At 39.4% G+C, this 72089-nt stretch overlaps 1 protein-coding gene across 1 annotated transcript; it reads right to left on the bottom strand.

The window, feature by feature from the left end:
- Positions 1-24442: 24442 nt before the first annotated feature.
- PDE4B (phosphodiesterase 4B) lies at positions 24443-67380 on the bottom strand. The gene is made up of 10 exons (XM_023549497.2): positions 66655-67380; positions 42547-42640; positions 36551-36729; positions 35196-35294; positions 34890-35054; positions 32965-33064; positions 30804-30958; positions 30564-30686; positions 29667-29849; positions 24443-26756 (listed from the first exon to the last, which is right to left on the bottom strand). Exons 1-10 carry the CDS (start codon positions 66883-66885, stop codon positions 26391-26393), a joined length of 1695 nt encoding a protein of 564 aa, XP_023405265.1. The 5' UTR covers positions 66886-67380; the 3' UTR covers positions 24443-26390.
- Positions 67381-72089: the final 4709 nt, after the last annotated feature.

The raw sequence follows: 72089 nt of genomic DNA, 5'->3' as shown, positions 1-72089 counted from the left end.
AGGTCCCTCTTCTCTCTACTCAATTCTCTCTTTTATATCTCAGAAGAGGCTGATTCAAGATGCAACCTAATCCTGTAAATTGAGTCCTGCTTCATTAGCATAACTGCCTGTAATCCTGCCTCATTAACATCATGTTGTTGTTGTTGCTGTTGTTAGGTGCCCTTGAGTCGGTTCCAACTCATAGCAACCTTATATACAACAGAAAGAAACACTGCTGGGTCCTGTGCCATCCTCACAATCATTGCTCTGCTTGAGCCCATTGCTGCAGCCACTGTGTCAATCCATTTTGTTGAGGGCCTTCCTTTTTTTTTCTGACCCTCTACTTTACCAAGCATCATGAACTTCTCCAGGACATCGTATAGGTTGGGATTTGCAACACATGGGATAATCACAGCAGATTACAAAATGTTGGACAACCACTCAACACTGGGAGTCATTGCCTAGTCAAGTTGACATGCATTTTGGGGGAACACAATTCAACCCATAACAGTCTGCCATTTGAAACCCTATTGAGCACTGTTCTGCTCTGACACACATTGGGCCTCCATGAGTTGAAATTCACTGCACAGCAACTGGTGCTGGTGGAGTCATGCCCTATGCAAGATATGCTTTTACCTACTCATGAACCCCAGAGGGAGCAGATCTACTGCCCATTACTGCGAGGCAGTGATGGAGCTGGAGCACGAGTGCAGACTGTCTATCTTCTAAGCCTATCTGCTGTTCAAGCATGGCTGTTATCCAGGAACTGAGCTGGCAGCTGGCAGCTGTGGATCAGGTCCCCCTCAGCATAACTAATAGACTTTCTCACATTTGAAAACGCCTCTCAGGAAAACTCTGCCACTTCCTCCCTTGGTTTTGGCTCAGCTTCACTCTTTTCTTTTAAAACCATGGATTTCCAGGTAGCTGTCCACTTCTTCAGAAGAGTTGCACTTTGGCCACTTCTGCCAAGGAATATGAGCATACAGGAGCTGTGAAACTCAGACTTGCTGGAATCTCACTATTGAGCTTGATCTTTTAAAATAATTTTGTCCATTGCAGCTCTATTCACAATAACCAAAGATGGAAACAACCTAAATGTCCATCAACAGATGAATGGATAAACAAAATGTGGTACGTATGTACAACGAAATATTACTCCACTATAAAGAAATTTTTTTTATAAAGAAATAAAATTGTGATACATGCTATGATGTGGATGAATCTTGAAAAAATTATTTTGAATAAAATAAGTCAATCACAAAACCAAACCCAAACTCATAGCTGTTGATCCAATGGTGACTCATAAAGACAAATATTGTATGATCCCACTTATAGGAAACATCTCGGATAGTTAAGTATATCTAGACCAAAGTTTATCAGTGGTTATGACGGAGGGCAGGTGGGGGAGGAAGGGGGCTAGGCGTGGGAAGGAGCAGGCAAGGGGAACTCACTGCTTGGGGATGCCGAGCTTCTGTTATAGGTTATGGGAAATTTTGGAAATGGGTAATGTTTAACGGTTGAAAAACATGACAAACATAACTACTGTCACTGAATTGTACACGTGAAGAATGTTGAAATGGAAAATGATTTGTTACATATATGTATATTTACCACAATAAAAAGATACAAATATAGAAAAACTTTTTGTCAATTTGCAAAATGAAGTCCTATTGATGTTTTACCTTGCATTTCTCCTGTTACTAGAAAGGTCAATATTTTTCACATGATAATTGGCCGTTTGGATTTCTTTTTAAATGAACTTGCCATTCATGAGTTTCATCCGTTTTTTGAACATTCATTGTTTCGTTTTCTTATTGATTTTTGAGAATCCTTTATATATAAGGCTGATAATTCTTTGCCTTTCATATATGTGGCATATCTTTTCTACAGTTTAATGTTTCCTTTTATTTTGTTTATGTGAGTTTTGAAATACAGACTTCTAAATTTTATGAAGCAAATTGTTCAATCTTTTTATTTATAGCATCTTTACTTGTTTTCGTGCTTAGGAAATCTATCTCCACTTTGAGATTATATGTTGTTTTTATCGTTATGCGCTGTCGAGTCAGTTACGACTCATGGAAACCCTATATAATCTCTAGTTTAGTGAGATCATATAGTAGTTATAATTTCTTATAATTCATTTCTACCCTTAACTCTTTACTCAATTTTAATTTAATTGATAAGTAATATAAAATGGGAATCTATTTTTCTCTAATAATTAATAAATAGTTCCAGTTTAACAATATTGAACAAGGCTAACTTTCAAAAATAATTTGGTATGAAGCCTCTATCACATATTAAAGCCTTATAGGTGGGAAGCTTAGTTTCTAGGTTTTCTGTCCTGTTTTGTTTGTCCATTTTCTTACCCTGTAACACTGTCCACTGTCTTAATTATTATGGTTCCATAATATTTTATTTACCTAAAAGTTCATAGTGTCCATAATTTTTTTCTTTCAAAAATTGTTCAGTTATTCTCACTACTTTGATCTTCCAGATGAATTCTAAGATCATTTTGTTAAGTTCTTCCAAAATTACTGTTGATCTAGTCTTTATATTAAATTCACATATGAATTTGAGGTGAATTTGTATTATTATGATACTGAGTCTTTCTACCCAGAAGTACAGTGTATATTGCCACTTAGTAAAGCCTTCTTTTATGCCCTTAGTCTAAAGTTTTCTTCTTCCTATGTTGTCATTCTTAGCTGCTTTTGAGTTGGCCCCTGTCTCAGTCATCTAGTGCTGCTATAACAGAAATACCACAAGTGGATGGCTTTAACAAAGAGAAATTTATTCTCTCACAGTTTAGTAGTTTACAAGTCCAAATTCAGGGTGTCAGCTCCAGGGGACGGCTTTCTCTCCATGTCGGCTCTGGAGGAAGATTCCTTGTCATCAATCTTCCCCTGGTCAAGGAGCTACTCAGGCACAGGGACCCCAGTTTCAAAGGACAAAGGACATGTTCTGCTCCTGGGGTGCTTTCTTGGTGGTATGAGGTTCCCAACTCTCTGCTTACTTCCTTTTCCTTTTATCTCTTGAGAAATAAAGGGCGGTACAGGCCACATCACAGGGAAACTCCTTTTACGTTGGATCGGGGATGTGACCTGGGTAAGGGTGGTGTTACAATCCCACCCTAATCCTCTTAACATAAAATTGCAATCACAAAATGGAGGACAACCACAGAATACTGGGAATCATGGCCTAAGTTGATACACAGATTTTTGGGGGCACATAATTCAATCCATGACAGCCCCCAACTCATGGGGACTTTGTGAACGACAGCATGAAATACGGCCTGGTCCTGTGCTATAACCATTATCAGGTGTGGGCTGTTATTATCCCTAAGGTTTTCACTGGGTGATTTTCAGAACTAGATCACCAGGGCTTTCTCCCTAGTCTGCCTTAGTCTTGAAGCTCTGCTGAAACCTGTTCAGCATCATAGAAACATGAAAGTCTTCCTGATGGATGGGTAGCATGAGGTGCACTGGCCAGGAATTAAACCTGGGTCTCTATATGGAAGTGAAGAATTCTACCACTGAACCACCATTCCATACCTTTTCTTCTTATAGATCCTGCCTATTTCCTCTTAAATTTGTCCTAGGTATTTTAAAATACATATGCTATTGTAAATGTGATCTTTTTATTATTATATTTTATCAAGGATTGTTTTTATGTAACAGATTTTGTATATTCTTTTTACTGCTGGGGCCAAGTGATTTGTCATATTAATTTAACCTTCTTAGCATACAAATCAACTTTAAATAACAGTTTTAGGAAGCAAAGGGTAGGAAGAAGGGAATTCAGTTTTATTCTTGTCCCTAAAGTCCATCCACTCACACCCATCAAATATTCACTCATGCACATAGTGAGTGCTCCTCATTTGCCCAGATGCTGGTGTATCAACAGTGGGGCTCAGTAACTTCCATTTTATGCCACCTTAATGAGCTTCTCCTTGGAAGTCTTCTGCCCCGTAGTCATAGGGATGAGTTGTGCGTGTGTGTGTGTGTGTGTGTGTGTGTATTAATAAAACTTCTTGGCAGCCTCATGATGCTCACTTGGAGGCTTCTGGGATTTGGCAGCACGGGTCTCCATTTTAATTAACTTCTCAGGAGGTGTTTGCACAATTCATGAGATAAATAAGCCTTCCTTGGAAGCCAGAAACCCAGCTCACAGTGGCCAGGTCTCCTGAGTAAAGCTCCCCATGGCAATGTTTCTGGGAAGGGTTTTGGAACTTGTGATGAAGGAAATAGTGAATTTGGCTCCACCTCACCTCACTGTAGATCTGAAAAAAAAACGGCTTGAGCTATTGCTGAAAATCAGTGCCATGGTAAGCCATGGCAAAGGCCAAAAAAGAAAAAAAAAAAAAAATTAGTGATACTGACCCTGTCTTTAATATTTTTATATTTTGTTCACTTTTTTGCAATAGGTTTATTTTTTAAAATGCTGATCACTGATTTTTTTTGGCTCTTCCTTAAATTTTGGGCCTGAGGCAAGTGTCTCACTAGCCTTGTCCTGTCTGGACACTGTTGGAAATGCCCCACAGGCTCAATTGTTGGGAAGTTGTCTGTCAGCCACATCTGGGAAAGCTGCAGACTTAAGTCCAAGCCAGAGCAGCTGCAGGTGTTCCAAAGAACACAAAAAGAAAAACAAGCGCAAAATAAAAGTTAAAGACAGTTTCTGGTGGATTCAATGTGAATGTGTGTGTGCGTGCGTGCGTGTACGTGCTCATGCGCACACGTACATTTTTGTTGATTCAACAGGTATTTATTGAGTCTATTTGCTAACCCGCATGTCAGGCAGTGTGTGGCGGGCACACGTGCGTGCAAGTGCTTGCCCAAGCACCAGTGTACAGGATTTAAATCAAATCTTAAAAGATGGAGTTAATAATGTGAAGCAAGGATAGAATTCTCATCACCTTTTCCCAGAATACTAGCCACATCCCTTCCAGCTCCTTGAGGAGACCTAGCAAACCTTTTTTTTGTGATTTCATAATGTCTAATGTTTATCTCTGATGGTGTAGTGGTTAAGTGCTAGCGCTGCTAACCAAAAGGTCAGCAGTTCCAATCCACCACGTCCTCCTTGGAAACCCTATGGCGCAGTTTTACTCTGCCTTATAGGGTCGCTGTGAGTCAGAATCCACTGGCGGCAACGGGTTTGGTTTTTGCTTTTTTTTTTTTTTTAAATGTTTATCACTAGCAAAGCGATTTCCCCATTTCTCTGTAATGAAAAATTCCCTTACCTACCCATCCCCCTTCCCCCGATTTAACTGTGAACTCAGTGAAGTCAAAGATTATCTTTTTAAATCTGTTTCTCCAGTACTAACTATATATTTGTTGAAAGGATAAATAAAACTTTTTTGTAAGCACAGAACCCAAATACTGTTTTGAGGAAAGTAATCAAGGTCCCCAATATTAGACATGTGGAGCAATATCACAGTACTTTGAATCTGGAAGAATTTTAAAAGCAGTAACTGCTAGAAAACAAACAAACAAAAGTCTTGGTGAGCATCCAGTTAGAGGATAATATGGTGTAGTGACTAAGCTAGGGACTCTGGGCCCACCTTCCTGGGTTTCTGTTCAGTCTCTACACTTTATTAGCTCGTCCCACAGTTGTCTCACGTGAAAGTCAGTTATGACAAGGGTCAAATAGGTTATTATTTGTAAAGCCTGACACATAGAAAACACTCTCATTATAACTGAATGTATAACTTTGAGCAAGCCAACATTCTTATGTGTCCTCCAAAATACACTGGAAGTAAAATGTTATTTCTGAAAAAATGAAGATATTGAAATGATATAAAATGTTGTTAGCTTTAAGTTAGATAAATGCTAAAGGCTTTCTGCCCAAAACAATGACATTGGTTTGGAGTTAATTGACATGAAAATATTCTTTTGGGGTGGGGGCAGCAATGAGCTAACTAGCTAGTTGTTTACTAAGGCCACTCCTATTCTGTGACAATAAAGTCGTAAAAATTTCCTAACTGAGGACACGTAGCATCCACCAGGTATGAGCCTTGGTCACTCTGCTGGCATCAACACGTGGAAGGAAGCAAGCATGGAACAGTCTGGAGTTTAGGTTGCTAGCCCCAGTCTCATTTTATTGACTAAAACATCTGTGAGAAGTCACTGCACTAAACCAATCTCAGAACCCTATAAAATGATTTATTCCTAAGAATTGCATATTTTTATGCTATCATAACTTTTTTTTAAAGTTCAATTTTTGATTTTGGTTTCCAGCAGAGTTTTGCTGTTATTATAGTTCAACTGCTAGTAATGAATCTGCTAATATGATTTTTTAGATATAGGTCTTGTATCCTGCAACCTTGCTAGGCTCACTTATTAGCTTGGTAACTTTATTTCTGTAGATTCCATTGAATTTTCTGCATAAATAATCACATCATCTGAGAATAAGACAGTTTTCACTTCTTTTTTTCCCATTCCATATGCCTTTTATTTATTTATTTTCTTGCCCAAGTGCGCTGGTTAGAACTTCTAGAGCAGTGTTGAACAAAAGTGGGGAAAGCAGACATTCTTGTTTTATTCTTGATCTTAGGCTGAAAGCATTCTATTGTTCATCATTAAGCATGTTGTTAGCATTAGATTGTTCGTAGACGCCCTTTATTATGTTTCGAAAATCCCTTTCTATTCCTAATTCGCTAAGAATTCTTAACGGGTTCCGATGTTGAATTTTGTCAAATGATTTTTCTACATTTAGATGATCTTATCTTTTTTGGCTAATATGTTAAAATACATTGTTTAACTTTTTACAACGTGAAACAACCTTGCCTTTCTGGGATAAGCCCCACTTGATCAGAATAGGTTGTTTTTTTTATATATCCTTGGATTTGATTTCATAGCCATTTTTTACATTTTTGTTCGTAAGAGATACAGAGCTTTTCAGGAGTTCCATTTATTTCTTGAGTGAGCTTTTGTGTCTTTCCAAGAATTTGCCCATTTCAACTAAATTGCCAAACATATTAACATAAAAGTATTCATAACATTCCTTTATCTTTTAAATATCCGTAGATTCTGTAGTGACACCACTCCTATCGTTCCTGATTTGGGTATTTTGTGTCTTCTATCTTTTTTTGTCCTGATCAGTCTGGCTTAAGGTTTATCAATTGTATTGATCTCAAAGAACCAGCTTTTGATTTCACTGATTTTCTCTATTCTTTTCTGTTTTCTATTTCATTGATTTCTTCTCTGTTCTTTATTATTTCCTTTTCTTTTAAATATTTTAGGATTCATTTGCCCTTCTTTTTCAGGGCAGTTCTACTCTGTCCTATAGGGTCACTATGAGTTGGAATCGACTCGACGGCAGTGGGTTTGTTTGTTTGTTTTTGTTAAGGTAAAAGATGAGGTCATTAATTAGAGACTTTCACTCTTTCTAATATAAAAGGCACTTAAAAAAAAAAATTGCCGTCAAGTTGATTCCAACTCATAGAGACCCTGTAGGACAGGGTAGGGTTTCCAAGGAGTGCCTGGTGTATTCAAACCACCGACCTTTTGGTTAGCAGCCATAGCTCTTAACCACTATGCCACCAGGGTTTCCAAAAGGCACTTAGTGCTCTCAGTTTCTCCCTATGTACTGCTCTAGCTAAGACCGAAAACAAGCCCATTTCTGTCAAGTTGAGTCCAATTCCTGATGACTCCACGTGTTACAGAGTAGAACTGAACTCTATAGGGTTTTCTTGGTTGTAATCTTTAAGTAAGCAGATCACCAGGGCTTTCTTCCATGGCACAACTAGGTGGGTTTGAACCACCAGCCTTTTGATCAGTGCTTGAGTATAAACCATTTGCACCATCCAGGGACTACTGTTTTAGCAGCATTCCACAAATTTCAATACACTGTTTTTTCGTTTTCATTCAGTTCAAAACACTTTCTAATTTTCCTTGATTTTTGAGTCCCTCTTTGACCCACTGGTTATTTCAAAATGTGTTATTTAGTTTCCAAATATTTGAGGATTTCTTAGCAATCTTTCTGTTACTTATTTCTAATTTAATTACATGTGGTGAGACAATATACTTTGTACGTCTTGAAACCTTTTCTACTTGAGACTTATTTTATAGCCTGGAATATGGTGCATCTTGGTAAATGTTTTGTGTACACAGGAAAAGAAGGGGTATATTGCTGTTATTGGGTGGAGTGTTCTATAAATGTGAATTACGTCAAATTGGTTTATAATGTTGTTCAAATCTTCTATATCAGGTGTCAACACACTACAGCTTGCAGGCCAACAACCTCCTGTTTTGTAAATAAAGTTTTATTGGAAAGCAGCCATGTGCATTTGTTTACTTATTGTCTATGGCTGCTATTGCGCTATAATAGCAGAGTTGAGTAATTGTAATCAACAGTGTAAAGCCTGGTTACTTACTATATGACACTTACATGAAAAGGTTGCCTATCCCTCTTCTGGGAGGCAATGGTGGTTCAGGGGTAGAATTCTCAGCTTCCATGTGGAAGACCTCCATTAGATTCACTGCCAATGCACCTCATGTGCAGCCACCACCCATCTGTTAGTAGAGGCTTATATGTTGCTAAATAGGTTTCAGCAGAGCTTCTACACTAAGATGGACTAGGAAGGCAGGCCTGGCAATCTACTTCTGAAAATCAGTTAGTGAAAACCGTATGGCTCATAATAGTCTAACCCACAACCAATCATGGGATGAACAGGCAGCATTTTGGTCCATTGTGCATGAGGTCACCATGAGTCAGGGGCCGGCTCAATGGCTGGTAACAACGACAAGAACCTTTTCTATACCCTTATTGATTTTCTGTCTCCTTGTCCTAATGTGAATTTCTTTATTTCTCTTTGTATTTCTTTCTGTACTTGGTTCCTATATGCTGAAGTGATGATATTAGTTGTGTACACATTTAGGTACTGGTGAAGATAAAAAACTACAGCCTTCAGAGTGGATTATGCCTTAACATAAGCAAAACAAAAATCCTCACAACTGGGCCAATAAGCAACATCATGATAAACGGACAAAAGATTGAAGTTGTCAAGGATTTCATTTTACCTAGATCCACAATCAACACCCATAGAAGCTACAGTCAAGAAATCAAACGACACATTGCATTGGGCAACTCTGATGCAAAAGACTTCTTTAAAGTGTTCAAAAGCAAAGATGTCACTTTGAGGACTAAGGTGCACCTGACCCAACCCATAGTATTTTCAATTGTCTCACATGCATGCAAAAGCCGGACAATGAATAAGGAAGACTGAAGAAGAATTGATACCTTTGAATTACCATGTTGACAAAGAATATTGAATATATCTTGGACTTCCAGAAGAAAGAACAAATCTGTCTTGGAAGAAATACAGCCAGAATGCTCTTTAGAAGCCAGGATGGCTAGACTTCGTCTTGCATACTTTGGACGTGTTATCAGGAAGGACCAGTCCCTGGAAAAGGTCATCATGTTTGGTAAAGTACAGGGTCAGTGAAAAAGAGGAAGATCCTCAATGAGATGGATTGACACAGTGGCTGCAATAATAGGATCAAACATAGCAATGATTGTCAGGATGGCACAGGGCTGGACGGTGTTTCATCTGTTTAACACTGTGAGTCCGAACCGACTCAATGGCACCTAACAACAAGAGCACATTTAGGATTGCTATGTCTTCATGATGAAATGATTCCTTTATCATTATGAAATATTCTTCTTTCTGTAGTAATAGTCTTTGCTTTGAAAATCTACTTTGGTGTTAATACAGCTACTGCAGATTTCTTTCACTAGTCTTAGCATGGTGTATCTCTTTCCTTTTATTTTTAATCTAGTTGTGTCTTTATACTTAAAGTACCTTTCCTGTAGGCAGTTTATAATTAATCTTGCTTATTTATCCATTTTGACAATCTCTGCCATTTACCTTTACTTTTTATCTTATTTTTGTTATGATTAGATTTAAATCTATCATCTTGCTATCTATTTTATACTTGTGGTTAATGTAATATGTCAACTTGGGTAGGCTATGATCTTCAGTAATTTAGCAGACATTATGTAATCACTTCCCATTTTGTGATCTGATGTGAGCAACCAGTCAGTCGAAAGAGGAATTTCCTGAGGGGTATGGTCTGCCTCCAGTATATAAATACATGTTCCAGCAAGGCTGGCTGTGTCTCTGGACCCCACACTCTTGTCACCTGACCTCTGACTCCTGCAACATAAGCCTGCAGAAGCCTTTGACCTGCCACCTAACCCATGGATTTGAGACTTGCCTGCCCCCGCAATTGCATGAGCCGTTTCCTTGAAGCAAATCTCTCTATATGTATTTATATATATGCTTCACTGGTTTTGCGCCTCTAGAGAACCCAGACTAAGACCCTTGTGCAGTCTGTTCTTGGTTCCATTTTTTTTTTCCTCTTTTCCCCGCTTCTTTTGTATTAATTGGGTAATTTTCATGATTCCATTTTATCTCCTTTGTTGACTTATTAGCTATTTTCCCTTGGTTTGTTAGTAGTTGCTTTAGGGTTTATGATATACATGTTTAATATATGATTCACCTTCAAGTGACATTATTCCATTTAAACACATATAAATCAAACCCAAACCCACTGCCGCCGTTGAGTCGATTCCGACTCATAGCGACCCTATAGCGACCGTATAGGACAAAGTAGAACTGCCCCATAGAGTTTCCAAGGAGCGCCTGGCAGATTCAAACTGCCAACCTTTTGGATAGCAGCCGTAGCACTTAACCACTATACCACCAGGGTTTCCTTAAATACATGCAGTAAAAAAAAAAAAAACGTAATGGTAGAATGTTTCCATTTCTTTGCTTGACCTTTGTACCAGTTGTCATTCATTTTACATGTTATAAACTCCATACTACATTGTTTTTATTTTTGTTTAAACAGTCAATTATCCTTTAAAGAGATTTTTAAAAATAAGAAAAAGTTACTATATAATTAATCATGTGGTTACCATTGCTGGTGCTCTTCATTCCTGGGTGTAGATGAAAGTTTCTATCTGGCTTACCTTTCTTTTTGCCTGATGCCTTCCTTTAACATTGCTTGTAGTGTGATCTGCTGGTCATGCATTCTTTCAGCTTTTGTATGTCTGAGAAAGTCTTTATTTTTTAAAAATTTTCATTGTGCATTACGTGAAAGTTTACATAGCAAGTTTCCCATTCGATAGTTTGTACATAAAGCGTTCCCTGACGTTAGTTTCTTTCTCACAATGTGTCAGCACTCTCCCCATTTTCTTCCTAGGTTCCCATTTCCCATAGTCCTGATTTTCTATGCCTTCCTGCCTTCTCATCTTTGCTTTTGGGCAAATATTGCCCTTTTGATCTCATAATTTATTGTTCTAAGGATCACGTTCCTATTAAGTGTTATTGTTTATTTTATGGGCCTGTCTACTGTCTACAGCAGTTTGAATCCCCCATGTGCTCCTTGGAAACTCTATGTCCTATAGGGTCGCTATGAGTCAGAATTGACTCGACAGCAATGGCTTGGTCTACGGCTTGGCTGAAATGTGGTCTCCAGGAATGGCTTTGGTTGCAGTTCAAAAGAGGATCTTAGGGCCAAAGTCTTGGGGGTTCTTCAAGTCTCTGTCAGACCAGCAAGGCTGCTCTTTTTTGCTAATTTGATTTTTTGTTCTACAATTTTTCTCTCTCTCTGTCCAGTACCGTCTGTTATGATCCCAGTCAGAGCAGTCATAGTGATAGCTGGGCACCATCTAGTTCTTCTGGTCTTGGGGTCACGTAGACTGTGGTTTATATGGTCCATTAGTTCTTTGGACTAATTGCTCCCTTGAGTCTTTGCTTTTCTTCACTCTCCTTTGCTCCAGATGGTAAGAGATCAATAGTTGTATCTTAGATAGCCGGTCACAAGCTTTTAAGATCCCAGGTACTACTCACCAAATTAGGACACAGAACTTTATCTTTATGAACTATGTTGTGCCAATTGATGTAGATGATCCCCAAGTCTATGGCCCTTTGACTTTGAGCCTAGGAATTTTGTCCCACAAGGTGTTTAGTTATGTCTAAGATGTTGCCTTAACTATGGCCTTGGTGTGCTCTATTGTTTATATTAATATATAAGCAGTACCTACCGTTATGTGTGTAGAAATATCCACCACCAAACCTATATCTGCAGGTGGATGTGCTTCCTTACATCCTCCCACAACTCTTGACATACTGTCTACCTATGTATCCATTTGTAAATTAGTATTTGTTAATACTATTGTTGCAGGATAGTCTATGCTATAGTAATTACTGTTACCCTTTGTTGTTGTGTTCCTCTCAGTGTCCTCCCAAGCCTTGGTCATGTTTAGTGACTTCCCCCTATTGTGTGTTGCCTTTCTCTCTACCAGTATTAACATGTGTCTTCTACCTGTTTGGTAATTTTCCCTCCCTACCCCCATCCCTGGTAACCATCACTTTTTTTTCCCTTTGTGTAAACATTTCTTGTTCCTTTATAATAGTAGACTCATACAACATTTGTCCTTTTGTGATTGACTTATTTCACTCAGCATAATGTCCTCCAACTTCATCCATGTTGTGAGATGCTTCACAGATTTATCATTATTCTCTATTGTGTAGTACACCACTGTGAGTATCCATCACAGTTTGTTAATCTATTCATCTCTTGATGGGCACTTAAGTTGTTTCCATCTTTTTTGCTATTGTGAGTAGCGCTGCAATGAACATGGGTGTGCATGTGTCTATTAGTGTCACAGCTCTTACTTCTTTAGGATATGTACCTAGGAGTGGGATTGCTGGGCCATATGGTTTTTCTATTTCTAGCTTTTTATGGAAGTGCCATACCGTTTTCCATAATGGTTGTACCCTTTTAAGTTCCCACCATCAGTGTATAAGAGTTCCAACCTCCCCACAGCCTCTCCCACATTTGTTATTTTTCTCTGTGATTAGTCCAGTAATGTCGAGGTGAGATGGCATCTCATTGTGGTTTTGATTTGCATCTCTAATGGCTGTTGATTGCGAGCATTTTTTCATGTGCTTGTTAGTCGTCCGAATGTCTTGTGTGGTGAAGTGTCTGTTCATATCATTTGCCCATTTTTTAATTGGATTATTTGTCTTTTTGCTATTGAGATATAGAAGTTTGCTATAAATTTTAGATATTAGATCCTTGCAGGATATGTCATGGTCAAAGATTTTTTTTTCCAAGTCTGTAGTTTCTCTTTTTACTCTTTTGGAGAAGTCTTTTGATAAAAATAAGTGTTTAATTTTTAGGGATCCCATTCTTCTAGTTCATCTTTTGCTTTTTGTGCATTTTTAGTTATGTTTGGTATTCTATTTATGCCATGTTAGGGCCCCTAGTGTTGTCCCTATTCTTTCTTCCATAATCTTTATAGTTTTAGGTTTTATATTCAGGTCTTTGATCCAAGACCTGTATTTAGGTCTTTGAGTTAGTTTTTGTGTGTGGTATGGATCCAGCTTCATTTTTTTACAAATAGACACACAGTTTTGCCGATACCATTTGTTAAAGATGCTGCCTTTTCCCCATTTAAAGGACTTTGGCCATTTGCCAAAGATCAGTTGTCCATAGGTGGATAGATTTACTTCTGGGTTCTCAATTCTGTCCATCTGTCTATGTGTCTGTTGTTGTAGCAGTACCAGGCTGTTTTGATTACTATGGCTGTATAGTAGGTTCTGAGATCAGGTAGTGTGAGGCCTTCTACTTTGTTTTTCTTTAAAAATGCTTTATTTAAAGTTGGTGATTAATTTTTCCATCTCCGTAAAGAATGCTGTTGGTATTTGGATTGAATTTCATTGTTTTTTTGTAGATCGCTTTGGGTAGTATTGACATTTTCATAATGTTGAGTTGTCCTATCCATGAGTGTGGTGTGTTTTTTTCCATTTATGCATGTCTCTTTTGGTTTCTCGCAGCAGTGTTTTGTAGTTTTCTTTGTATAGGTCTTTATGCTCCTGGTTAAATTTATTCGTAAGTATTTTATCTTTTGGGGGGCTATTATAAATGATATTGTTTTCTTGATTTCCTTTTCAAAGTTCTCTTTGTTGGTTTAAAGGAATCCAGCTGATTTTTGTATGTCGACCTTGTATCCTGCTACACTGCTAAATTCTTCTGTTAGTTCCAGTAGTTTTCTTGTGGAATCTTTGGGGTTTTCTATGTATGGGATCATATCTTCTGTGAATAGGGAAGGTTTTACTTTATCCTTACCAATTTGGATGCCCTTTATTTCTTTTTCTTAGCTTATTACTCTAGCTAGGACTTTCAGCACAAAATTGAATAAGAGTGGTGATAATGGGCGTTCTTGTCTGGTTCCCATTCTCAAGGGGAATGCTTTCAGTCTCTCTCCATAGAGAATAATGTTGGCTATTAGGTTTGTATAAATGTCCTTTATTATGTTGAGGAATTTCCCTTCTATTCGTATTTTGCTGAGAGTTTTTATCAGGAATGAGTGTTTTACTTTATTAAATGCCTTTTCAGCATTGATTGAGTTGATCATGTGATTCATTTCTTTTGTTTAATTTATGTGGTGGCTTATGTTGATTGATTTTTTAAAGTTGAACCATCTCTGCATACTTGGTATGAATCCTACTTGGTCATGATGCATTATTATTATTTTTTATATGTGCTATTGAATTCTATTGACTAGAGTTTGTTGAGAATTTTTGTGTCTGTATTCATGAGGGATATTGGTCTGTAATTTTCTTTTCTTTACTTTTTTTTGTGGTGCCTTTGCCTGGCTTTGGTATCAGTGTTATGTTGGTTTTATAAAATGAATTTGAGATTATTCCTTTTCTGTACTCTGAAATAGTTTGTATAGTATTGATGTTAGTTCTTCTTTGAATGTTTGGTAGAATTCTCCAGAGAAGCCATCTGGGCCAGGGATTTTTTTGGTGCTGTTGGGAGTTTTTTTTTTTTTTTTATTACCTCTTCAGTCTTTTCTTTTGTTATGGGTCTATTCAGTTTTTCTACCTCAGTTTGTGTTCATTAGATAGTTAATGTGTTTCTAGAAAATCGTCCATTTCTTCTAGATTTTCAAACTTGTTGGAGTATAATTTTTCATAGTATTCTATTATGATCCTTTTTATTTCAGTTGGTTCTGTTGTGATGTTACCCATCTCATTTCGTATTCAGGTTATTTGCTTACTCTTCTGCTTTTCTTTTGTCAGTTTGGCCAGTGGTTTGTCGATTTTGTCGATCCTTTCAAAGAACCAATTTCTGACCTTATTGATTCTTTCTGTTGTTTTTCTGTTCTCTATTTCATTTATTTCTTCTGCAATCTTTATTATTTCCTTTCTTCTGGTTACTGTGGGCTTCTTTTGCTGCTCTCTATTTGTTCAAATTGTAGGGTTAATGTTTTGATTTTGGCCCATTCTTCATTTTTCATGTGTGTGTTTATTGCTACAGGTTGATCTCTGAGCACTGTTTTTGCTGTGTACCAAAAGTTTTGGCAAGACATGTTTTCATTCTCATTTACTTCCAGGAATTTTTTTATTCCATCTTTGATTTCTCCTGTTGGCCAGTGGTTTTTAAGTAAGGTGTTATTCAGTTTCCACATATTTGGTATTTTTTCCCTTACTATTTCTAGTATTGATTGTATGGCATTATGATCAGAGAAAATGCTTTGTATTATTAGATATTTTTTAAGGCTTGCTTTGTGGCCTGAAATGTGATCTATCTCTGAGAATGTTCCATGCTCGTTGGAAAAGAATGTATACTTTGCTGCCGTTGGGTGAAGTGTTCTGTATACGTCTGTGAGGTCAAGTTGGTGGATTGTGGCATTTAGATCTTCTGTATCTTTGTTGACTTTCTTTTCAGATGTTCTGTCCATCACCAAAAATTGTGTGTTGAATTCTCTTACTATTGTTTTGGAACTATTTATTTCTCTTTTCAAAGCTGCTAGAGTCTTTTTTTTTTTTTTTTTTTAATGTGCTTTAGAGCTCTGTCATTGGGGGTGTGTATACATTCATTATGGTTATGTCCTCGTGGATTGACCTTTTAATCATTATGTAATGACCTTCCTTATCTTTTGTGGTGGTTTTCGCCTTAAAGTTTATCTGAGATCAATATTGCCACTCTTGATCTTTTTTGGTTATTGTTTGCTTGATATACTTTTTTTTCCATCCTTTGAGTTTTAGTTTGTTTATGTCTTTGTGTCTAAGGTGTGTCTCTTGTAGACAGTGTATTGATTTTTTCCCCCCATTCTGCCACTCTCTGTCTCTTTTCTATTTTTGTATGGTCTCTAATTGCCTATTTAATTTTCATTTTGTTCTTATAGTGTTTATCTGAATTCTTCTATTGCTTTGTCTCTGTTTTCCTTGATTTTGTCTCTGTTTTTTTCTGTGTTTTCCTTGATCTCTTTCTTGATCCCTTAGACCAAGCCAAAAAAAAAAAAAACTTGTTGCCGTTGAGTCAATTCCGACTCATAGCAACCCTGAGGACAGAGTGGAGCTGTCACATAGGATTTCCAAGGATCAAGTGGTGAATTTGAACTGCCAACTGTTTGGTTAGCAGCTGAGCTCTTAACCACTGTACCACTAGGGCTCCACGATCCCTTGGAGAGCTCTGTATATCTAATCTTTTGAACTCCTTCTTATTTCTTCTTCCAGAATGTTTTCTGGCTTTTTATTGTGGTTACTTGCTGGAGCCATCTTGTCCTGCTTCTTTATATGATTTGATATTGTTTGTTGTTTCTGAGGAATCAAGAAGTTATATTTATTTGCTTATTGTATGTTTGCTGAGTCTCGAATTTTTGTTTTGTCTTATTTTGATATATCACACTAGGCCAGGTGTGTGTGTGCTACCCCGGTTGCTAATCTGGCGGCAGTGAAGCTCTCCTCTACTGCTCCACCGAATGGGTGTGTGAGTGTGGGTCTATGATCACTGTTCTTGTGGAAGTGCTGAGTATATAGTTGGTGTTTCTGGTGAGGTGGTGTATCTGTCCAGCCAGTCACCTGGCCATGGGTGCAGAGGGCATTGTCCCTGGTCAACGGGTTTGGTATTGTGTGTTCACTCTGCTGATTGTTGGGTGGTCAAGGTGAGGGTACCTGGGTCGTTGGTCACCAGGTGGGTGCTGTGAAAACTCTCACTGATGGTCCCAGGTGGGCAGGGCTTTACAGGGCTGTTCAGAGCTGACACAAGCCTCCGGTTGTGGGTGAGGGCATTGTAGAGGGCTAGGCAGGAGGGATGTCACTTGTCCATGGGTGCTTGGTTGGAAGGTGTGCCCTTGTCCACTAGAGGGCTTGACAGGGGTAGTTGGGCAGCCAGTCCTCGGGATCTTAGCCTTAGGCCCCAGCACAGGTGACTGGAAGGAGTGGGAGGAACCGCCAGCCCTCAGGCCCCTGATGGGAGCAGTTGCAGGGAGTGGTAAGGATCTCCAGCCCTCAGGCCCCCCAGTGCCGGTGGATGGAGGGAATGGGAAGCTCCATTGATTCTGTAGGAGGTACTGCAGAACCCTGGGCCCGCAGCTTAAGTGCCTAAGCAAAGGGAAGGGCACCTCCAGTCTGTGAGCTCTTGGCTTTGGGTGTGGGGCGGTGGTGATTGCTGCTAAATTGTGATGGTATATGGGAGGGAGATGGGTGAGGAGGGTGGGAGGGCTCACAGGCCTCTGGCAGTCGGGACTGGGATGGGATAGGTGGGTGGGGTGTATGCACTTAACTTTTGTGGGGTGGGAAGCACTCATGTCTGGCTAAGGACGAGAGTACAGAGTGGCTCCTGCTTGGCTGCACTAGGCAATGGGGGTTTGGGCTGGGAATACTGCTTGCTTTGTCTCAATATGGCTGTGTTGTGCAGGATCCACTAGCGGGATGCCAGCACTTCATAATTCCTTGTGTCTGCTGTTTTTGTACTGTCTCTCCTTCCAGCTGGTGCTCCGTCCAATCCTTCAGCCTTGTCTTGACACTCAGCGTTCCAAAGCTGTCATCTATATCCGATTCACTAGTTTTCTTGGGTCTTCATTGTAAGAGGGACGTTATGAGGCATCTATCTACTCCACTGTCTTCGTCCACCTCCTATGCTGTCCTTATTTCAATGTACCTTGATTGACATCCGTATTGCTGTTCAGGAAAAACCGAGATCCACCACTGAGTGAGTGCAGTACCACAGGCTTCAGTTAAAAAGTCTTTATTTTTGAAAAGTACTTTTGCTAGGTATAGAATTCTTTGATGACAGTTTTTTTCCCTTTCAATACTTTAATGATGTTGCTCCATTGTCTTCTTGCTTGCATTGTTTCTGACAAGAAATCTCTTGACATATTTATCTTTGTTCCTCTGTACATGATTCTCTCCCCGTCCCCTGGGCTTCTTTTAAGTTTTTTTTTCTTTATCACTGGATTTGAGCAAGTAATTATGATGTGTTTTGACTTCAAGTTCCTGTGCTTTGGGCTTCATTGAGCTTCTTGAATTTGTGGGCTTAAAGTGTTCATCAATTTAGAAAATCTCCAGCATTAGCTTTTTCAAAAAATATTTTTATGAACTTCTCGTCCCATTCTGATGCTGAATTTGTTTCCTTCCTTCTTTCTTTTTTGTCCTTTTCTTTCTTTCCTTCCTTTCTTCTTTCCCTCCCTCCCTCCTTCCTTCCTTCTTTCTTCTGTGTTGAACAGTTTCTGTTGCTATGTCTTTAAGTTCACTATGTTTTTCTTTCCAATATTTAATCTTCTATTAGTCCTATTCAGTGTATTTTTTTATACCTTCTGTGGCTCTACTTAACTTTTTAAACATGCGGAATACAGCTTTAACTGTATTCCTCTCTCCTAATTCTAACATTTCTCTCAGTTCAAAGTCAGTGTCATTTGATTGATTTTTCTCCTCATTATGCATTGTATTCTGCTTCTTTGCATACCTGATAATTTTTTATTGGATGTCAGACATTGTGAGTTTACCTTCGTTAGTCCTGAATAATTTGCAATCCTATAAATATTCTTGAGCTTTATTCTGTGACACAGTTACTTTGAAACAGTTTGATATTTTTAATCTTGCCTCTGAGATTTTTTGGGTGGGACTGTAGCAGTGCTCACCCAGGGAATAATTATTCCTCACCTGAAGAAGACCTTCCAGAGTACTGTACCCAATGCCCATGAAGCATAACGTTTTCCAGTCTGCCTAGTGGGGCCAGGCACTGCCTGGTGGGGACAGACACTATTTCCAACAGTGAGTGATCATAGCACACTATTACTTCTTATCTTTTCATGTCCTTACCCTTGCCTTGGATAGTTTCCTTACACATCAGTGCTGATTGATGCCCTGATGCGCCCTTGAAGGGGGCTTTCTGAAGACCTCTGAAGTTTCCTTTCTGTGCAGCTTGCTCCTTTCTGGTACTCTGCCCTCAGAACTCTAGTCACCTCGTTCTCCCCTGACTCTCAGCTCTGTCTCTTTATCTCAGAGTCGGCTGGACTCTTCTTAGACTACCACTCCCTGTGCTGTAGTATAGAAATTCTCTTAATGCAGTAAACTGGGGCAGTCATTGGGCTTGCCTCACTTGTTTCCTGTCTCAGGGGTCATTCTTCTTCATCGACTATTGTCCAGTGTCTTGAAAAGCGTTGTTTCATATTCTGTCAGGGGTTTTCCTTTTCTTTTTTCTTTTGGTCATTTCAGGCAGGAAGGTAAATTCAGTTCCTGTTATTCCGTTTTGCTGGAAGTGGAAGTCTGAGACTGGCTTTTCAAATTTTGCATGTCTTGGATCTACTATTAGAGTTTGATTCAGAATTTGTATTTTGAAAAAGCAGGGTATTTTGGTGGATAGTCATACTTACAAAGCAGAGAACTTCAGAATTTGTATTTTGAAAAAGCAGGGTATTTTGGTGGATAGTCATACTTACAAAGCAGAGAACTAGATGCTTAATATTCAAAATGTTGTCCATTTACTAGCAAAGGCATCACCCAGGAGCTTTTTAAAAATGCAGACTCTTAGACCTTACCCAGACATACTGATTCAGCATTTTAACAAGATCCCGAGGTGCATTTTAACAAAAGCCTGGGGTGATTTGTTTGCATGTTCAAGTTCAAGAAACAATGGACTGGCGAATTTCAAAGTTCCTTTCCAGTTCTAAAATTTTATGAGCCTGTGAAATGGATAAGGTTGTTTTCTAAGACAGCAAGATGCATTATAGAATGATAGTAGTATGTTAAAGACATAAGTTTCTAGAGTAGATTTCTCATATTAACTGCAAAAGGCCTAACAAAGAACCAGCAAACAGCTAACAAAAGGTGAAAAACAAACAAAAAAACCTAAAAACCCACAGAATGACTTACTCTACTTGTATTTGTTTTTCAATCCCTTGATTAATTTGTATCTATATGGTCTGATACCAGGAATTACATTTTTTGTTTGTTTGTTTTCTTCATCATTGTAGCCTAAGAGGCAAGACAGTGCTTGGCATGCAGCAGGCACTGAATAAATAGTTTTTTGATCGATGGGCTGACTAGCAGACTGGACAGCTGGTTGCAGTGTCAAGGTGGGCATTTCTATGCTTCTGAGGGAAACAATTTAGACACAGGGAGCTGAAAATGGGCAGAATAGTTTGACTCTTACAGCAGATATTTGAAAAAATTCAGAGAATCAGAGAAAAGTGGCTTAGACTACCTAAGAAACACCAGTATTCAAGAGAATTTGATAAAGGAGTGTCTCAGAAAGTTTATTTCATAATTTAACAAACATTCTTTGTAATTGAGGAAGAAACTAAGGGAACTGCCATTTCAGGTAATTATGACCAAAGGGGAAGAGTTTGTTGTTGAGGAGGAAGCAATAGGCAGTTTTGGAGAAAATGACCAAGCCATCTCCTAATTTAGAATAGCCAAGGCGAGAAGCGTGTTTTTCCCCTTTGGTTTTCTAACTCCAGGTCTTTGCACATTCTGTTATAATACTTTACTTTGTCTTCTTGAGGTGCCCTTTTAAATCTTCTGTTCAGCTTTTTACTTCATCATTTCTTCCTTCACTTTAGCTACTCTACTTTCAAGAGCAAGTTTCAGAGTCTCTCCTGACGTCCATTTTGGTCTTTTCTTTCTTTTTTGTCTTTTTAATGAACTTTTTCTTTCTTCATGTATAATATACTTGGTATCACCCCACAACTCACCTGGTATTCATTAGTGTTCAATGCATCAGATCTATGCTTGAGATGGTCTCTAAATTCAGGTGGGATATACTAGGGTTGTACTTTGGCTCTTGTGGACTTGTTTTAATTTTCTTCCAGCTTCAATTTGAACTTGCCTATGAGCAATTGGGAATCCCTGGTGGTGTAGTGGTTAAGTGCTATGGCTGTTAACCAAAAGGTCGGCAGTTCAAATCCACCAGGAGTGCTCCTTGGAAACCCTATGGGGCAGTTATACTCTATCCTATAGGGTCACTATGAGTCAGAATTGACTCGATGGCAATGGGCCTATGTGTGTGTATGAGCAACTGGTAACCTGTTCCACAGTTGGCACCTGGCCTTGTTCTTACTGATGATATTGAACTACTCCATAATCTCATTCCATAGATGTAATTGATTTGACGCCTGTGTATTTCATTGGGTGAGGTCCACATGTACAGTCACTGTTTATGTTGTTGAAAATAAGTATTTGCAATGGATAGGTTGCTGGTCTTGCAGAATACCATCATTTAATCTCCAGTGTTGTTTCTATCACCAAGGCCATATTTTCCAAGTACTGATCCTTCTTCTTTGTTTACAAAGAAAATGCTCAGCGTTTCTCAAGCTGAAAGAACTAAAGAAAAAACTCAAGCCTCAAATTAAAATATTGAGGATTCTGTAGCCAAAATATTGAACGACTCAGGAAGCATCAAAAGAAGATGGAAGGAATACATAGAGTTATTGTACCAAATAGAATTTGTTGACGTTCAACCATTTCAGTAGGTAGCAAGAACTGATGGTACTGAAGGAAAAAATTCAAGCTGCACTGAAGGCACTGATGAAAAACAAGACTCCAGGGACTGAGGGGATAGCAATTGAAAGGTTTCCACAAATGCATGTAACACTGGAAATGCTCACTAGTCTGTGCCAAGAAATTTGGAAGACAACTTCCAGGCCAAATGACTGGAACAGATTCATATTTGTGCCGGTTCCAAAGAAAGGTGATCCAAAAGAATGTGGAAATTATATTAAAAAGTATATACATATCATTAATATCACACGCAAGTAAAATTTTGCTGAAGATAATTCAAAAATGGTTGCAGCAGTACACTGACAGGGAACTGCCAGAAATTCAAGTCAGATTCAGAAGAGGATGTGGAATGAGGGATATCATTGCTGATGTCGGATTGATGTTGGCTGAAAACAGAGAATACTAGAAAGATGTTTACCTGTGTTTACTGACAATGCAAAGGCATTCAACTATGTGGATCATAACAAATTATGGTTTACATTGTGACAAATGGGAATTCCAGAACACTTAATTGTGCTCATGTGGAACTGTACAGAGACCGAGAGGCAGTCATTTGAACAAAACAAGGGAATACTGAGTGGTTTAAAATCAAGAAAGGTGTGCATCAGGGTTGCATCCTTTCACCATATTTATTCAATCTGTACACTGATCAAGTAATCTAAGAAGCTGGACTATATGAAGAAGAACGGGCCATCAGGATTGGAGAAAGATTGATTAATGACCTGTGATATACAGATGAAACAATCTTGCTTGGTGAAAGTGAAGAGGACTTGAAGCACTTACTGATGAAGATCAAAGACTAGGGCTTTCAATATGGATTACACCTCAGCATAAAGAAAATCAAAATTTTCATGATTTGACCAATAAGAGACATCATGACAAATGGAGAAGATGTTGAAGCTGTCAAGGAATTCATTTTACTTGGATCCACAATCAATGCCCATGGAAGCAGCAATCAAGGAATCAAGAAAGCAAACAACATATTATATTGGGCAAATCTGCAAAAGACCTCTTTAAAGTGTTAAAAAAGCAAAGATGTCCCTTTGAGGACTAAGATGCACCTGACTCAAGCTATGGTATATTCAAACACCTGATATGCATGTGAAAACTGGACAATGAATAAGGAAGGCTGAGGAAGAATTAATGTTTTGAATTATGGTGTTGATGAAGAATATTGACTATACCATGGACTCCCAGAAGAACGAACAAATCTCTCTTGGTAGAAGTACAGCCAGAATGCTCCTTAGAAGCAAGGATGGCAAGATTTCATGTTTTGTACTTGGGACACATTATCAGGAGGGACCAGTCCCTGGAGAAGGACATCATGCTTGGTAAAGTAGAGGGTCAGTGAAAAAGAGGGAGACCCTCAATGAGATGGGTCGACACAGCGGCTTCAACAATGGGCTTAAACATAGCAATGATTGTGAGGATGGCACAGAACCAGGCAATGTTTTGTTCTGTTGTGCATAGGGTTGCTATGAGTTGGAACTGACTCGACAGCACCTTACAACAATAACAGTGAGATAATACGTCTAAAAGGCATAAATGTCAGCCATTGTAGCCCAGATGTCACCTAAGGCTCCATTCCTCCCACAAACATCAGTCTTTAAAAAAATATTTATTCTCCAGTTGATTCTCAATTGCATCCAGGGTTAAGAACCACTTCTCTGTAAATGTTTCTAAACGTTTATAGCTCTAGAAATCATAAAAGTAACACCTGTGACTATTTCAACCGATTCATTCTTGTCACTCAATGTGTAAAACTCAGAGATGATGGGGTGCAATTAGAAACCAGGGATGGGGCAAAGTGTGTAAACATTAGCTCTGCAACCAGCAGGCAAGCTGGTTCCACAATGTTGCCTCATCTCTATTTGCCTTTATAAGGGAATAAAGCAATTTCAGCTTATGGAGTGGGGCTTTTCTAGAGCAGACAATTTTTACTGGCTCACAACCCTCTTCTTTGGGGTTAAAATATTGTGGGCTATCCACTGATTCTGATTTGCAACCTTCCCCCCACCCCACACACACACATTCCCCAGTATAAAATGTTTAAAATGCCGATGTTAAGATTTCAACAAGGCTGTTAAGTATTTTGCTTAGAATTTTTCAATAAATTCTTTCCAGAAAGAAAAACATAATCTTAAATCAGTAGGAGACTCCAGGAATCACTGAGAATATTATGAGTGTCCACCAGCCGTCTGTGGACCAAGCTTTCAGATGACTCTGGCCCTCAGATTCTTCCTATGTCAAGTGAATCAATGAGACCATCTGACTACATTATGCTGGTATTCTGTGATTCTATGATTCATTTTTCTAGAGGAACCAGCCAAGCTGGGGATTCCCTTTATTTATCTAGTAGACTAAACTCTTTAATTTCTTAAAGAGGTGGGGGGAAACTGTAGGAGCTCAACATTGTGGCTTTGTTTGCTTCCCTTTACCACCTCCCTTCCCGCACAATTGAGCTGGGTGAACAGTTGCTAAGAAAAAAAAAATAAAACTTCCCAAGCTAGGGATGTTTTGGACACAGATTCTGACACTTCAGTTGTGATTTGGGCCTGGCAAAGTGTTTGTCTTTCCTTTTGGAGTATGGTACAAGAGAAAAAAAAAAGAAAAAAATCTGCTTTTAACACATTCGAACTAACCACGAAATAATGGGGCCTACAGTCTAATCTAATCATGCTTTTGTTTATTCACCTCATATAAAAGTCTCTTAAGAATGCACTGGAGCACAATATATCATAATAATACTATAACATACATTGTGAGAAACTTTTGGAGACGATAAAATGTCCACCTGAAACAATGCAGTGTTCCATAGACACAGAAACCCATTGGTCATGCACGTTTGTGCTGTTTTCTTTAACTATTGAGTCACAAGGTTGAACTGAAAGCATGAAACATATTTTACAAACAGACTGACGCCAGTAAGAGGCCTAACAAGTGTTATCAGAAGAAGCTTCACATTGGCATAATTGACTACATCAGTTCACATTTTATTAAAAAAAAAAAATTCACATTGTTTTATTCTTTTCTTTTGTAATTAATGGGAACTTGACATTCCTGCTTAATGACCTGCAGGAGGCTTTCTCTTCAAAGTCAGTAGTTTGGGAATACTCCAAGGGACCATCTTTGATCCAATGTAGTGTTGCTTTCTAAGCTGAAACCACAATTACAGTAAAACCCTGTTATAACCAACTCATGTATACACAGATTTGGATAGAACTTGGGTAACAACCACATTCCATTGCCCCCTACCCCTATCAAACTATACAAAAGTAAAAGCTCAGTATAAACCATTTAGTATCTAATGTGAGAATCCTGTTTCCAAAACCATGTCCCAAGGGGGTTGCACAGTATTAGCAACTCAGACGGACCAAAGGGCGAATCCTCTGGATAAAAGCTCACCAATGTCCTCACTGGCAAGGGGCCGGTTTATCTCTCTTAAGTGATTACAGGCTATATCATACACGATACAAAATGTTACAAGAAAAGTCCCAACTCTTATGCAGAGTTTTTTGCACAAATGTAACACCACCATTGGCAGGCAATGTTAGGATATATAAATTAATAACTTACAAAACATTACATTATATACATTAAGTAATAAATACACTGTTATAAACAGGAATGGAGATGTTAGAGCAAAAGGCAGTGCAAGAGAAAGACGGCGGCGTTAAATTGAAAACCAGCATAATTGGCTGTGTGGGTGAAGAGAGGCGTGAGAGAACAGGACAGGGGAGCGTGCAGCCTCCAGAGGCAAAGGGGGCTGAGGACTTAAGATGGTGCACACTGCCTAATTAAGCTGAGTTTTACACAAAGTTATTATGAACGACATAACTACCCTTTCCTATCCCCTAGTTTGTTCAACTTTATTCTGTTTACAGCAAAAAAGCAAAACTCCAGAGGAGAAAAAATACTGTTTAAAGCAGGCAGAGATAAGCTGTCAGGACAATTGTGGAGCTGGACTGGACAAGAGGAGAAGGAAATAGAATGTGGTTAGAAGTGTATCCTTTCTAGTTGTAAAAGTAATTGTAGTAAAGTGAAAGATATTGCCCAAGAAAGAAGGAAGACAGTTTTCTTCACTTTTTTTTTCTGAAAGAATCGAAAGAGCATATGTCAACTTTGAAATGCTTATTCTGTGTAGAAGTTGTTACTAAACCCTAGGTATTCAACAGGCATTTTAAAGACATGAAAACGTTTTACAAAAAAGGCACACAGGTTGGCAGACAAGGGGACAGGTAAGCAGATTATAAATGAAGTTATTAGTAAATTCAGTCACTAGAGGGGACAGATTCCCGAAACTTAGTGCAGAAAAATCTCTCAGTTTTGTGTCTTCCATTTTCAAGCCATTTAGTCTCGACCCGAACTGGCGTCCAGTACCACATAAAGCTTCAGCTCTCCACAGAGCTTGCAAGCAAGGCAAGTCAACCATGGAATTTCCTGAGCTGCTATTTGCTTCACGGTCTTTCACTCTGGCTCCAAACTCAAGTAACTGGGAAGGCCAGGTGGCCCTTGTCCGGTGCAGGCCTTGGCCCCCATGGCGGGCTGGCCCTACCACACAGCTGGCATGCTTGTTAAGGGTGGAATGTGCATCTCCACACAGAGAGGGAGATTATGTGTCAATTGGAGACTTGTCTTCTGTCGCAATCTCTACATCAGTCTCTTCCAGGGAATCCCTATTTTCTGGATGGATCACACAAAGTGTCTTTGTGCTACTGAAATAGTTGTGGCCCTCTCCCTCCTTTTCATGTCCTTCTGAATCCTCTTCTTCAAGAGTCAGTTCAAACTGAAACTTCTCCATCAGACCCTGGCAATCTCTGTTTCGCTCGTCCAGTGGTGGGGAGGGACTCTGGGGTATCATGCTCTGATACCAGTTCCTGTTATCTTCTAACGTATCCAGAATGTCCTGGGCATCAGGCTGTACCAGATCTGCCCAGGTCTCCCACAGTGGATGGACAATGTAGTCAATGAAACCAACCTGGGAAAAAAAAGTTTACACAACTGTTATTGTGATGGGCCCTTGATAATCTAAGTACCTGTCCTGGTCTCATGCAAAGAAAGAGTAATAACACCACCAGAGAGATCAATAGTAATGAATTCCATTATTTGAACATCTACTATATGTCTTGCATTGGATGCAATGCATAAGTTATCTGTCTCAATCCTGCAAAATAAGAATCATTATCCACCATTTACAAAGGAGGAAACTAAGACTCACTTTAGTCTCTTAATGTCTTGTTCAAGGTTACACAGCTAGTACGTAGTGGAGCTGGGATCAATTCCGATTACAAAGCCTGAATTCCTCTCACTACAACAGACTGCTTTTCCTTTTATGTCTGCCAGATAAGAAGTCTGAATGTAATTCTGGCTGGGAATTACTTTGTCACTACTTGGATTCTGTGAGTCATCCTCAGAAGAAGGAAGCCCCAGGTCTAACATGTTCTGACTCAACATTCTTTCCCTGATAGCTTTTAAATGTGCTGCTGTTCCCAAATGAATGAAGGCCTGTTAGCCCCTGACGACTCTAGACTTTCTCAAGTTCTGTGGGATGCTTTTGGCTTGTAGTTAGGTTTGGGAAAACAGTGGAGAATACTTCAAGCCCCTAAACAAACAAATATTCCCTCTGTGGACACGTCTGCAATTGTTTTGGGTCGATAGTGTGCACAGTCATTGGAGAGAAAGAAGGGAAAATAAAAACAATTAAGCAGTTCCTTTTGCTGCTGTTCCTGTGAGTAAATACGAGGGTTGTAGCTCTGTTATGATTTAGACAGGGGCTATGCATCCTGCATGAACTAGCTCTGTGGTCTCATGGTGACCGCCACATTGTCGGACAAACAGGAAACACTGGGGAAGGGGGCAGGTAGAGAGAAAGAATAGGAGCTAGTTGAATGAGGGGATGGAATTCCCCTCTCATGGTCTGGGGAGCTGGAGAAATGCTGTTAGGGAATCCGGGAGGTGAGCAAGGGCAACTTATTTGCTCCTAGGGGACATCATGTAGCTACCTTTCCACACTACCAGCAATTTTCCTTTATTATTATTCTGGTATTCAGGCAGTTATTTAATACATCCAAATTGTATTACATTAAAAAACAATAAAACAAACCTTGGTCAGGTATGACTAAATACATATATAACTTCTCTCTGGTGCTTCCCTGGCCTTAACAGATAGAACTCACGCCAACATCAGGGCATCTCTGATCTGCACTGGTTACAAGAGCTTGCTGTGGATGATTCCTATATTTTTCTTACTTCCACCCACTCCTATTTTCTCCCTTTTACTTCTTTACGTGTGTTTAATGGATTTTAGAGATGATTTTTAAGGTGTTTTCCAGGGAGCTGGAATAACAAACTCAAGTCAATGGAGAAAATCAAATGGACTGAACACAGTGCCGTCATTTCCTTTCTTCATTTGTTTTGTTTCTGCTAAAAAAACACTCAGCACTTTTTTGAAAGGTGGCTTCTAGTTGCTTATTTCCTTGGTGTTGGGATGAGAGAGCTCTACAAATCCTAAGACCATCTAGTGAAAGGCTCAGTAACGAGGCTAATTAGGTAATGTTCAACAGAGCCCTTCTGTAGGAAACACTGGAGTGGACAATGATGTCATGGCAACAGGGAAACCTGTCCAGTGATGAAGAGTGAGGACCACTAGGCAGAGGGTTGGTGGGTCACTAAGGAGCTGGTGAATGAGACCAAAATAACAGCTTACCTAAAACACACGGGGATTAGGTGCTTTTCCTATCTCACAAGAGTGTTTTGAGGTTCGGATAAGATAATGTATGGGAAATGTGAGGAAAACCACATAGGACATCTTATAAATATTTTTAAAAATCACTGTCATTAATAAAAAGGCATTATCTCCATTTCTTTATGTCTTGTTCCAATAATAGCTTTAGGGTATTTGAATTGATCTGATTAACTTAATGTTATCATGCATTTCTGTAGCATATTAGATTTTAGAGCACTTTCACAGGTTTTAATCTGATTTGTGTTTCTCTAAGAAGCGACAAAGTAATAATTGTAAAGGAACTATAAATTGATGTTTAAATTTGGGATTTTTTTTCAGGTAGTGGGGAAAGAGGATAAGCACTAACAAAGGACACTCCAAATACTTTTGTGATAAAGATCTTGAATAGCCTATAGATTGATTCTCAATCATGGTCATCTGGCTCAGGCCATTTGTTGTTAAAAGAAAAAAAAATGACAATTCAGCTGACCCTGAAGCTTTTGTAAAGATACTGATACCTTCCAGCACTACAGACTCTGCACTTATTGGCATCTGGGGCATTTCCATACCCCTTGCCTCCGGAGTATTGTCCCCAGTTCTCAGCGTAAACGGGATTTAGAGTTTTGGACACACCAGCTGCCAAATCAACCAGAAAACGCCAACATGTTTTCAAAGATGTAGAAGGAGCCTTGGAAGAGGACACCAGGCAGAGCTTGGACTATGAGGTGGAAGAGATGTGTGAGAATAAGATTCGCTATCTCTGGTGGTGGCAATGGTGTGCTTCACTATGGAGGCATGGCAAAAAAAGCCTGTTGGAAATCAGGATGAGCAGAGCTGCTGTATTAAGACTGACTTGGAAAAAATACAGACGATGAGATGGAGGAGACAACAGCATCTAGTTGAGTCAGATGAATTTCTAAGGTCATCGACAACTAGCTAAACTGTTAGGGGATACACAGTCCAAACTTTGATGTGTTTCTGTTGACTGCGTTATCCCTATTCTGTGAAGTTGAATATAATGGAAAAGGCAAATGAGTCATGAGTAATAAGTCCTTGTAATTTCATATATGTATGTGAAATTATATATGAAAGAAGGAGGATCAAATCCGCCAGTTTTGAAAATAGCACATATCACAAAAACGTTGAAAACCTCATATGACATACCTGGGATTTTTCCACAGAAGCTGTGTGTTTATCACACATTGGGCTAATCTCCATTCCCCTCTCCCGCTCTTTGTCTCCCTGCTGGAAAAATTCCTCCATGATGCGGTCTGTCCATTGCCGATACAATTCCAGGGATTTGGTGGGGTTGCTCAGGTCTGCACAGTGTACCATGTTGCGAAGGACCTGGAATGATCAAGTTTTAAAAATCCCATAAAATTACGTGTAAATACTACCCAAAAACATTTCATCCCTCTTGTACTAGTACACTTGGTACCAAACCCAGGAACATTTTAGTTGCAGTATAATTATGGTGCGTACATCAAAAAAGCAGCATTATGACAGTGCTGGCCAGGGTTTGTCATTTACCATTACAGAGTCCCCAAAAGGAAAATGTGTGTCCTCTTACATCAATAGTCACCGAATTTAAAAAGTGGAAGGGACATTTGAAGTCAGAAGCTGCTATTGTTTCTCTCAGTTTGGAAAGAATGCAAAGGATTACTCAAAGTAGATGCCTGCATAGTTTCCATTGGTGGAAAGAAGAGACCAGCTAATGGCATTTGTATAACCAAAACAGACCTAATGAACCTCAAGTCAATGGGATTTATATCCAAACAAGAGCTTTTGTGACCCACAGTCACATATGCCCTATTATAAATAGTTTTTGCCATCTATTTTAGAACCAAGCAATTCAGTAAGTAGGGTTATGTTTTTTTTTCCTCATAAATTATAGAATAAATTTTAATGTCTATTATCCTTCGTTTGTTCTTAAAATAAGCCCAAAGCTATAGTGGTAACCTAGGCCATGCAACTAAAATAACCTGTTTGTTTTCTTCTTTAGGTGTTCTTTTGTTTGGTTCAGTTTGGCTTTGTGTAAAATCAAAGGCTTGCATCAAATACCTGTATACGATCAGTATAGTTATCCAGGAGAAGAACACCTGAGCTTGTAACTTTCTTTGTTTCTACCATTGTCTTCAGGTCTGCCAACAGGCTCATATGCTTGGACATATCCGTTGCTAACACCTTTGGGTAAAAAAGGAAAGGAAAACTCTTAATAAACTCAGTCTATCAGACAAAATGGAGTTTTTCCTCCCATCAGGGCAAAAGTAAGCAAGGAACAAAGAGAGGGTGAGATCTTACCATGTCAATAACCATTTTCCTGAGTGTCTGACGCTGCTTCTTGGTGAGATTCTGGAAGATGTCACAGTGTTCTTCTTGCAGCAGTTTGAAACCCACGGCAAGGTGGTGGTTTTCCAAGACAGATTCATCATTATACATCAAGGCAAGTTCTGAATCTAATGAACAAGAAAAAAAATGATGGCTTAATAAAAAGGGATGAGATTCAAATATTGGCAATACCTCAATATGAAATCAGATCTCATTCTTTCCAGATGGTTTCAAGAACAAGGACTCACATGCCATTTCCCCTTAGAGAAACAGTCTTCCTCCACAAAGGGAAGCAGTTTCTATGCAAAAAAATGTTTCTAGTAGATATAAGAGCTTTCTTTTTTATTAGAATTCTATGTGTCTTAAAGTCCCTTTCTCTCCTTCTTCATTTCAGACGAAGAATTTGACATTAGGTAAGGAAGGGCATTCCTCAGCAGCTAACTCCTATTTTTATCATAGTCTGTAATTTCCTTTCTGTCTTCCCACACTTTGTGATTGGGAAAAGAACAAAATGAAAAATGCCTCTAAAGTTTATCAAATGTATTAAGATTTTTAAACTATAAAAAAAAAATTTTTTTTAACTATATTCACTTTTTAATGTTTTCCCAATCTCTGAAAATTGGAATTTTCAAGGAAGATAATGGTGTTCGTGTAAAAATTTCATTCCATTAAAATAATGTAACTTTTTGGAGCTTCCTATTTTTTTTATAAATATGGTAACTAAACAGTTACCATTTTTTGAAATTATCTTGATGTCAAATTTTCTGCTTTCTGTTTCTATATACCAAAAGTTACAATACCTGGGTACCTAAAGTACACCTTCCAGCTTGCTTTTCACTCAGAAACACTGCAGACATCTTTTGTTAGAGAGAGCTTTGATCTGCACTTGAGAATATGGGCATCCAGCTCACGAAGCCACATTTCCTCTTCATCAAGAATAATAGGCAAGTGATGGTAATATGTTACTAACAGCAGATGTTGTTACTGATACACCATATCTTTAACTGTGTGCTTCGAGTTCCATCCTCAGAAAGGGTGGTGGGCTACATAAAGTCACCTGAGTGCTCTTGCCCTATTCACCCTGTAATCAAGGGTACAACTCTGCAAACCAGCTTTATATGTTGTAGTGCTGTAGATGGCCCCGGCAGAAAGCCCATTTTCTGTGTGACGCAAACTGGCCTGTACATGAATTGATTCATGGCAGCACACTGATACCAGTTGATATAACCCACACAGGAAAGTAGTTGCCCAAAGTTTATGGTCTTTCAACAGAAGAACAAGGTTAAAAAAAAAAAAAGTACCCAAAATCTAGATCATTGAGATGTTCTTATGATAAAAGCATGACAAGTGCTCTTTTACACCATGAAATAGCTCAAACAGCATTTCTTCTATAAAACCATCGGCACTGGCTGTTAATCATGACCACAAGAAAAGAACAAGTATTTTCAGAACAAAAAAATACTTAGATTTTCATCACTTAGAGAAAATACATGAACTTACAGAATTAATGGAGTTTCATTAGCATGGAAACCAACCATTTTGAGCACCACAAAAGCTTTGAGTATAGCCTAGGATCCTATGGCTGGACCAATCCTGAATGACACTGATGTCACCCTCCCTGCTACAAACCAATCCATAATCAAAACTACCCATTTGGAAGAGAGTTGTCTAGGACTTTTAATGACCCATCCTCTTGAATTTGGGAAACTCATTCTAGTACTTTTTTGGAATCTTATTTCTATCCCCATTCTCAGATCCAACACCTGGGTCTGCTTCCTCAGCAGAGGGGAACACTAGTGGGTCACCATGTTCTGTGTTCAAGCCCTGCATATTACCAAAAACCATTATCACATTATCCCCAACTCTTTCTTGTCCTTCCAGGATAATTTCATATCTGTTACTCTCTCCTCACATATCGTATTTTCCAAATTCTCCAAGCTCTCCAATCAGTTCAAAACCTGTATTGACAGATTGGATACAGTATCCAGGAAAGGTTTGGCCACTTTATGTGGAATGGAAGGATTACATCATTATTACTCTTATTATTATCCATAATGAAAACACTAAAAGGAAAAAAAAAATAAGCAGTGAATCATGCAATTATCTCGAATGACTATTCTAGTGGTGAACTCACTTGTGTTGATGAGAAACTGATTGGAGACGCCAGGATGATCGACATCATGGATAGCAGCTGCAAAAATGGCGGCCAGAATTTCCAAATCTGTGAAGACGGCCTGGGGAGCAAAATGAGTGCGTTTAATTTCATATCCCATTCACCGATCCTGTTTATTCAGTTTCATGTTAAAGTATCCCATTTAATTCTTGTTGGGAGAGGTTTTGTTGATTTACATAATGTCTGAACATGTTAACTTAATTAAAATGTTGACTCTGTCCATCATCATAAGGTCCCTGAAGTGAAAGGGATGATGGTCAGAGTTCATTCCCAAATCAAGCTTGCAGGACAAGGCTTGGGGAGGCATTAGCACGACGCTCATGGTTTATGTAAATACCTAATGTTTGTTTCTTGGATAAGCGGTATATGCTTACATAAGTCAAAGAAGCAAGTCAAACTGGCCCTGTTTGGGGATATAACAACCTTCAAAATTTTTTAGGCTGAGTAACTTAGAGAGCAAAGGCCAAATTACAGATTCATAAGACAGGCAATCAATTGTTTCCCAAAGCTACATTTATAGTGTGGTCAGAAGCTTTCATGTATTCATTCATTCATTCAATTGATATTATTTGAATGCTTACTATGGGCAAGATTTGAGAACATTTCCACGAGTGAAACCTAATGCCCCCTGCTCAAATCCTTCATGTAATGTCATGAAGGCTTCTCTGCCCCTACCCATGCCCAGTGATTTCAATCTGGTATTTATTTAGCTATATATCATTGCCGTTTCCCATGCTGAAATGTCTTTCCTCATCCTCTGTGATTACTTCAATTTACCGATCCTTCAGGTGCCAGCTGAGTTTCCACCTCTCCTATGATGACCAAGCTAATTACTCAAGAACCTATTGAGCTCTCCATTCCCTGAACTTCTGTGCCACTCACAGAGAATTCCTGGCCACACGGTAGGTATTCTATCAACAGCAGTGTAGAGCTGGTGAACAGTGTTGGCCCATGATGGGATAGTTATACAGAGCGTAAACATAATACTATTTCCTTCCTTTGGGGGGATAAAACACCCTTAGCTCGATTTCATTTCCTCAAGTCTTCTTGGATTTCTTTTCCTAGAAGATATGGAACCCAAACAATGGAGTTGTGGTCAATTTAATCTTTCTTCGCCTCACAAATTGAGCCTATAAAAGTGCGGCTGGAGAGGGTTTGACAGTCCCTTCCTGCAGTGAGTCAGTCCATTTGGAAGTACCTGACCACCATCTGCCCCATCTGTCAAGTAAGATCATGGCCTACTGGGCACACTGCTTGTACTCGTACGTGAAACTCATTAATCTGTAAGGGACAGAGTCATCACCCCCTTTGCTTCATGTTCCTCTTTGCTTCAGCATTATTAATTCCTCTGTTCTAAATTTTCAGTTAACTTTTTTTTTCCAACCCATAGAATCAATTTTATGAGTTCTCAAGAGAATAAAGCTAGAGCTCCTTACCCCTAACAGGAACAATATAGAAAGCTTTGTATTTCTTTGAGATCCCTCACAGGGCCTGGTATGGAGTTGGGCATTTCAGTCCATACCTGTGTACTGAAGACACGCTATATACCAGACACCAAACTGGACACTTATTCAATACTAGGGCTATCATGAAGAATAAGCTATTGTCCCTGCCCTGAAGATTATGTTAATTGCTTGATAACTAGTTTTTCATTTGCAAGAAATGTAAAGAGAAGATTGCCCTGATATTAGAAAGCAAAAGAAATAGAACTGTGATCCATTTTTATAAATAACCCACTTGACGGATGCTATATATAACAAAGAACATTCATACCAATTCCAATATTTACAGTCATCCAATTACATCATTTTTGTAAATCTATCACGTGTTTCATGGCACTTTTTAAAGAAGGTGGGCAGGTGTGGAAACAGATCATAACTACTCACATCTAATGCTGGCGTAGAAAGAAGAACATGGGTTGACTGGGCTACATCAGCAGCATGTAGGCTGTTATGATATGCCACGTCAGAATGGTAATGGTCTTCCAAAGTCATCATGTAGGTTACAAATGTGTCAGATGAGATTTTGAATGTCTTTAGGAGGTCTCTTTCCTATGTAGCAAAATGAATTAAAACATAGTAAGTGGATGTTAAAAAATGGAATACAGTCAAATCAGAAAATAAACTGGGATGAAAAAAAAATCATAAAGTGCCATCCAAGGGGTTGATTAACTTTCGATCCCATTTACTCACCTGGAATATGGCATACATGATGCATGTTAGAGGCCTGTTGTGTGAATATCCAGCCACATTGAAGATGTTAAGGCCCCATTTGTTCAGGTCCTCCAGCTCCTGTAATCAAAAATTAGAGGAATTTAGGGATAAGGACGATTTTGTTAGCACGTCTCAACCTTTTAATTATTTGTTGGACAATGACTGCCTAAGTCTCTAGTGTGCTCTAGTTGCATACCCAGTGCCGTCATAGGAATCTGAAAATGGAATGGCCTAGGATGGTGGGCGTCTTCTTCATGCTAGCTACCAGTTTCTGTATGTTTTGTCAGAGAAAGGAAAAATGTGTGCCTACTTAAAAATTTAGTGGCTGGCCTGCATTTGCCACACGTCAGTCTTCAACCAACATTGCTTTCAAAGATAGCTGCAAGTGGGTAGAGATCACTCTAGCCCCACTTCTCTCTTTCCCCTTGCTGCTCACTGGCCCATTAATAATGACTCCTCTACCTTTTGCTTATCGTCACTAAGAACCAGGTTAGGGAGGCTCGGCTGCCAGAATGTATGTAAGTCAACCCCTATTTAGGGGAAAACCTTTAAATGCAAAAGGTCATGAAGAATGCCAGTCATGCATTTTATCTTAGGGCTCTGGGCCATAGAAAGAACTAGAAGACATATCATCCAGCCCTGTGTTGTGGGATTATTTCAAGATTATCTGATTCAAGGAGCAATTTATTCCATTGTTAATTATTGCCGTGAATAAGGGCTCCAGGCTTACTTCAGAGGTTTGGGCCAGTGTTTAGTCAACTTTAATGAAAGCTTTCAGGAGCCCTCAGTGAATGCTCATTTGCCCAAATTCAGTTCATTTCATAATCTCACAAGGATGAGAGGACTTTAGCAGTTGCCTTGCACAGCCCCTCAGGGGGTGTATAAATCTCTATGCCATCCTTCTCTACCTGGATAGGGCCTCAAGAGTCAGTGCTGTGATTTTCTCATTATTTCTTCTCCAGCCTTTCCAATTGGTCCAGAATATCCCATTTACCCTTGGCATATAATCCTTGAAATCTCCTCAAGGATGATTCAGTCCTGCTTCCTGGCCTCCCTTTAAAAGGGTTCTCCCAGTGTCCCGTCAGTAGGATTCTCCACTCATGAGGAACTATGAGAAACACCCAACTCTGGACAAAAAATAGTCCTTTGGTATAGCAGAAGAGCCTTCAGTTAGGTGCCCCAGTAATGGACAAAGAGGCCATATCAACTTCCTTATCATAAAAAATTAATAATAAAGCAAAGGCAATCCCTATTATTTTCTAATAGAGAGTTTCCGAGCATCTCTGCACTGCACAGCAGAGAGCTGTATGCACACATACCCAGCTTATACACACCTTGGCCAGATGGTCTTCATTTTCCGTGCTAACTCCAAAGCGTGAGATGCTCGTATTGTTTAAGCTTGAACTGTGCATCAGTTTTTTCACTCCACTTATCTGGGTCATGAGCTGCTGCTTTTTCTTTTTCTCCCTGTCTTTCTGGGTGGGAGATGGAATTTCCACATCGTTCTGCTTGTCTGCAACAGACAAGGGAGTATGTATTTCAACACGTGTTTGTAAGTGAGAATACACTGCAATATTTAAAACAACTTCTAACCATCTGTGATGCATGCTGTATCTTATAAAGGGACTCTCATAGCATTATCTCACAAGCCTATGAGAGAGGTGGGAAAAATATGATGATTCATTGTTCCATCTTATTGCTAAGCAAACCGAGGCCCATAGGGGCTAAGTAACTCGTCCAAGAAGTGGCAGAGGTAGGACTCAAGCCCAAGGCTTCTGTTTTCAGTCTGATTTAAGAGAATTACACTTGTGCATTTTCAGTGCGAAACATCAACATTTGTATGTAGCTTTTTATTAAAGTGATCATCATAGATTTGTATAATCAAAAAGGTTCATGCAGTCCAGACCAAGTTAATAAAAACAGGCTTTGTAATCTACTCAATTTATTATATGTTTACTTATTTTTTAATTAAAAAAATCCAAATGACACTAGCTGGGTTCAGCTTAGATGAGCAGTGTATATATCATGAGAGGCTCATAGTCTTCGAATAATTACTTTAAATAAAGCCCTGATTTCTTATAAATTGAGGTTTAGAGGAAGAGTATAATTTCAGTTTTATTTCATGTCTCGTATCTATTAATTCTACTAATAAGTAATAATAGCAATGCCTATCACTTGTAACAGGCATTATATTTATTAAAATATGTATGATTATTAAATATTTATAATCATCTCATTTAATCTTTTTAAAAATTTTGCTACCAGGTAACAAAGGAGCTATCGAATTAGTGAAAACATGCCTTCTTGCTCCGAGAAGCTCTTTCTTCTATATTATGCTATTAAAAAAACAGCAATCAAATATTTGATTTCATTTCACAGGGGATGTATCCTGAGCATTTCTGAAAAACGCATTAACTCTTTCAGGCCACAGGCATGCCTGTGACTGCACTGAGGCAGTAATTTACTAAATAGCTTAAGAGCCACATCATCGAACTAAATGACATCCTGTGGCTGAAAGAGTTAATGCAGCTTACAAAAATGCCTACATTTATCTCTGATTAGCCCTGGTGGCGCAGTGGTTAACCTCTTGGCTGCTAACCGAAAGGTTGCCTGTTCAAACCCACCAGTTGCTCTGAGGAAGAATGATGTGGCAGTCTGTTTCCATAAAGGTTTACAATCTTGGAAACCCTCTGGAGCAGTTCTACTCTGTCTTATAGGGTCACTATGAGTTGGAATCGACTTGATGGTGATGGGTTTTGGTTACAGTGAAAATTAATACAAAGATAACTTCTTCATTTGAAAATGACATGCTTCCAGCTGGCATGCTGGTATCTAGACTCTTTGCTTTCAGACTCTTGCAGGTGATGGTACGGTCACATGTTCTCCTCAGAGACCTCTGCCTGCTCATAGGTCCCTTTGGGCACCATGTCAAAACAAAGCAAGTCCACTGAGTACCAGCCTTCAGGTACACCTCACCACCTGGCTGCAGGCTGGAGGAAGGGAATCCCGGTATTGTTGCTAGGTGCCACAAGCTCCTAGATACATAAGCCTATGATATTAGCTTATTAGGAATTTTAGTGGTCATCTCAATCAGTTTAGTGGTTTCCAACTTACTTCAGCATCAGAAGCACCCTGGGGACTTTTCAAAAAATACAGATTCATGAGCCCCACCCAGCCCTACTGAATCAGTATTTTTTAAAAGCTTCCCAAGTGACTCTGACGATCAGCCCGGTTTGGGAACCAATCGTAATCACCCACTCTCATTTTTTCAGATGAAGTCAGCAACTTGCCCAAGCTCAAAGGGCAATCTATTCAACAGATATTTATTTTGCAATTACTTTGTTCCAGACGCAGTGATTTAATAGCACAGAACCCAGGTCTTGAAATCCTTGTTAAAAATCTCTTTCCCACCTCACAATCTCTGACAGAAAAACCATACATTACATTATTTTTGAAATTACTTTTCTCTCTGTTATTTCACTCCTAATAATTATTACTTGATGCTAAAATGAAAGGCTTCTGCCTTTCCCGATCACCATTCTTCATGGCTGGTTAAAGGAGCCGTTAGAGTCTCCGGTGCCACTGCAGGTATAACCATCACTCGTGGGACTAGCAGCATTTTCCTTTGTTTAATTAAAGATTCCCTGCAACAGCGAGTAATTGAGCTGAGCCACGACTGTGTCTGGAACATTGCAATAAAGAGGAATGCCATTATTCACAGAGAGTGCCAATTTGACATTAATGGGTGTTCCCCTAGGCAGGCAATGGAACAACTGATAGGTTTCCCTATTCTGAATTTCCTCTGTTAAATGCTTAGCAAGCACAGTGGGGAAATGAGCTGAAACACAGACTAAAGGAATCACAAGAAACACTGAATTTACATTCACAGAATGGTCAGAATCTAGCAAGGAAAAAACAAACAAAAAATCAGATACAGGGCATGCTCATGTCAAAACTCTGCTAATGGCATAATTTGGGTGCCCTTCTTGCTAGATCACAGAATGTAATGAGGCAAAATGATTACGTTCTTTTCTTGCTTCTTGAGAATTCTAAGTTCTAGCTCTTCAGAGGGTAAGTAGGAGATTTAAAAGAATGCTTTTTTTCTGTTTATAAAAACACTAACTACATTGTCAAATGACACCAAAAATCTTGTTTTATCTAAGCTCCTTCCCCCTAGGTCCTGCCTTACTTCCCCTGAAGTTAGATACCTCTTTTTAGTATTGTACCAGCTCCCTGTAGCTCGTCATCATATAACAGCATTGGTAAGTCCCTGGTCTGGTGAATGATCTCTTGCTTACCTACCCCATCTGGACATCATCTTTTTAGATAGGAACAACATGAGTTTTACAGAGCCTTGGAGCAAGTGATTTCTCTCTTCCCTGTATGACACATTTTGACATGCAATGACTCTTATTGAGATCAGGTTCGGGTTACATCCCTAAGATCTTTCCATTTTGTGCTCACCGAGATGGTTGTTATACCCTGACAAGAACCTTTTATTTTACTGAAAACTGTTAATAAATGTATTTTATTTTTAGGTCCTACAACCCTAGTTCCTAAAGACTTTTCTCCAAAATAATAAACATATTACTTAAATGTTCTTAAACTGTGCTTTTCTTTTATATGTTCTCTGAGTTCTTAACAGCCTTCTTTCATAGTCCAAGGACCAATGGCGTATTTAGGTCTAGCACTCCGGGGACTGAAGTCCTGGCTGAGGAACATATTAGCTAAGTGACCTTGGTCAAGTTACTTCAACCCCTCTGGGCAGGGATGGATTACCCAATAAGCAAGGAACACACAAGCTTACCTGTGATTACTCACTAATCATGTGAAATTGTGCACTACAGACCAGCAAGTAAACACAAATAAGCCTGTGTGTACCTTGCTTACTGGTTAATCCATCTCTGCCTCTGGGCCTCCGTTTTCTCTCCAGCAAAATTAGGAAAATGGAGTATGGGGCCACTGAGGCCCCTTGCAGACCTCACAGTCTATGAAGAAGGCATCATGGTCCTTCAGGAACATCCACCATTGCCCATTTGCATTTGTAGTCTGGAAACATGCTCCTCCATTCATTTGTTTGTGTTTAAAGGTGTCACATGGTAAACCTAGGGTCCATCACAGAGAATCAGGTTTCTAGGTATGTTTTAGCAAAGCTGCTAAACAGCAGTCCATATCAGAGCCATGGAATGTTAGAGCCGGAAGGCTTCTGGGATGTCATCTAGTCCAATGCTCCCATTTTACAGATGAGGCAGCTGATGTCGCTTTTGCTTATATGATTTTTCTTTCTCATTATATTCTCCCCAGGACATTTAAAATTCTACTCTGCCTCTCTCATCTGTCTGCTCAGGTCTACACACATGCACACATACCACCCTTCTAACACCAGCAGTCTGTAAGGACTGAGATTCTAACAACCTTCCTCAACAGCTTGTCCTTGATAACTTTTTTTAAAAAATAATAATAAGCCAAATGCTTTTGTCTGTCTCGAGAAATGTGACCAAATAGCAAAATGTAATATTTAAAAAAGAGTAAACATTTGCTTGCTCTTGAGATACAAAGGATGTTGAGACTGAGAACTGATCTTTTTTATCTTATCAATTTTCTTGCTTTAGCACCTATGATGATAAAAAAAAAAAAAAGGATTAATTAGTATACTAAGATATTCTTGTTGTCCTTGGCAAACAGACAGTGAAAGAGACTACAAATAAAGAGGACTGCTTAGGGCCGGTCTCAGATAATTGAAGGCGCAGGGACTTCAGGTTTAAATGGTAGTGAGAGACTCTTCTGAGAAGAAGGACAAGTTCTGACATTCTAATATGCAAAGTTTATGAAAAGAAAAACTGGTTATTGCACTTATTGACTTTATCCTTCTCTCTCACAGCCATGAGCCTGTAAAACATCCCTAAAACAGCCCCCAGTTTGTGAAAAATAATTGGATGTAGTAGAAGATGCCTGTCTTCGAAGGGATACAGGGGAAAGAAGGGAGAATAAAAGGATCAGTACGTGATGTCTCCTGTTCAGTTAGATTCTAGGCACTTCTTGGAGCTAGGTTGTATGAAAATTTCTTCTCCTTTGTTCTCTGACACAAGGTTGTCGCAGCTGCAGCTGGAGAAAACCAGATGCCGCAGATACCCACGTACTGGAAGCAGTGGGAAAGGCACTTGTTAATTGTGCCGGTGCCAATCGGCTGCAGAGTAACGCGATGAGCTTTTTACTGGGCTGTGCAAAGAGGAAGCTGATTGATCTGCTGATAGCAGGAACTGCTTTTGCATTAGAGAAACAGGATTGACTTTTTAAAAATAAAACCAGAAGAAGTATGTGTTTCCATAGAGTATCAAGGCAAATGCTCACAGATTTACTGACGTGTGGCTATGCCAAAAAAGAAGGAAGGTGCAGTGTTCAGCTGTGAATGGGTCATTTCCCTGGAAAGTGAGGTTCTTTAACCAAATACAATTTAGCAATAATTGAAAGGCAACGGAATCAGAATCTAAACGGTATTCACTCACTTTAACATACAGATTGGCAGATTCTGCAGGACTTATTAAATCAAAATATAGTTCAAATAGATACAAATAGAGTTGGCTTTAAGCATGAGATCAGGAATCCATAGTAATTAAACAGGACGCATGCCAGTAGCTGAGGATCATTATGTAAAGCACTTCTTGTCACTGCCGTGTGTTAAATGCCAGCAACGAGGCAACTGAGAATAACAGATAAAGGCTCAGATCGGGAAGATAACAAGGCTGCTGGCAAAAGACAAAATCTTTCAGAGACATGGAAGTTTCTGTTGCCTCTTCCCATCCTCCCCCCAACTTATCTTTAAGACATAACTTAGCAACGCAATGGTCAAATTATTTCCAAAGCTTATTCTCAGGGACCCAATCTCTCTAGAATTATTCTCCAACCATATCCCTTACAGACTACCTAAGAGGAAACCTTTTGCTCAAAGCCCAGTTATTGGAAGCATTTAAATAATACTGTCAGAGGAGCCACTGGAGCTGTCCCTACTGTTTGGGTGATTGCAGGACACCCACCCCCAACCATCAGAGGTCTTGGCAGAGATGGAAGTGGGTGGGTATATAAAGGGTATATAATCAGCCCATTAATAACCATCTATCTTTGATGAGTATTTTCATTCTTTTTTTTTTAATATCACCTTCTTGCTTATTTTTTTTCCCTTTAAAGACTGCCCTTACTTCTTATTTAAATGGATTTGTTTTTATGCGACTTAACCCTATCCCAAAATTACATAGGGATGCCCCTGATGGGTTGCAGCACTTCATATTGAAAAATGTCAGTTATGGGGCAAGTTTCCCAGTTCATATCTTACCTAAGAAAGTGTTTGAAATGTATTCAGACACCTGGTTCCCTGATCGGCTCATCTCTGACAGGTGTGTCAGCTCCCGGTTCAGCATTCTTTTAAACTGTGCATGAAAAACACAAAAAAATACATCAACCAGCTAAACCATAGCATGTTATCACTTTAAATATTTCCGACTTTACTATCTAAAGGCCAAGAAATTGGATGAACATATATCATTAGATGAGTGACGCTGCTTTTACAAAAAATCATGACATTTTAATTCAAAATGACTCCAATGTCACCCTTAGATTTCTTTCTTAGAGATTTTCTTCAGATTTCTTAGAATTAACATCTGATTTCTTTTGGAGGTACACATATAGGAAAAGTGATTTCAATATAGGTCAAGATAATTTCACTTGAACATATAACTACATTTTAAAATACATATATTAGAAATTAGCTTTAAAATATAATTTGAGTTTACCCAGCCAAAAGGAGATTATATGTGAAAAGTTAACGGCAAAACAAAGGAGGGGAGGGTGGGGAGGGCAATATCATCCTTTAAAAATAATTTAAAAAAAAATTAAAAATAGAGTTTAGTAAAGAGAACAGGATTAATAGATAGAAGACAGCACAGTATATTTAAATACAATGTAATGTAACATGCCCTTATTTCACAATAAGCAGCCACGGTGGACTAAGTGATAACACAAATTAAATCATTACAGATAGGTTCCACACCACAGAAAACATAGAGATGTAAACGTTTCATATTCTACCAAGGACACAGAATAGAATCAAATGAACCCACCTTGATGTAACCCCAAGATACAGATAACAAATAGTTTGCCTCAGGCATTTTGGAATGCTCTGGTTGCCACAATCCACAAATCCCTTTGAAAGAATTCACAGTGCAGAGAGAGCAATCTCGAAAGGACCACAAAAACCTTGCAGATCCAGTGGTAAAATCATTAAAACTTATAAAAGACAAAGTCTCCAAAACTTAAGGCATTTCCTAATCCAAACAAAGCCCATCTTCGGATTCCCTTCTCTCAAGAAGCCTACGCTCCTGCTTATTTCCTGGCAGAAGAGAGTAATGAAATCAGGGATTGCACGAAGGCTCTGCAAAAGCCTGTCCAAATGTATTCAGCTGGCTGCACTTATAAATTACAAATAGTCCCAGTGGCTGAAGGGGTTTCCACTTTCTATTAGTCCTGCTTGGCTGAACTCTGCAAGGAAGGAGCAATTCTGCTTTCCTGAGGAGTTGCCAGACTGGGAAACACAGCCATCTTTTAAAAAGGAGAAGATTAAAATGGAGGAAGCCCCATGAATATTTAAGCAAATCTGAAGTAGGTATCCTCCCCCCTTTCAACTAGGTGTTCCTTAACCCTCTCCACTGCGGAGACAAGTACTTTGCAGATGCAGCCTCCACACAAAGCTTGGCCACTCTAATTGTTTCAAAGTGACAGTGCATTAGACTCATTTACTTTCTGATTTTTTTTTTTTAAAGAAACAGTTAAAACTGTGAATGTTTTCAGACTAAGCTTTCAGTATACTAGCTTTTTTTTTTTTAAACTCTTTTTTTTGGGAGGTGGTTTGCAAACCAACAGTATGCTGACACACCTCGCCTTCTTCACAATGAAAAGTATAGGGACAGAATTTATTTATTTCATTTTAAAAGTACCTTCATGTGTAAAAGGCAATTTTCTGCACGCCGTCAGATCATTAATATGCATATTAGATTGCATTTGACAAATGCATCAAACACATTTAACCTTTTCATCTAGGATGGAGAGTGTGTTAGGAAATAGAAGGCATGATTGCTGAATGAATGATGACTTATTTGTGGTTGTGAATTATTACGCTTTTTTTTTTTTTTTGGTGTTTTCATTATGTATCTTCTAATTCACGTTGGAAATACTTAGGAGTTAAATTGACTTTTATTTTAACAATCTAGAGCACGTTGACAAATTCATCCTTTTCTTTTGGGCTTTTCTTTCTCTCCCTCTCTTCCTTTCCTTGTCAGCATTAGAGCATTGACAAGAGGAAAGACTAAGACTCGAGCCTACTGAAGACGAACTTCCGCCCTATCCATTCCTATGCCACTCCCTTCCTTCTCCCTCCCTCTACAACCCCACCCCTGGGCTCCTAGGAGTTCAAGTACAGCATGTAAAAGGAATAGCAAGGCACCATGGCAACAGCCCCCACATGCAATTGGCTCTCTTTTCTGTGAGGCTGTCCCCTTTCAGATGAGCATCCTGCACTGACAATGGCTTCACTTCAAACATCTAAGCCCCGGTCACGCCATTGACAGTGCCCAAGAGACCCGGCCTTTTGAGGTGAAACCAATGCAAGTCAGTATTGCTGTCCACTGGCTTACTCCCCTACACATTGTCCTTAAAGAGGCACAATCACCCTCTTTCTGGATTACCCTGCTCATGTATGTGTGTGTTTTCCATGACACAATATGTTGGTAACTGTAACCAGGGATCTCTGAATCAATCACCTCAGCTAGTATGTTTTACTTATTTAACCTCCATGCAATTTCGAACTCCAGAAACATTCCAATTTATTTATTTTTTAAGACCTAACTGCTCAGTCACGATGGCTTCTCATTTTCTGTCCTCCAAAGACAGTCAGTAACATTGAAGATTTAGAAGCTGGAAAAGATCTTGCATTCTGATCAATCAGCTGAATTTTGGCAAAGTAGCAAACTTAACTTGGACCATCGTAAAAAATATCTTGTAAAAAGCTTAGAGTCAGATGATTTCTTTCATAATTAGTTTGGGGCACTAGACTAAGCCAAATGAAACATTCAAACAACCATCCTCATTCTGGTTATTCTGGTCTCTTTGAAGTACTTAGGAATAATTTGGAGTCCATCAGGTTTGCACTAGTTCAATAATGCCATTTATCATGTATTTGACAAATATTTATTGAACACCTAAAATGTGCCTGGCAATACATTGGGCAAATAGACCAAAAAAGCCCAAACCCATCGCCGTTGAGTCAATTCTAACTCATAGCGAACTTGTAGGACAGAGTAGAACCCCATAGGGTTTCCAAGAAGCGGCTGGTGGATTCGAACTGCCAACCTTTTGGTTAGCAGCCAAGCTCTTAACCACAGAGCCACCAGGGCTTTTCATGTTTTTAATCAGCTTACATTCTAGTAGAAATTCATATATATCAGGGCATGTTGGTTAACCACAATTGTTAATAGTCTGGAGAGAATGGGACCAGTTCTTTATTAGCCATACACATATTGCTCAGTTCAGAAGACAGAAAGCAATAGGAAACTGAATCATAACATGTCAGGAGATGAACATCTCTTCTCCTTATTTTCTTTCCTCCCACTACTGGAGGACCCTGACAAAATACAGTATTAATCATCCCCGTGTGTAATGTAGGTCGGGCAGGTGGCTCTTGGCCACAAGGCTGAGAATAAACTGAACTCCTCACCCTTCCTGCATACTTACCAAGGGATCAGTGTACTCATGTATGTAGTTAACAGATAAATGCCACTTCCCTCCTCTTGCCTAAATAAGTTTTTCTACGAGTCTTTTGCTAAGGGCATGGCAATGCCACCAAAAAACAAAGTCATCTTAAGGCAACCATAAAACACGTGATACTAATACGATGAAGTACGTAAATGGAGGTCACTCCATGTCAGAAACTGACCCAGTCCTTTAAATGTTGCTTAGCAACAACTGTTGGTTTTCCTCCTCCAAAAGGGAGGGCCCAACCACATTGACTAAGGCAATCATTGCTCTCATCAAAAAGCATTTATGAAGGACTCACTTATGTCAGGCCCTATACAAACTAAGGAAGGCAGACACGGCCTTTGAGGAGCAGACAGGGGGTATCTTATATATTCTAGTGACGTAGAGTGCAATTAGTGCTGGGTTGGGTGTGAGATGTATTAAGGAATGGAATAGATGTGAATTATGTTTGAGGTTAAGGCTGAGGAGACAGTTCAGGAGCAAAACTTGGTTGGGCTTCGGCATCTGTCTCCCATCTAGAAGTTGTTTCTCTTGAGCCAGAAGGCAGCCGTGATGTAGTGAGTGAATCTTGACATTCATGCTCAGCTCTCACTGTCTTGAAAAGTCAGAACTCTCACGTGTAAAATGGGAGTGGTGCATGATTTTAGGATCTCAGCCTCTCAGCCTTAACCTTTCATGATTCTATGATAAATTTTGTGCCTGAGCTCATTATTTACCAGCAACCAATACTTCCCAGAAAGCAAAACACCTCAACACTACTGAGAAAAACAGGTCAAATCGGAAATGCGTAAGAATAAGTCCATAAGAACGAGTCACCAACAAAGGAAGAGAAGTATTTATCATCCCTGCAGAGTTTTATATTCTAAGACTCTTGGAGTCTCCCTACCTACTTATCCTGAGTAAAACTGTGTCCTAAGGAGTTCCAGGATTGAAAAGGAATGGACATTATTTACTTTATCAAATGCAATAGAAAACTCCACAAACAAGAACACACTATTTCAACGATAAATGTGTCTCTGCTGCCTAATGTACATAGATCCTATTTTTCTGTTAAGAATCTGCCTTCACAAAAAAAACCCTGTTACAGTCTACCCAGAAATAATGTCCCCAGAGGAAATGGCCAAAGCCTCTTTCCAACACAGACAAGCAGAGTTTGTGAATGAACCCTTAGTAAAGCAAATTCCTCCCGTGTCTCTTGAAGCTCAAACTCAGCACTAGGTTTACTAACATTGCTAGAAATCACAGTGTTTTTGAGAAAACAGAAAAAGCTATCATTATTTATTTATATATACGACTAAATACTGCTTTCCTGCCCATACCCATAACCTTTGCCGCCGAGTCGATTCCGACTGCTTTCCTAGAATATATCTTTTCTATAAAATCATCTGTGTTTTTTTTTCCATAAAAAAAAAAAAAAAACCCATTGCCGTGAAGTCGATCCCAACTATAGTGACCCCATAGGATAGAATAGAACTGCCTGATAGGATTTCTAAGGAGGGGCTGGTGGATTCGAATTGCTGACCTTTTGGTTAGCAGCTGAATGCTTAACCATTGCTTCCCCAGAGCTTCCTTTAATACCATGAAGTTATTTTAAAAACATACAATGACTAGCAAAAAGTGAAATTCAATCACGTGTAACATGAACATTTTGTTTTGTGGCTTCAATTTTACTTTAGTTTTGATGCTACATACACAGATTATTTTTTTCAGAGCCTATTTCTTCTGAAGCGGTCAAACTCTTCATCATTTTTCTATATTTCTCATCAGAAGACTAGTTTGGGTTTTCTGCAAAGATCTACAAGCAGGCCAGTTAACTAATGGTCTTGGTAACGAGTTCTTAGTTAAATTTATCAAATGACAGATTAGGATGGTCTCAGAGAGTCCATCCAGACCTAAAATTTGGTAATTTGACATTTCTAAGAATAAATCCAGAACCATACTATCACTTAATACCTGGAAATCATTTAGTGAGTGAGTCCAAAACGATCAAAAACATTCTCCAGCATTTCGGAGGCTAGAAAAAGCAAGCATTTTCCTGTCATTGATAACTTCATGTTGAAATCAGTAGGAGAAAACTGTGCGGATGAAAAAAGTGCCAAGGAGAGGAAGACAGCCCCAGTAACTACCCCTGTGGGTGGCTGTCTACGCATGAGCCCAGCTGTGAGACAGGCGCCTTATTGTGTGGGATCTTCCTGTTTTTGCAGTATGAAACTCTGCCGAAGTCATTAAAGTCACAATGACTTTATTAGGGACTAAACTTCGACTCATATTTTGCACTTTGTTAGTCATAACTTATCAAGAATTCCTGAGTAGCAGGAAAATGAAGGGCAGAAAATTCCTTCTGAAATCACAGAACACTAGTAGTGGTAGAAGTTAAAACTGTGAGAAATGGAATTAAGGAGAGCTCTCTGTCTCAGCTCTGACACTAACAAGATGTGCAATTTTGGGTAAAATGTATCGACTTCATGAGGCTCTAGTTTCTTTAGCTGTGAGCTAAGTTCCTTTTGCTATAAAATGGCTAATTTCCAAGCTTTCTCTGATTTAGAAGAAATTGCTTCTCCCATACCCTCAATTTGAGAAGGGAAGAAACTAAGACTCAAAGATGTGAAGGACTATAACCCCTAAGAACGTACACTTTTGTTTGTAAAATAGGACTTAAAAACAATAACTGGGATATAGTGTGCTTTCTCTGAAACCCTTTATCAGACTCACAAATTCCATAATTCTTAACATTTATGATTATTTGACAATGCACATGTCATCTCTTCCATCTTTCTGTCTGTTATTTCTATGGTCTGTGTGAAACTTGATGCTCAGGTTCTTCACAGACATATTGTTTTTTTCTTATTTGAAAGGTGAGATGGAATTAAATTGGATAAAAGAAGGAATGACATGTAATTGTCCTTTAATAGCTACTTAACCAGGGACTATAATTCCAGGATGGGACATCCTTGCAAACAAGTTTTGCTGGACTGCTATTGGGAGCATGTAATCTAAAATATAACCTCTGGAGTCTTTGGAGCAAAATCCCTGATACACCAGAAAACACATGTCATTCCATCTATGTACCAAATGAGAAAGATACTCTCCTAAACATATGGAAATTCAGTGATTCTCTTCTTAGCTGCCCAGTGATGTAGTCACACACAATGAATACATATGTAATGAAAAACAAGCAAGAACACCTTCACCAAAATTCTGTAACAAAATATTAGCATTTATGATGAAGCAAAAATAGAATAAATTCCACTTGCCAGTTAGAGGGCAAGTGACATTTTAAAAGGCAAAGTAGATTACGCCTTTAAACAGAGGATTAAAAAAAAAAATCCAAACAGTTTGAATACAACAGCTCTACAACTTGAAACCAAGTCTCTAACAGTCCTAAACTTTTCTTTGGTATTTCTTCCTGTCCATATATCTCTTCTGCTGCTGTCCATTTTTCTTAGAATTTCTGAAAACTTCTCAAGACGGGACATGGCCCTCATTATTGGGATACTGAAAACTTGACCTTTCCTAGACCCAAACTAATTCCCATAAGAATGTTTAGAGAAATTTCTCATGATCTAGCATTCCCCAAGCTCTGAAAGTTGCTGCAGAGACAGTGTTATATAGATAAAAGACATCATAAATATTTATGCCTGATACTATTACATGCATTATACATTTTTAAACTATTTATGTGTGTGTGTGTGTAGGGTTGCCAGATTTAGCAAGTAGAAATTTGGGATGCCAGTTAAATCCGATCTTCAGATAAACATTTTTTTTTTTTTTTGGTATTAATATGTCCCAAATATTGCCTGTCCCAAATGTATTTTATCTGGTAGCTCTACACATGTAAAGAGATTGGATTTCAAAGTCATACGATCTTCATTATGTGTCAGGCTTAGGGGAACTGTATATTTGTAGACAATTTAAAATTTTCAAACCTGTTCTTTTTGACAGAAACTTTTCCTTCTGGTGAGCTATACTCTAAGATCTGTAACTATTAGAGCATCACAATTTTATTTTATTTTACATACTCTTTCCTCCCCTTTAATCTGGCTGTTAATAGAGATAGACAAAAAAGGTACTTCAGTGGATTTGGGGTGCTGAGCTCATAATTGGTGCCCTGGTGGCACAGTGGTTAAGAACTCGGCTGCTAACCAAAAGATTGACAGCTCGAATCCACCAGCCACTCCTTGGAAACCATATGGGGCAGTCCTCTGTTCTATAGGGTTACTATGAGTCGGAATCAACTCCAAGACAATGGGTTTGTTTTTATTGACCCCATAATTAAAAAACAAAACCCGTTGCCGTTGATAGAGCAGAGGCTTCCCTTCCCCCTCCCCCACCAATGGATAACAAGAATTATCACAGCATCCCAGAAAAATCCAGGTACACTACTACTTCGTTACTCTTTTGCTTTTTCATTTAAGCCTTCCACAACATTTTCTGTGCAGGCGTAATGGCTAATATTTAACCTCAAGCTTCTAAAGCCAGTTCTAAGGCCACAGGGTATTTAATATGATTCCAAAGCAGATGACTAAGGTTTCTTTTAACTCATTATATTTTTTAAAATGAGAAATTTCACCCTGGATTAGATCATCTACTCCAGTATCCTCTCCTGGTCAGCAGAAGACATGATATACACCTAAGAACCTTCGTATCTTATTTGAAGGCAATGACACAGAACTCACTCACCAAGCATTCTACTTTATTTTCACAATCCCATAAGGATTTATCACGATTCCCTTTAAAAACCAATTTCCATTTTCAGTTTGTATAATAACTCCTAGGTTATTTTAAATCCTGCATGAAGCATTGCTTTTGAAAGTTTCCATTATATTTTGCATCCATAAAAATCTACTGTAGTTGTTTTTGAGATTGCGATCCCTTTAAAAACACCACATATTTTGTTTAATATGAATTAAATTGATTTCAGCTAAGGTAAAAGATGATGGGATGCTTCAAAACCTGTCCTGGGAATCTTTGCTTCTAGATTAGTAGTTTTTTAGAGGTGAGACAGCCAGATAATCTGACAATTCTCAAGTTTAACTCTGTTGTTATTAGGTGCTGTCAAGTCAATTCTGGCTCATAGCTTAACTCTGGGGCCCATCAAATAAATACAAGAAAACCCTTGGCTACACAGACTTGTCCTTTTCATCCCTGAATGTCTATATATTATCTGTTTTGGTATTTTGGTATTCTCCATGCTAGAATAATCAATAACCAGTTTTCATCGAGACAGCTCCGACTAATGGTGACACCATGTGTGTCACAGTAGAGCTATGTTTCATAGGGTTTTCAGTGGCTGCTTTTCCAGAAGTAGATCATCAGGCCTTCCTTGTGAGACACCTACAATTTGAGAAGAATCTGCCACAGGTTGGAGGTTTAAACCACGAAGGATGAAAATCAATAGTCTTAAGTACTTTTATCCTACACACACGCTCAAAAAGGTTACATTTGTGCACCATTTTGTTTTTCCTGTTATTAGGTACCAGAGGATGTATGCTTTGCACAACATTGCACCCCACAGATGTATAGATTTGTTGAGTTCCTGGAGGATTATAAAGACAGTTTCAGAGTCTGCCTCATAGATCATGCATGAAGTAGAGGGGATGCTGGTTATAGTCTCGCCTTATCATGCGGCCCTAAAACCACAAAGGTAACTCTAACAGCAAACCCAACATCATAAAAGCTTGATGCAGGATTTGCTGAATATCCAAGTGAGGCTGGAAGTAAATCAAACTTCAGTTTGCACCCCTGTATGGTAACTTCTTTATTTTCTTTTTTATGGTAACTTAGTCTGAAAAGCTGGGAAAATGGTGGAGTCTCTTGGAGACTAAGTGTTTCCAACTTGAAAATACGAGGGTTAAAAATACAGTCATTGGCAAGGTTTCTGAGACCTAGTAGGTGTTCTTCATTCCACGGGATTTGTACTTGAAGAAGCTAGTTTTTGTCTCTGAATTTTCAGATGATCTACTTCATCTCGGGTTTGCATTTGGGTGGAGGTTTCGGTTGGATCTTCAACACCTAAACTCTTTCCTTTCTTCTCATTGTTGACAGCAGCTTATACAACTAACTACAGATTTCCCACAATATGCTGCTGCAGGTGTGATACAGTGCTATGTCATGTGGATTACGTGACACATGAGTTACTCACAGAAGTTCAGGCTCGCTGGTTGACATTTAGATTATTCACCAGTCTAAGGAGTGTAAACCAGAATTGCCAGAAACACAGACGAAGCATGGCAAATGAAGAACATAATTCAAAATATCCTTATGTTAAAGCCATACCATTCCAAGGCCTATTTGGGGATGTCTGGCTATTGCTAACTCTATCCATTTATGCTTCCTTGGCTTAGCCTATTTCCTCAAATTAAAAGCCTTTAGGACTCTTTATGCATTGACCAAAAGCCATGAGAGACTGCACACTTCCTGACAAAAGAATAACTGCACCAAGTACATGTTTTGCTCAGATTTGCATGACTGAAGTCAATCTGGTAACACATTTGACTTAATTGAATATATGCATGGGGTAGGGGTGGGAGAAGCTTCAGCATAGGCCATGAATGAAAAACATAACCAAACAATGGCAGAGTGATCAGGCTGCTCTACTCCAGACACAACAGATATGCAGTGTGGCTGAGTTACAGACACAACATGGGCTCATAAATATGCTCCCAGCCGAGAATGCGACAGTCATTGCCAGTCACTGAAAGGCTTCGATTCTGGTCCACAGGATGCAAAGTTTTCAAGGGAAAGGTAAGCCAAATGCCTCATTGCCAAACCAAACAAAAGCCCCATGCTTCACAGTTCTGTGTCTAAAGAAAGAACATTTGTCCCCTACAACCTGTTCTCTATTATCTGACTTTGAACGTAAGAGGAGGCTCAGGAGCAAGCTTTTGCTGCCTCTGACGGGGTTGTAAAGAGTCAGTGTGAGCCAAATGGGCATTTCTTCTCCAACCTAACAAATGGAAAAACCGGAATTAAATATGGCAAGTACCTGACATATCATGGTTCCTGGGTTCTAATGGATTTGCTGCTGACAACATATTTGGTCCTCTTTTAATTGATTCAACACATATTTATTGAATGCCTACCATATGCAGTTCTATTCTGTCCTATAGGGTCGCTATGAGTTGGAATCGACTCCACGGCAATGAGTTTGGTTGTTTTTGTTTTACCATATGCCTATAAAAAAAAAAAAAGCAGAAACCCATTGCTGTCGAGTCAATTCTGACTCATAGCAACCTTATAGGACCGTGTAGAACTGCCCTATAGGGTTTTCAAAGATTGGATTCAAATTGGTGACCTTTTGGTTAGCAGCCATAGCTTAACGTAGCTCTTAACCACTGCACCACCAGGGCTTCTATAGCTGTTCTAAATGCTGAAGTTACAATAATACCTTGTTGGGTTTCTGGAAAACTTACAAAAGTAGTTTCAGAGTCAGCTGTATAGGTCACGCATGCAGTTGAGGAGACGCTGGTTACTGCCGTGCCTTACCAGTGGGCCCTAACAGCGCAAAGGAGACTCTGACAGCAAACCCAACATCATAAGAGCGTGATGGAAGGTCAGCTGAATACCGAACTGAGTCTGGAAATTAACTGAACTTCAGTTTGCATCTCTGTATGGTAACTTAGTCTGAGAAACTAGGCATGCTGTTCTCAATTGGCAATATTGGCATGTCCCCAATAACTTTACAGTTTAATGAAGAAGATGAGTAAAACTACATTCAACAATAAAGCAAAAATCACACGCTGTGATAGCAAATAGTAAAACAAGCAAGCTGATGCATACAGTAATTAAAGAAGGTCTCTTCCAAGGGTGAACATTTAAACTGAGACCTGAAAAATAAGAAGGAGCCTTGGTGTATCTCTAGCTTTAAAAATTCTATGATGATATGTTTTGTTAACCAACCAAGACTTATTAGAATATAACAAACCACCACATGGATTTTCCTTTAATTTTCATTCTTAAAGCATTTGACTTTGGAGCCAAGAGAACAAAATTTGATTCCAAGCATTGCCACTTAGTAGCTGAAGAGCTTGGACAAATCACTTATCCCTCTCGAATCTTCACATCTGAAAATTGGGATATAATATTGTTTTTCTCATGCAGCCCTGGTGGTGCAGTGGTTAAGAGCTTGGCTGCTAACCAAAAGGTTGGCAGTTTGAGTCCACCAGCCGTCCCTGGAAACCCTACCGGGCAGTTCTATCCTGTCCTATAGGGTCGCTATGAGTCGGAATCAACTCGATAGCAATAGGTTCTTTTTTTTTTTTCTTTTTTCCTCATGGTGAGTATTATACAAGATAACACAGGTGAGAGCACTGTGTAAGCACGGAAGCACTCTTCAGATATTTTTCCTTACCAGGAGCCTACCTTGGATCTAGCAACATGAAAATAATAAGCGTATATGCAGTTAAAGAGAGTGACTTTTTTTTTTTTTTAAAGCTCTTTCCTGATAGCTCAGGAAGCTCTGAGTGAGGAAACAGGCCTTTGAAATCCCTGCTTTGCCCATAACTAACGCTTTCAGGCAGAAGCAGAGTTCTCTGGGGAATGCAGTTCTGAATTTCATGGTTAGAGCTGAAAAACAGATCAAAAATGAAAAATCTTTCTCAAATTCTTCCTAACTAATATCTCCTCTTCCTTCATTACCTATAAGAAAAAAGAGCTCACATTTTACTCATTTTTAAGCCAAAATATTTCCCTTACTTAAAGAAAAAAGAAGGATCCATCCATCCTTGCCTAAAAAAAAAATAAAAAAAGAGATGCTTAATTTTATTTTTGTTGTTGTTTTTGGCAAAGTTCTACTATTTTAGGACTTTACTAAGGGCCCTGAAGAATCTTTCTTGAAAAGCATATATGACCTTTCTCAGTGTGGACATTTTACTATGCCAGACATATCATATGGCATTAGATAATAACCTTGTCCGAATACGTAAACATACAAAAGAAGACTATTAGCCCGAGATTGTTTCTAATTCATTAAAATAAAAACAAAACTGTGTCTCTGAAATTAAATGATACTGATTTCAAAGTATTTTTAAAATAATACTGGTACATTGGTGAGATGGAATTCAGGGAAGCTCCCACGTAATGGATTAAAAAGATGCAAATAAACTTTGTGTAACTGGATCCTGAGTGTGTTAAAATACAGCCGCGGAAAAAAGCTCAGTGACAGCTCACCCCGTCATGAACACAAATCACATGTCTGGCCAAGAACAACATACCCATTGCATCAGTAGACGCAGATATATCTAAATCATTCCGACTCAATTACAGACAGCAGTCAGCAGTAGCAATTACAGTGGACAGGCGCTGCTGGCAGGGAGGGCACTGTGCCCTTTCAGCTTGGTAAATGGGTAGCATCTGGCCGGTTAAATTGACCCTTTATGGACTATGAATGGGATATCCAGAGCGGGAGGTGGATTCCATTTCATTAATGACCATAAGAAGAGCCCTGGTTTCTCACCATCAGATGGAAAAGCAAAAGTACACTGAAAATGCACCTATTTCTGGTTAGCCTAAGGATGTTGCGTGCATTTAATTTTTTTTTAAAGGCTAAAAACAAAACAAACCAAAACTTCAATATTGTGCTGTGCCCACCAGTGAGGTCATTAGGTATCCTGGCCTTTGTCCAAATCAGGATAATCTATCAAAAGTCCTTACATCAAAATAAACTTTTTAATGATCAAATCAAGCAGACTGCAGACAGCTTTTTAAAATAAAATAAATCAACTACCAAAAAATCAACTACCACTAACTAACACAACCCTTTACTTGCTTTACACTTCCCTCTTTACCAACCAGTTGCCACGGAGTCGATTCCAACTCATGGTGACCCCATGTGTGTTAGACTAGAACTCTGCTCCATAGGATTTCCAATGGCTGATGTTTTGAAGTAGATCACCAGGAAGGACTTTCTTCCGAGGTGCCTCCGGGTGGGCTTGAACTTCCAACCTTTTGATTAGCAGCCAAACATGCTAACCATCTGCACCACCGGGGTACCCTCCTTACAGGTGATCAGAAATCAAGCTATGCCACGAGGATGTCCCGAAGCAAATGTGGAGTTTTAAAAATGCAAAGCATTATCTCAGGCTTTGAGAGCTTGCAAACTGGAGCAGACGTATATAAAATCCCAGATAACTAAAATGTTAGCCACGGTATTAACTGATAAGGTGGATAAGAGGGTGGTCTATGAAAATCTGATCAAAGCTAAAGTAGCCAAGGCATGGTTTCAAAAGCGAAAGCCAGGACATTTGGTATACCAGGAGTAAGTTCATAACATAGTATCTGATGACGTACTTGAGCCAAGGGGAAGTTTTCTATGCCAAGAGGTATGCCAAGAGGAGGGTTAAAGGCCTGTATTTACTTTTGGGTGGTAATGAAACTCTTACTGATATTCTTAAGCCAGGTTTTCAACAGATCTTCTGACATTTGACATCAAGAGTAAAGGGAAAATTGGAAGCCTGCTGTCGCAATCATCTGAACCAAAAACCAAACCCATTGCTGTCAAGTCGATTCTGATTTATAGCTACCCTACAGGGCAGAGTAGAACTGCCCCACAAGCCTTCCAGGGAGCGGGTGGTGAATTCAAATTGCCGACATTTTGGTTAGCTCTTAACCACTGCACCATCAAGGCTCCTTAAAATGTTTACAAGGCATTAATTACATTGATATTGTTTCTAAAATGTGTGGCTGCCAGCACAGTTGAACATAACCTCACTAGGATATTGGTAATACAACCTCAAGAAATAGTATTGAAGCCGTGAGAGTTGCACTAATCTGGGCCATTGGGCAGAAGCATTCTGGGGTGTAAGGAAAGAGCCAAACTGAGATGGTCATCTTGATTTCCACTTCCCAAACTAGCAGCATGGAGTGCCTGTGTGGTGCAAATGGTTAAGCACCAGACTACTAACTGAAATGTTGGTGGTTCCAACCCATCCAGAAGCACCTTGGAAGACAGGCCTGGTGATCTGCTTCCAAAAGGCCACAGCCTTGAAAACCCTACGGAGCAGTTCTACTCTGCTCTCATGGGGTTGCCATGAATTGGAATCCACTCGATGGCAACAAACAACAACAAACTACCAACTCTGCTAAGTAGCAGAGAGAATCCAAGGGCTGGCTTTGTTTTCACCAATTGATAAAATGCTTCAAATTAGTATCTTCCATTCTGAAGTGAGGAAAGGAAGAAACAGAAAGAAGTTGCTAATGACAGGGCTTGGACTACTTAAACTTTGGCTAGGACTAGTGGAAAGGCAAACACATATCAAAAGCCTTAAAAATGCTCTTACTCTCTAACCCATTAATTTGATTTGTGGGACTCTAACCTAAGAAAGAAGCACTGGTGGTGCAGTGGTTCAACACTCGGCTGCTAACAAAAAGGTCGGCAGTTCGAATCCATCCGCTGCTCCTTGGACAAAGTTATCATGATGAAAAACTAAAAGCATTAATTGTAAATTGGTTGTTATTAATATCATATTTACACGAGGGAATATCATATAGTCATTAAATAATATTTATAATGGGAATTAATCACACGCAGAAATGTTGACTAAAAAAGTTGGAGATAAATTATCTATAGTCATTTGAATTATGACAGGGTGGAAATGTTAACCCTGGTTGACTTTGTAAGAAAATATTTTTTCTATTGCTTTGTATTTAATATTTTATATTTTCCTGTACTTTCCAAACTTTGAGGGTTTTTTTTTTTTTAATTTAGAAATTAAAACAGCAAAAGGTGAAGAAAAACAACCAATGCCAGGGGCACTTAAAGTAACTCACTTCAACTATTTCCTACTAGATTTTGATCGTCAAATTTTCAGGAATAATAAATTAGTTCTCTTGACTTGAAATGATTAAGACAACTACTTATAGCTTTTACTCAAGAGGGATAAATACACTATGAGAAAGTTAAAAACCAACCAAACTAAAGTAGGAATGTCCCATGTTGTAAGCTTAATCAGCCTCTTGCTGAAGATGAATAATAAGCTGGATTTATAATCAGACATATATTTTAATATCTAGTTGTCTACTCATTCACTAGGCATATGATTCTGGAGACGTCATGTCATAATAAAATTACCTTTCACTTAGATTGTCCTTTACATTTTATATAGTTGTTTGTGTAACATTAGATATTTAACCCTCACTTTTTATTGATGAGAAAACTGATACCTCTATTTTCTCGTCTATAAAATGAAGTCTTCGAGATAGATAATCTTTAAGGATCCCTTCCAGGTTCAAAATTCTAGGATTTTGTCTAATGCAATCATGTGAACTTACAACTAAAAAGAAAATATTTAGATCATTTTTGTTTGCTTGGTTTATCAAATTTTATCATCCATGCTGACATTAGGTACTGCCGAATTAAGACATCACTGTTCTCTGTCTGATCAGTTTTAGCATAGCCTATACGGGTGTGCTGGAAAAACATTTCCATTTAATGACAATTTATCTTCTTACTGTTTTCATTCCAAAATAACTGTTACAAATTATCTTTTTCAGATATCAAATGCTGCACCTCTTGTCCTAAATCTAATTTTTTTAACAGCTTAATCATTATCACTTCCCGACTCTGTACTAAATTTTCATTTCTAGCTCTTGCTGAAGGTTATAACATTACGCCAGTATGGTGCTAGCAAAGGTAACTTGGCGATTTAAAGTTTTAATAATCATTTAAAAAGTTATCATATTTTGAAAAACTAAAAAGAAAAATGCAGGGATGAAATTGACAGCCATGAAGATGAATTTTATTCTCAACAAGTTCTCTCAGTTGCAATCTCTGAGGACTTTAGGTTTCCAAAGTGGTACATTTTAAACTTGCAAGTACTCAGCAGAAGGAAACACATGGTGACTGATGAGCAGAATTGCATGATTTATAGCTTTTAAACTGTACTCCATAAAGAGAAACAGATCATCGGGCCCTTCTCAAAGAGAATAAGACCATCAGGCACTTCCCAAAACAGAAACTAACGAAACAGGAGTTTAACTGTCTTCTTCATTTCTAAATAGCTTAACAGTCCTTTCTTTGTGGAAGCACTTGGCTACTTTAAAGTAAATCAAACAAAGGAAGTTACAGTAAAATATCCAAGAGACTAAACAGTTTGGCACCAGTTGAGGGAAACATCACATACAAGTGGGCAAGACGGATTGGGGCTGGCAGGCCCCTGAAAAATGTTAAAGTGGAAGGATATGCAGGGAAGCACACACACAATTGGCTCAGTGCCTTCAAGGGTGTGCAATCCATTGAATGTGACACAACTTTGCTGTGGCATCATCCTGTGGTTAGTAAGACCTGGGAGCTGAGCTACCTTCCTTCATTTGCTGGGCATACTTTCATTTAAAATTAAAACATTTTGGAACAATAGTACAAGAGCAATATCTTCCAGTGGCTTTTCTCTCACAGGTAAGACTAGTATAACCCTTGCGAGACTTTTAGACTGCGAGATATTAAAAAAAAAAAAAAGAATAAAAAATGGAAACCAAATATTTATCCTATTAATGTGTTGCAATTCGATTTTCAGAATGAGTGTTCTGGATTTCCATTTGACACTTTAAACATTCTTATCTGATTTTCCTTTTACGTGGAGAGATTCCCCTTTCCGTGACTTACGTATCAGATGTTGGGAATGCAAAGCTCCCCGATCAGCCTACCAGAGGAGCAGCAAAGGTGATTTCCCTCTCTTCGTTCCTGTTTGCTTTTTAGAGATTTGCTAACTGGGGGACTTTCAAGTGAATTAGCAGAAAGGTTGGATTAGACGGATTAGAATTCAGTAAAGGAAACAGCTCCATCAATACCAGTGTAAAAAAAAAAAAAATTTGTAATACCAGTGTAGATATATTTAAATTAAGCAAGGTAGATTCCGAATCAAATTTATTACGAAGCACTAAATAACTCTCAAACTCTTCAGCTTGCTAAGTTTTGGTAAGACTAGAACCTAAAATACGGAATTACCTTTCAACAACGACAAAAAAAACTCTATTTTTTTTCACAGAACGAGTAATTGAAGCAATGCCAAATAAAGAATAAACAGCTTAATCTGCATTTTCACCTTTGTTTGAAGATAAAGTCCATGGAAAACAATCCATGCAGTATTTCTAGGAAATTTTCCTATACTATGTATCGTCACGCTACTCTATCCTATAGGGTCGCTATGAGTCGGAATCAACTTGACGGCAGCGGGAGTGGGTATGTATCGTCACTGAAGCATTAGCTCTCAGTTTTATATGCATGTTGCGTGCACTGCAAAGGCCAAAGTATATGACAAAATTGTTCCAATCATTTGAATGAAAATAAATGTTAAAAGATAGTAAAAATAGCTTCTCTTCATTTTTCTTATTGTGAAGGAAAAAAGGACTTTGGGGGTAGACTAAGGTCCTTTAAAAATGTTTTACTATCTTATCTTAGGTCATGTTAGAGAATTTTAGGAAACAAATCAACCTAAATATATAAAGATATAAAGTGCACTACCTTCTATCCCCGTACCTTGACAAATGTACCTTCCTAACAGCCAGGAAGGCCAGACTGAATCTAGAATTCCTGAGCTCCTTGGATATGATGGTGCAGGGGGACCTGGTCAACGGACCGTGCTCTGCCCTCTTCTTTATCCATGCCCTAGCACTGCTAGAAGGAGCCCTGGTGTTGCAATGGATAAGCACTCAGCTGTTGACTGAAAGGTTGGCAGCTTGAATCTTCCCAGCAGCTCTTCAGTAGAAAGACGTAGCTATCGGATTTTGTAAAGATCATAGCCAAGAAAACCCTATGGAGCAGTTCTACTCTGTCACATGGGGTCTTTGTGAGTCAGGATCGACTTAATAGCACCCAACAACAACAACAGCACTGTCAGGGACCTCATGTGCAGGCCTGTGGACACCCTCAGGCACAGCCTGCATGTCCAAGCTCCTCCCACACAACGCTCCTGTCACCCCAAATTACTGTTTCTTGGCTTCCCCTTGGGCCTAAGTGTGTGGTCTCCTGCAGCACACCCAGGGAAGAGGCTCTTACAGGCCCCGGAAGTAGATTCAATGCCATTTGGGCAGAGAATGTGGGAGGTCCTGTAGATGCAAAGTATGGTCTAGAAGGGGGAGCACAAGCTGCTGCCTTGGTCCAACAGACTCCTCACCTCCTGAGTAAAAAGCAGCTGGAGGATGACCAGACAAAGATCCTCTTAAAGCACCAAACCAAAACCAAACCCACTGCCGTTGAGTCAATTCCAATTCACAGCAACCTTATAGGACAGAGTGGAACTGCCCCATAGGGTTTTCAAGGCTGTACTCTTTAAAGAAGCAGACTGCCATATCTTTCTCCCATGGAGCAGCTGGTGGGCTCAAATCTCCAACTGTTTGCTTAGCAGCCGAGTGCTTAACCACTACACCACCAAGACTCTTTCTCTTAAAGCACAGGATTGGGGGAAAATATACCTCTTGCTCTAAGGTTGGTACTGCTCTAATTATATCATTTAATTTGATGCAAAAGTGGCATTAACCCTTTTTAACAATTGGTCACTTGCCTACCACCTTCCTGGCAGAATTATAAGATGAACCTGTTGGCCAATAAGATCTATTCCTTCCAGTTCTGTTCAAATCCAAGTTTTCCCATAGTTATTGATCATTCAGTTACATAGAAAATGATTCACTCAAACATTTGTGATCAGCCTGTTATGATCTCACATTCCAGTGTAATGCACACGGGGTCCCAAGTGGCTCTAAAAAAAAAAAAACTAGGTTGGTAAAATTGGATGATTCTTTATCCCCTGCCCCCTAAAGGCACAGCAGTTAATTGGCTTTACATTCACTACTCCAATACGGCTGCACTTGAAGAACTGGAAAAGTGAACCTGTACGGCCAGGAAGACTCACTTCCCTGTGATGCCATCTGTAGCTGACTTCACGCCGCTTTAAGTGAAAAAAACAACCACCTATCTTTCATTCCTACCTTGAAGGTTTCTCAGCAAACACTATGGAGTAGTTCTACCCTGTATCACATGGGGTCACCATGAGTCAGATGTCACTGGATGGCCACTAACTACAACAACCACAGGTCCTAATACTTTATTTTAAGGAAAATGTTGCTATTTTTCAGGATTACTCTTTTTAACAACAGAGTATCAGTTTCTACTGATAGGACACAAACCTTTGTACTACATACAAAATGGCCCTAGGGCAAAGACAGTACATTAGATTATATTAAGGACACTGGAAGGCCTTTGGGTGATAACTAGTACCGTGACTAGTTGTTCAAACAAAGCTCCATATTGAATACCACAACACCACAACATGTTCATCTTTTGAGAAACATCTAACATGCTGGGTGCAAATGACCCCTTTGACATTCACCTGAAAATTCTAGGCAAGAGACTATGTTTCTTAGTAAAATGGGGGAAGAAACACCCCTCTACCTGCCAGTCACAACTATGCCTCACTAGGATTGTTCTGTGTCTGTCGGTCCTCCCTTACCACTGTGGTTGCAACTCTGTACTTTTCTGACTGCGTCTGTCAGGAAGGAGACAGGAAATTCTAGTCACCCTCACAGCAGCTGTGCCATTCCTCCTATCCTTCTCCAATGACGTCGATTGGCTTTGGTGACACGAGGTCAGGAACTGAGCCACAGTGAAGGTCAGGAAGATAGGTCACTGTTTATGCCGTTGCTGGGCTGGGGATCCTGCTGAGGCTATTTGATTTCTTCCTTTCTATACTGTTTCTCTTTCCGTTCCTCTTTTTATAATGCAGAGCCAAAGCATCCTGTTTTCAAAACATCTGACTGTTTTGCCACTGAGAAGCTCATGTTCTGATGCATTTCACTGAAGTGTAAGACAATTCTTCTGATTTACGAGGTGATAAAAGTTGAAATGCAAAAATTAATGAAGACGGCTAAGGGTGCCATCTGTCGTTAAGGAAAACAGTTTTAAGCAAAACAGCTCTAGCACTTCTAACAGAACGTGGGCTGCTAACAGAAGGTTCACTGGACATCCTTTTCATTTTGGAAGGCAATGCCGTCACCTTGTAAAATTCCTGCCGGATTGATGTCATCTTGCTATCATTCTTGGGGGGAAGTAATCTATGATATTAACCCACCTGACTGGATTTTTCTCTGATACTCTGGAATTCCATTTGGCCTGTGGTCAGCGTTAAGGGATTTGGGGAACTTGGGCCAAGGAGAAGACTATGTTTTTTATAAGTCACAGGAACAGTTTCATATCTATCACCCTGGGCTCTGAAGTACATTTGGGAAAGCTAGTTACAATATTTGAGTCACTCAGTCCTCTTCAAAGCATGAAAGAGTTAATAACAAAAAGAACAACAAAAATGAAAAAATATATACAGCTGTACCCAGATGAACTAACTATGAAAAACTGTTTGCTCTTTTTCCTCCCCTAGATGCAGTCAGCTCTCTACTATTTGCATGTAGACTGGCACACCTGTAGCTCCCAAATACCCCCAAACATAACACAGACCGTCCTATCACCACTCTTAAGTAAGTTCAAGGGTTGTAAACAAAACTCAGTAGTCACTTAGCTGAGAAAAGAGCTACCCAAAACAAAAACCATTGCCGTTGAGTCGATTCTGACTCATAATGACCCTACAGGACAGAGTAGAATTGCCCCATACAGTTTCCAAGGAGTGCCTGGTGGATTCGAACTGCCAGCTTCTTGGGTAGCAGCCATAGCACTTAACCACTATGCCGCCAGGGTTTCCGAGAAAGAGCTAGGGACACATATTTCTTGCAAAACTGTTGTGGACATGTTCCAATAAGTTATCATTTATTGAACTTTTACTACAGATCAGATACCTTACTGAATGCTTTAATTACCTCACAACAACCTGTGAGGTAGGTTTCACCTTATCCTTGCTTTCCTGATAAGAAAGTTGAGTCCCAGAGAGATTAAGTAAACTGGCCAAGGCCAAATAGCTAATATATGGGAGTGTCAGGATTCGAACCATAATTTTCTGATCCCAAAGACCATGTTCTGCACATACTCCTTCTATAAAACATCTTCACACTCACTTCCATGTCTGTAACTCAGATATGTGCTGTGGCTTTTTTGTTTGGTGCTGATAAGCAAGACATGACCAAATAAGACTACACAGTGGTGATGACGGTGGTAATGATGAAGACAGTAATGATTATGTTTTTAAACAGCAACTTGGTTGGAAAGCTCAAATAATTTCAACGATATTTAAAATCGAATGTGGAATTTTATCTTTATCACAGATAACTCAGTTCCTCCAAAAAACTAGTTTAGATCTATTTCATTTTGGCGGACATAAAAAATTCTCATTGCATTATATCGTATCATATGTCATATCATATCATATGTGCCACACACCATGGTTGAAATTACACAAGCTCTACCTGAAATAATTATCTTCTGAATGATCAAGACTTTAAAAAAAAAAAGGTAGCTAACTAAAAAGAGATCTTTTTAAAAACTAAAGTTGACTTTATCCGTCACTCTGGACACTATGCATACACTGGATAACCACTTCGCCGTGCTACTTTTCCACTGTAGATCTAGAAAATAGGTGATGCTACATGTCTTCTACCTGAGCTAAGTGTGTCAGCATTAAGGTTTAGCCCTTTCTTTAGGAGCAGCACTATTCAACTTTCATTGCTTCCTGCATACCACACCATAAAGGAAGAGCGGAAGCCTGAAGTGATTGGAATTCTCAGCAGGACCTACAATGTCCCTGGCCTCAGAACCTTATTAACTACTAGGCTGAATATGAAATTACTTTTAGTAAAACTGCAAGACAGACAGATGGACAATCTCTAATTTCAGCACTCCAGATGCAAACCTGATTAGATTGCTACAACTCATCAACACTCAAACCGAAAAATAATAGCCATTTGCAGTTTCTCAGTGAGTTTTCTTTTTCTCCTCCTAGAGGGAATTGCCTACTTTACCTTAGTGACTCCAGAAAAGAGTTCACCATGTCCTCTGTGAGACACCTGATGAAAAACTACCTCCAAATATTGGATCTATATCTTGGCATGGGCGTCAGTGTTCACAAAATGCAGAGAACAGAGCAGTTGTTAATATTTCCAAGTAGGCTAAAGCATGTGTGAAAACCCCTTCTACATAGAGTTCAATGTGTTTTGGAGAAGTTACGAAGTTCAACTTGAGAGGATGGGGAAGCAGTTGGGTGAGTTTTACAACAGCCTGGAAAATCCCTGAATTTAGCTTTTAATTTAGAGCTTCAGGAAAAAAAGGCAGTAAGTAGTTAAGCTCAAATGTGTCCTTGTTTTCTCTTTTTTCAAATTGAACTCTGAACTAAAATTTCAGAAAGTGACTTATTTTTGCCCTTTTAATTAATAACCAAAAGCAATGAATTCTCAAGTGAGAAGAGCACTCCTCTTTCAGGACGGCACTGAGTTTTTTTTTTTTTTAAGGACTCATTGCTTCCTCTGCTCAGATCCTTTGAGCAGGAGCCAGCAAGCCTTGATGGAAGGTGATACTTTTAACCCCAGGAAAGAGGGAGGAGGTCCGCACATTCACTAGTAAACCTAGGGCTGGAGAGGGCATGTTGGCAGGTGTGCAACAATCTCTTCCCAGCCCCGGAAACATAAGACACCACCTCAGGCTAGACTGATGGGGACTCTGAAACATGCACTTACACGGGTACAGTACTAAGGCTTTCCATACATGTATGTGTACACATACATATATACATATACATATGCATATACATATATGTATTGTTGTTGTGTGCCGACTCAGCGGCCCTACAAAACAGAATAGAACTGCCTCATAGGGTTTCCAAGGAGTGGCTGGTGGATTCCAACTGCCAACCTTTTGGTTAGCAGCCTGAGCTCTTAACCACTTTGCCACCAGGGCTCCATATACATATATATGTGTATATATACACATACAGTTTTAAATTCTCCAAGGAAAAAATACAAACGAAAAACAATGACTCTCACTACATAAATTAGCACTCCGAGTCCAGGTGTTAATTAAACAAATGATATAATGATGGGTAATTAAAGCGCTTCAACAGTAAGTTTTGTCTGGGGATTGTAAATAAAATCATTTCTTTGCAGTATGGCTGAAACTCAGTTTCAAATTATTCCACTTTGAAAACCAGCAATCTTTTAAAAAATAACTTTCTTTTCGGGACAAGATATTATTGTCACTTTTTATCATAGGTCATGCCAGCATCACAAAAGAAGTAATAGAAAATCCTAGAATGTCCTTCTTCTCAGAAGGAATTTATCAATCTTCAGAGCCATTCTCTCCCATTGACTGATGGAGGTCAGATTATTTTTTTGGTCAAAATATCTATGTGACACCTAATTGCAATGTAACATGTTATAAATTTTACCCTATCGATTCATTCATAGTTTAGCTTCCTGGCAATTATTTTTTTGGTGTAGTGACTTGTAAGCTCTCACCTTATACATATTCCAAGTACATCATTTAAAAAGAAGTTTGATTACTGTGAATGAAAAGCTTGCCGTGGATCTTAAACTTTTGCTGTAGCATTAAAATACAAGCAAAATATGGCTCTTTGGAACATAATATTCTGAGAGAAATCGGCAAACATATTCTTATGGTCGCGGTCCCTGGTGCACTTCTGCTACAGGCGGAGGCGAGGGGAGCTGGGAGCTCCCCAGCGGTCCCACATTAATGAATAAAACGGTCCTCTCTTACCTTGTTAGAAGCCATCTCACTGACAGAGCGGTAGGTCTGTATGGTCTCTAGCTGATCTAGACACCAGTCTAATTCCTCCAGCGTTTCCATTGCTAATTTTTGATAAGATTCTTCTGCAAACAAACACACAGACATGTAGTTAGGCTGGAGCGGCTGCAGACTGTCCATAGCCGAGTCACCGCTGACTCCGCTGATCACGGCGTTACTGAAGGTGCCACAGTGCTCCTTCATTATTTGCGCCGCAGACTCCTTCCTTCCAGCTCTCCGCCAGGAGAACAAATCACCGTGGTGCTCTGCCTGAGGTGGCTGGTGTCAAGTTTTCACCCCTCCTGCCGGGATGAGGTGTCAGTGATCTACCAAGAAACTTCCTCTGAGGAAGAGGGCGGGGGAACCGTCACTTATAAGCTCTTCTGCATAAATGTGCCCTAAAACTAAAAGAAGCAGTGAGGAGTTTTCTCAGGCTCTCTCTGCCTTAGTCATCCCGGGGCTCTTTGGGGTTCGTGATGTCATTTCTGAGTGCAGTCTACAGAAGTGAAGAAAGCGTTTTCTCATTTTGTTTTTCTTCTGAAGGAAGCATACAGTAGAAAATTTGGGGCGGGGGGGAGGAAAGAGCATTTGGCAATAACGGTGGAAGGCTGGGCAGTCTTTCATTCCCGGAATGTGTTAATGTTGGAATAACTTTTAATTCGGCAAACACTGACCGGCGCAAGTAAGAAACTTCTCTATTCCTCCCCTCCCCTGAAGCTTTCCTTTAATTAGGCTCAAAACGAGGTCTCTCCAACAACACTTGAACAGAAACTGTCTGGGGTTTTACGTGAACACAGTTATTGGCCTGGGAGTCTTGAGCTCTTGTTACACTGAACAAAGCTAAAACTTCCCTTCTGCGAGTGCCAGGATCAGAGGGAAATTCTGAACCGGACTTTCAGGTGGAGCCAGATGTGAATGCGGTAGATTCCAGTTTGATTTAAGCCGGGGGCTCTGATTTGTCACTTTAGGAATCTAGACTTTCTGGAAAGATTCTCAGTGGTCCATACCAAATATATATATTGTTTTTCAGATCATATTTTTGTTGGATAACTGATACTCTTTTTAAATGGCCACAACATGTCGTTCCATACCCCAAGGTTTGTGAGTCTAAACAATACTTCAGGTTATTGATTTAAGAACCCAATGTTAATAAACATTGAGTTAATTTTTATAAATGTTCCATGAATTAATGATGCTACAGACAGCCAGTAAAAAGCAATCAGTCTGTCCCTCCTAAATGCCTGTTTTCAAGGGAACAACATCCATTAACTCTACTAGGCTTTCTGGAAAACAAGTACATATAGGCACTAATACAGTTAAAAATCTCATTTGGAGTTCTAGTGTAAACAAAAGGGTACACGCATTCCTGTCAGATTTAGAATGCATTTTTTATACGTTTATACAGACCACATAGCTTTTCACGATTATATGAATAATTTTATGTATGTGGCAGATTCTTGAAGCAGAAAAGGGAATAAACAGAAGAGTGATTTCAAGAGACTGGAATCACTTGGCCACGAAAGCACACTTCAAAGAATAGGTGTTTTGTTTGCCCCCAAATGTGTCAATGCTTCAAGATAAACAGGGGTTAAAATTCAATATCCTGTACGTCATACTTAAAAAGCCACAAAACCACTGGAAGTGACTTCCTCCATTTTTTTTCACCCCTCAGAAAATGTGCAGACAAGAATTGAAGTGTTATTAGCAAAACTCATTTCAAGCCAGAGTTGCACATACCTTCCTTCCTTTATTCCTTCTCAATTTTGCGATGCTGCCCCAACAAGAAGAAGCTCCTCACTTACTCTTTAGTGCTTCAGAGACACCCCCTGCCTCCTGTTTCCTTCTGAAAGAACACTTCTTCCCAGGAAGTCTTTTCTGAAAGGACAGAGTCCTCCCATCCTCATTCCCTGTCTCTAATAAAAGAAAAAACACCCAACCACTTCCCAACTACTCAGGTTTTACTACCTTGGTGTCTTCCACATCACCACCTGTGGTTCTCTGTAACTAAGATCAGGCAGTGGGGAGTAAGCAAGTCATTCAGAGCCTTTTGAATTGGCTGATATGCAAAATGACTGTAAGATGATATGTCACATTTCTCCTTCTTTAAAAGGAAAAAAGGGATCTGATTTCCACTCAAGCTTGACGAAGGAAATACAATAATTGGAACAGCAGAAGCGCTAAAAAAGAAGGGAGACGATTCAAAGGCAGACCAATTCAGTGTTTCCACCACAGCTTGTTCATTGTCTGTATTACACAAAACAAGCACACCTATCCTCTAGACTTGGCACAAGAGTGAGATATCATTGTCTGGCAATAGATGTGACAGAATCTCACTCCACTGCCCTTTCTTATTCTGGTGAACCACAATATTTTTCTAAGCAAAAACTACTACATTTTGAAGACATGAGGATTTGTCACTTCCCAAATTCTTCATCAGCAGTCAAGACTTCCTTTTTGTCCCATAGCACATGAACATGCAGATACATCTGGCATAGTCTTCTTATCGCAGTAAAACTAGGTAAAGAGGGGAGTATGGAGGGACATCAGAGTGGGCTAAGTATGGGGGGCATCAAACGCTTGCCACTTATGGGGGGCACGAGTACAGCCAAATAAAATCCCAGTGTAGCTCAGGACTGGCCTTCACTCTGCAACGTCTAGCTCTGGCACCAGTTCCAGTAATTGTACATAGTACCAGTAAGCCAGTTGCTGTGGCACTGATTCTGATTCATGATGATCCCACGTGTGTCACAGTAGAACTGTGCTCTGTATGGTTTTCAGGGGCTGATTGCACCTCTGGGTGAACTTGAACCTCTAGCGTTTCAGTTAGCAGTCAAGTGCATTAACCGCTTGTACCACGCAAGGACCCTTGGCACATGGTAGAGACTCAGTAGATACTTGGAGGAGTGAAAAGTAAAGAGCCTACCCAAACAGCCTACAAATAGTTGGGCACCTAGATGCTGTAGTGCTGTGGAGTGAGACTCAAGTATTTTGACTTTCTGTTTTACCATTACCTGGACCTCAGTTTCCTACATTTGTAAAACAAAGAGAAGAATATCTGCCTCAGATAAGCATAAAGGGTAAAATGAGGTGAAGCATATACAGTGCCTGATAGGGTAGCCAGTTTTTAGTAGGTGATCAATGCATTGGAGAATTATTAATGGCAATCAAAGTAACTCAAAGCCCTAGCATTTGGGGGTGGGAAAGAGTGTGGTAAGGATTAGGAAGGGAGATAACAGAACTGCATATTCAAGAAGAGGTTTTACAGTCAGGGTCAGCTATGGAATTTCAGGTCCCTGCGCAAAATAAGCATGCAGGGCCCTTGTTCAAAAAACAGGAAAAAAGGCTCTGTTAACAGTACCCAAGTTTGAAGCTTTTTCCTTTCGTTTGTGGTCTCTCTGTCAACCTGTCACAGTGTTTTTGATTTTTGATAAACTTTATATTTTAGAATAGCTTTTGATTTACAGAAAATTTGTAAAGATAGTATAGTTCCTGAATACCCTACACCCTAAGTTCCCCCATTGTTAACATATTACATTGCTACAGTGTATTTGTCACAATTAATGAATGACATGGTGTGTTTTATTTGCCATTTAATATCTTGTTCCCTCAGGTATGGAGACACTTGTGGGGTGAGTACAGACCCTCACAGGAGCCTGGGGACCCCTACTTCACGAGTTGGGGTACAGGTACAGTTCACCAGCTGTTGGGTTCCCACTGGACTGATGCACTGTGGCCTAGCTGGGATGGGTCCTGGGGAAGTTGAGCCAGGCATTTTCCTTTCTTATGGACCCATTGTCCCAATATACAACAGACAGGTGACTTCTAAGGGTATTGCAAACTCTATGCAGAGGTGTGCTAAGTACTTGGATCAGTGGTAGATGAGTGGCTGGCCCCTGCTAAAACATGGCCTCCATTGGCCACGTTTCAGCACTGCAGACCTGGGGTGGAGATGGCTGCTACTGTGCTCTATCAAGATATTACAAGGCATTCACGCCTAACCTGAACCCTCCTTATACCTGCACCCAGTCCTCTCCTGGAGTATGGGAAGCAGTAGTGGTCATACGGTAGGGACAGGGAGAAACAGGCTGGGCCATTCCTGGGGTTCCAAGAACAGGGGAGCAAATGGCCAAGGACCCATCTAGGGGAAGCAGGCAGGCAGCAGGAGCTGAGACAGCACATGACCCAAGGTTCTAAGACATCAGTGTATATACTCTTTAGTTCCATCAGACTTCACTTACAAAACACAAGATAAAATTAATTAGAATTTCAAGGCAGAGACAATAGAGCAACAAAGCCCAAGTATGAGGCCATTCTGAGCATGGGGTCCTGTGCAACCACACAGGTTGCACACCTATGAAGCCAGCTTTATTTCCTGTCTTACAAAAGATCTCTGGGAAGGAATAATGCCTAACACCACAGAAGCAAGTCTCAAAGGTCAGGGTGGGGGGAGATAAAAGCAGGTAAGGTGACCATGGATGGGTTATGCTGTTGATCACAGTTGTCAAAATTTTCTGAAGGAGACGGAGCAGGGAGAACTAGCCTCCCTTCTTTTCCTCCCTTCTTTCCCTATTTCACTCCACAAGAAAGAAAATTTGCTTCCTTCTGCAGGTCTGGTAGGTATTGCACTAGACCTTGAGAAACAGGAAGAGAGAACGGGTGAATAATTATAATTAATAATAATCTGGTAATAATATATGGCATTCAAATAGCTCTTTTCTCAAAGGAGCGCCAAGCACACCATTCATTAGTTCTTGCAACCTCTCTGTGTGACAGGCACTGAAGAGGTATGATTATCTCTGAATTATCTTCAGGGAAAAGCGAAGAAGCCAGAGGTTAAATGATTACAGTAAATAGTCTCTCTTGGACTCCTCTCGAGAACCCTATCTTGGCCTATGAAATGGAGTTCAGCCCAGTTCTGAAAAGGCATCTATTCCTGACAATGCTGCATTGAAAGTCGCATCCTACCCTTGGGTCTTTCCTATTTAAAATTGTGAAACTGCTTTCCTAAGTGTTGGCATTTCTTGAGTCTCTCCTTCCCTTTTCTGATCCACCTTACAGAGATCTCAGCAAATGGAGGCTGGGCAATATTTAGTCAGCAGACCTGGTAGGGTCTCCTATGTCTTGCCTCAGGGGGTGACCTTAGGCAAGATACCTAAATTCTCTGAGACTGCGTCTTTATCTCTAAAATGAAGGTGATAATAATACCCTGATCTCACGGGAAGAGAAAACAAGGAGAACACATAAATAAACCAGACTATAAACCATTAAGTGTTTTGTAATTTCATAAATATCTCGTTTACTATTATAGAAGGGATATTGGTACCTTGTAGAAAAATAGAAAAAAAAAAAAAAAAACAGAGAAGCAAAAATTCGAAATAATAAAAATGTCACATTTTTACCAAGCAGAG

This window comes from Loxodonta africana, chromosome 3, assembly GCF_030014295.1.
Source record: "Loxodonta africana isolate mLoxAfr1 chromosome 3, mLoxAfr1.hap2, whole genome shotgun sequence".
Lineage (NCBI taxonomy): Eukaryota > Metazoa > Chordata > Mammalia > Proboscidea > Elephantidae > Loxodonta > Loxodonta africana.
The sequence above is the reverse complement of the archived record's forward strand: the minus strand, read 5'-3'. Positions and strand labels throughout refer to the sequence as shown.

Coding starts and splice junctions, on each gene's coding strand:
- PDE4B (XM_023549497.2), bottom strand. CDS start 66,885: ATGAAGGAGCACTGTGGCACCTTCAGTAACGCCGTGATCAGCGGAGTC. Junction 42,641..66,654: donor GTGAGATGGCTTCTAACAAG/GTAAGAGAGGAC, acceptor TTTCATGCACAG/TTTAAAAGAATGCTGAACCG. Junction 30,959..32,964: donor TCAGTTTCTCATCAACACAA/GTGAGTTCACCA, acceptor CTTGTTCATTAG/ATTCAGAACTTGCCTTGATG.